Source organism: Adiantum capillus-veneris, chromosome 10, assembly GCF_014529385.1.
Source record: "Adiantum capillus-veneris isolate H3 chromosome 10, ASM1452938v2, whole genome shotgun sequence".
In the NCBI taxonomy this organism is placed as follows: Eukaryota; Viridiplantae; Streptophyta; class Polypodiopsida; order Polypodiales; family Pteridaceae; genus Adiantum; species Adiantum capillus-veneris.
In genome coordinates, this window is record NC_140940.1 from 96,819,252 (window position 1) to 96,883,249 (window position 63,998).

General features: G+C 42.6%; 2 pseudogenes; both read right to left on the bottom strand.

Moving 5' to 3' along the window:
• Positions 1-44,013: 44,013 nt before the first annotated feature.
• Positions 44,014-44,707, bottom strand: LOC147449308 (uncharacterized; annotated as a pseudogene).
• A 9,883-nt stretch (positions 44,708-54,590) lies between these two features.
• Positions 54,591-55,279, bottom strand: LOC147449309 (trihelix transcription factor ENAP1-like; annotated as a pseudogene).
• Between the last annotated feature and the right edge of the window lie 8,719 nt (positions 55,280-63,998).

Here is a 63,998-nt window from a genome sequence, read left to right on the forward strand (position 1 = left end):
AATAGGTCTAAAAAAGATGAATTTTTATCATTCTGCGAACCTATCATCAGAGTTTCTATAGCCACGCTCAATACAAATAATATATGCATGTTTTCTTAGTTCCTTGTTGGCCTTTAGGTTCATAAGGATCCATGGAGCATGTAAAAATCATAATACATCTCTTACCAAGGGGAATCTTGGGAACAAAGATGAAGTGCTAAATACAACAAACATCACAAAACTGGGTTCAACATTATGAGTTGTAGAATCCCATAGAAATTATTCAATATCTAGCCAAATTTGATACTTATGACTAGATATGGTTACTACCTACAAAATGCATATAGTTGTCACAAGAAACTAGCCATATTGAAAAAGCTATACTTGAAGTACTAGAATGTTTTGTTTTCTTCTATAATTGAAAAAATCACCATCGTCGTGTACTATGCAAAATAGGGTATTAGGTGTCCCAAAACTCAAGGAATATTAGCTTTATGTTACAATATGCGACATAGAAAATCAAAATTGCATGTGGATATCATGAAAACCACCAAAAAAATCATAGAAGAGCTAAAATTGGCTTAAAAACACGTTTTGACAATTTTTGTAATTTGATCATAACTTACAACTTTAACATTTATTTCTCCCTAGAAACATCAGGACATGTTGAGGACTACTAAAGATAGTTCTCTAGCATTATAGACGTCACAAACATGAACTCTGGAGTGGTATAGCTGCAAAAAGTTGAAAAAAGCCAAAAACAGGACTCGTTTTTTCACACAGTTTAGGTTGCAAAATGTTGTCCAAGGAGAAGGTTAAAGATGGAATGGACATTCCAAAAAAATGTCGAGTTTTTTTCAGCTCATGAGACAAATTTATAGATAGAAAGCACCTCAAAATCCATTTTGAAACTCTTGACATAATTCAAGGAAAATGGTCACTTAACAGGACATAAAAGTGTCCCATTACCAACCTAGTGTTAAGCGATTGAAAAGGCCTCCAGTGGAGCTCGTTTCTATAGATGACTTGTGGATATCTTTAATGAAGCTGAGGCTTGATAGAATCTTGAGAGCAGAGAGCGTGACCGATGCGAAAATCAACTTTGAGAAGCCCCAAACCTAGACCACCGTATTTTAAGTATGAGGATCCGTGGTGGGAGAGAGATAGAAGGAATCAATGTTCGAGAAAAATGTCTCTCATCTTAATATCGTGTCATTTTCAATTTCAAAAATGTCAATTGAAGGCAAGGGAAAAAGGATAAATTCCGTCCCAAAATAGAGAAAATTAGTGTAAAAAACCAAAAAATAAACCTATTTTCTAAAATTTCCTCTTGAAAAATTCAAGAAAGGGAATTTTGTATGTTTGAAAAAATGATTTTCCTGAACACTGGAGGGAATGTGTGTGTGTGTGTACGCGCGCGCATGTGTGCGTGTGTGTCACACACAAACACACACACACACAGAGTGCAGTTCAAAAATGGCTTACAACAGGCTTGTTGGCACGTATTTTTTTGGGTAGTTTTTTAATGCCACTTAGAGAGAGAAGGAGAAGAAGATTTTAACTTCATAGGAAACTATCCCAAAAAACCTTAAAGATCTATTCGACGAGGAGAGTTGAACTCAAGATCTCTCTCGATACTCACAAAGAGGAGAAGAAGAACATAAGTTTTAATGCCATAGATTCATCCAGAGAGAGAGAGAGAGAGAGAGAGAGAGAGAGCGCTTCCTAGAGCATACCTTGTTGAACCCTTTCAAGAGGAAATTTCTTTAACATTAAACATAGAAAGATTTCTTGTAAAATTACGCTACAAGAGCTACTTTAAATATAAATATTTTAGAGCCAGGTTGCACCTTAGGATACCAAGGGGGAAGTAGGACTTGAATTTTCCATAAACACTGGAATCCCTAGCTTCTCATATCCCTACAAGCTTTGCACATGCCATTCAAAAATGAAGGTATTAAGCTAGTATTGAGGAAGAAAAGCATAAAACATATTTGCCTAATTCCCCTTGCCAATGGAAGTCCAAAGGTAGATTCCCACTTCAATCGAGAACTTCTCTCGAGTAGTGTCCCCTGCTTGTTCCCTTGCGGGTGCAACTAGGTTTAAGGAGAAACGATGTTGCCCATGCTCACCTTGGGTGCTACAACTTCTCATCATCTAATGTCTTCCAAAGTCACACAGTACATGCAAACTCTTTTGTAATATTGAATGAAACTCTCTCTCTCTCTCTCTCTCTCTCTCTCTCTCACGCACACACACACACACACACGCTCACACACACACACACGTGCGTGCTAGGACATTGGTTGATTAAAATACTAGTGTTGCATCAGTTGTAAGAATCCCAAGTTGATGTAAGATATTGTTGCCTTGATGATGCTTTGCTAGATATGAATAGCATCCATGCATTTATAAAGAAATTTTTATTTTATTGTATTGTGCTAGATTATTTAATTATCATAATAGCTTAGAAAGATAAATTTTGCTATGTCTTGCTCGGATTTTTGGCTTGCTCGGAAAAAATCGCTCGGTGTTTGGTTTTCTCCGTGAATTGTATGAGGTTCGTTCGGTGATTTGCAGTCAGCTGATTTGAAGTGTTGACATGAGTCTTCTGGTTTTTGGTCAGTTGTGATGCTTCTTGCTCACGAGTCACGGATGCTGGTGTTACTTGGCAGCATGGTTGCAGCTTGGACAGACTTTTAGATATGTCGTGAAAGGCTCATGAATTCATGGCTTCCCTTTGATCCACTCTTATAAAAGGTCAATCTCTCTCTCTCTTTCTACTCGACGGCTAGATATTTAAGGTCTCTTGGGATAGTTTCCTACGACATTAAAACTCTCTTCTTCTTTTCTCTCTCTCTCTCTCTCTCTCTCTCTCTCTCTCTCTCTCTTATGCAAGATCTTAAGGTTTTGCTGCTTGGTCAAATCTTGAGTTTGTAGGACAAGCCTTACATACATTTGAGTTGATGGTGGTTTGCAAAACGTCCATGAGCTAGCTTTCGGTCTTAGGTTTTTGAGATTTGTCCACATGGACAAACCTAGAGGCTTTTCGAGACAAACTCTAGTTGATCGCAGTTGATAAAACCTCAATACACGTGGATGACCTAGTCTCAAAATCTTAGGTTTTGTCCACCTAAAAAAATGTTAAAACCTCGCAAAACACAAGTTCATTTGTACCATACCTACATGGCTCTCTCATGCCTCCCTTTCTCTCTCTTAGCGATAGGCCATAGTTGGCAAGAAGTTGACGATCTAGTTTCAAGGTTTTATGTTTTATGCACCTGAACATATCTAGAGACGAGGTAAGATAAACATTTTACAAGTACAAAATCTAGAGGATCACATACTTTATTGTCTCTCTCTCACTCTATATCTCCCTCTCTCTTTGTTAGGCCCCATAGCTAGCAAGAAGTTGAAGACCTAGTTTCCAAGGTGTTAGGTTTTGTCCACCTTGAAAAATCTAGAGGAATTTTAAAATAATTACACCCATGCAAAATCTTGAGGCTCACTTGCCTTAATGTCTCTCTCTCTCTCTCTCTCTCTCTCTCTCTAGTTGGCAATAGTTTCCAATAGTTCAATGCTCTAGCTTGACTTTATCCACATACACAAATCTAGAGGTGATGCATGACAAGCAAGAGATTGATGGCCTAGCTTTGAATTGCTAGGTTTTATCCACAAGGACAAATGTTTGGGTGTTGTGAGACACAAATAGCATACATCAAACTTACAAAGCTTTCCTTGCCTTGCCTTTGTCTCTCTTTCTCTATCTCAATCTCATCTCTCTAGTACATTCAAGCTAAACAAATTTAATTTTTCCACATGACAAATCTTGGGGCTTTGTAAGACATTAAACCTACAAAGTTGGGGCCGCGTAAGACACTTAAACTACAAAGTTTCCTTGCCAACCATTCCCTTCATCACTGTTGCAACTCTTGGCCTCCTCGTGTGCCTGCGACGCTCGGCCTTACTTTGCGACTGTCGGCCTCCTACTCTCTAGCCTCAATGTGGCAGTGAGATTCCTTGTCCCCACTCTACAGCACTGAGCTGACCGGTGGGCGACTGTCTGCTAGCCTCAAAATGATTCATAGATTGGCCCCAAAGTGAGCCTCAAGCTCTAACATTAGCCTCGAGTCACACCATAAGAAGCCACAAACACATGAGCATGGCTACTAGAGCTTCGTTTGACAACAAACTCACCTTCGCAGGGGTTGTGGCACCACCCTCAAAGCTAGACAGCACTACTCACCTCGAAAGTGAAGTTGAAAGGCTCTGCAAGGAGAACAATGAGCTGAAACAGAGAATCGCCGCCATCAAGCTTCGGCTCACCACAATGGAGAAACACAAGAAGGAAGAGATAGAGAAGATGGAAGCCAAGCTCAACAAAAGAAAGGTAGATGTAGAAACCACCCTCACAAGGGTTGTCAAGAATCAAGTGCAAGAGGTCATCTCTAACAAAGTTGAAGCCTGTTTGGCATCCACGCTACGTGAACGACAAAGGCAGGAGGATATTGCCCTCAATGTTCGCATTGTCGTGCTTTCAAGCGATCGGAAAGGGGAGGGGACCTCAAGTTCCTCGAGTCCCTTACTCGTATCCAAATGACAACCCACATGATACAACGAGACCTAACAACAATTACCTCTCTTACACACAAGCATCGCACCAACCATGCAATCCTTACTTTCAGGACCAAGGCGGAATGAATCAAACTCCTTAAGCAATTGAGGCTTCTCAAGGACATTAAATTTTGGTTTGGAGATGACCTTACACTCGTCCAACTCAAACAAAAGAAGATAGAATTACAAAAGATGTAAGAAGCACGTGCGACAGGTAAATTTGCAGTTTATCGAGGAAGTAAAGCCATTATCTAGGAGTTTCGAACTCTCAAACCAGCTTCCCCCTTACCCACCCCTCTTTAGATTTTCATATTTTCTTCTCTCACACATCGCTCGACCCTCAGTCCTTAACTCAGATGTATCTGACAATCTCGACCCCTTTGTAATGTTTTACTTTCGGTGCCATAGGTCATATATGACCTCCGTGGACAATAATTCAATCTCTCTCTCTCTATGTTGCTTTGATTCTCTCTCCCTCAATCTTTAAGTTTTGCTCACATGGTCACAACTTTAGTTGACCTTCTCCTAGCTCACTAAAAATGATGGAGTTTAGTTCTCTCTCCTCCAACCTTTAGTTTTTTCCACTTGGTCATATCTTTAGAGTATGCATCTCTCTCTCTCTCTCTCTCTCTCTCTCTCTCTCTCTCTCTCTCTCTCTCTCTCTCTCTCTCTCTCTCTCTCTCTCTCTCTCTCTCTCTCTCTCTCTCTCTCTCTCTATGTTGCTCTTCCTCAATCTTTGAGTTTTGCTCACATGGTCACAACTTCAGTCGGCCTTCAGTTGGAGTTTAGTTCTCTCTCCCCCTCCAACCTTTAGTTTTATCCACTTGGTCATATATTTAGAGTATGCATCTCCTGTGTGTGTGTGTGTGTGTGTGTGTGTGTGTGTGTGTGTGTTGCTCTGATTCTCTCTCCCTCAATCTTTGAGTTTTGCTCATATGGTCACAACTTTAGTCGGCCTTCTCCTACCTCACTAAAAATGATGGAGTTTAGTTCTCCCTCCCTCTCCAACCTTTAGTTTTATCCACTTGGTCATATCTTTAGAGTATGCATCTCCTCTCTCTCTCTCTCTCTCTCTCTCTCTCTCTCTCTCTCTCTCTTTCTGTTGCTCTAATTCTCTCTCCCTGAACCTTTGAGTTTTTCTCACATGGTCACAACTTTAGTCAGTCTTCTCTCTATCGCTCTCTCTACCCTTTCCTCCCTCACTCCATGTCTTAGGTTTGTTCACGTGGTCAAAACTTTAGTTTTGTTGTTTCTCCTAGATCTCCCTAAATGATTGGAATTGGTCCTCTCTCTCTCTCTCTCTCTCTCTCTCTCTCTCTCAGCCGTTTTTTGACCTAGTAGACAGCAGTTCACTCTTTTGACCATAACTTGCTCATCCAAACTCCGATTTAGGTGATCTATAGCCTCAATCGAAGAGCACGAAGCCCTCTACGCATTGATGTAAAGACAGAATTTTTCTGTGTAATGGAAGGCTTTGCTGTAACAGCATCTCAGAACTGAGAAAACTGTCAAAACTTTGCGTTTTTGTTGCCGACTTGAAGGCAATGTCAAACAAAACTCGCAAGGGTGGAAAAGCCACACTCGCCATGGAGAATGATGCAAAATCTCCAAGGAATTTGGATGCTAATCCAACCACATCATCTACAACAACGGAAGCAATGATCATGGCTTACTTGATCTCGTTACAAGAAACCGTCAACAAACAAGGTGAAGAGTTGCGCGCACTTGCAATGGAGAATGGTACTTTAAGAGTTCTCATTGTGGAGAATGAGCACCTCAAGAAGGTTCTTGAAATGCAAACAACACGCTTGATGCATCTTGAGAATGAAGTTCAAGAATGTAAACGCTCTCTTGTTGACATGAATGTATTGAAAGAGCGCTTGAGCAAAGTTGAGAGTGATCATGTATTGAAAGAGGAAACAATAGATACAATACGACATGATGTATGTGAGATGAGAAATGCATCCAAATCATGGGCTGATATATGTAAGGATAATGTGGTTTCTACATCTCCTATCACGCAAGCCGTTGCCCAAGCAAAGAATGTAGAGAATGTGGACACTCAAGAATTGCACGAACGACAAAAACGCTCAAAGACCATCCTCATTCGTGGAATCAAGGAGGAAAGCATGGAAACACCCCAATCCCTTGCAGTTGCTATTGAAGAGTTTTTTGCTACACACTTTGGCATGTCAGGAATCATGGCTTATGGTGCACATCGAGTTGGAAAACAAGGAGTCCCTCGCTCGGGAGAAAGACCTATTGTATGTACCATGGCTGATGAGGTAAAGAGAAAGATCATCCTTGACAATGGTTAGATCTACCTCAAAGGAATAGGTTGTAATGTATATGAGGATCGCACTATTATGCAACAAAATGTACGTCGCAAAGCATATGAGGAAAGAAGCAAGAAGGTTAAGGTATCACCTCAAGAAGAAAAGCCACTTAAGGAGGATGCAAGTCCACCCAACAAATAGGGACACATGATCTATGAGACCAACTCACGCTTGCGAATAAGCTTTTGGAATTGTAACGGGTATCCATGGAGTGCAGGAATTGGCATTGATGAGCTTACCAATGACTCCGATGTGATACTTCTTGTCGAAACATGGGAGCATGATGCGCAACGAATTCTTGGATTTGACAAATACGATGTGCATTCTTTGATGTGGGCAAAAAATTCAAAGCAACGAAGAGGCCAAGGAGGCGTAGCATGTATGACCAAAAAGGGTTTGAAAGATGTTTCCATTGTCAAAGAAGATAAGTATAAACGCTACTTATGGCTGAAAATCAGCCCACCAAATGGTCAAGTCATGTTTGTGGCCGGTTGCTACATTCCTCACTATGACTCCAACTTTTATGCTTGCTTGAATATGGATAGAGATCAGCCCTTTGTTGAACTAGAGGAAGACATTGCTCATTACAAAGATCAAGGTGAAGTCATTGTTTTTGGAGACATGAATGCTCGCACAAATATGCTACAACACGACACACAACAAGTGGACATGCCGCATGTCTCAAGAAGAATGGATGACTCATACATGTATAATCGAAGTTCTAATGATGCAAAAGAAGTGGATCACTATGGAAAGTTACTTCTACATATGTGCAATAGTACCGGAATGCTCATTGCAAATGGTGTATCTCTATGGCAAGGCACCAATGACTTTACATGTAGAAAGCACAACGGTGCTAGCGTGATTGACTATATGTTGTTCTCGGAAGCCACTCTAGAATGCATACAAAGCTTTACACTTGGTGAATGGAATCCGGAATCGGATCATAGGATGTTATGTATTGACCTCAAGTGTGGTAAACGGCCCAAGCATGTAGCTTCCAATCATGATGTGAATCATTTGTACCTACGTCTAGACTTCAAACGAGCACTTATATATGCTGATATGGTGGACCAAATGTTAAGCATGATAGAGCATCAAGAGAGCCCAACATTAGAATGCAAGTGGAAATTTTTCAAAGAAGTAATTTTCTCTTGTGCGAAGGAATGCTTTTCGGTGAAACACATGTCTTGCAAAAGGTCTAAGAAGAGTAGCACTAAGAAGAAATGGTTTGACATGGAATGTAGTCAAGACCGAAAACACTTGCTAAGATTGGATGCAATCAAAGACAAGGAAGTTTACTTGGAATGTTCACACACATACAAAGCACTTGTTCAAAAGAAGAGAAGAAGGTGAAAAGTCGAAAAACAACTTCTTTTAGCACAAGAGAAAGCACATGCATGTGGCAAGTTTTGGCAAAATCTAAAAGGCAAGCGCGTTGAGAGCTTTGGTGACTTGACTCTTGAGGATATGTATATGCATTGTAAGAATCTCTATGAGCAACCCAATGTTGATAAGATGGAGTGTTGTAGCTCCCTTCCGTTTATGTCTCCCTTCTTTACCATTGAAGATGTATGCCGCGCGCTTGAGAAACTTGCTACTCGTAAGGCAGGTGACCTTCAAGGTGTCAAGGCTGAAATGATTAAATGGACAAGCAAGAAAACACGATATTGGATATGCGATATGTTTAACCTTGCACTTCAATATGGCATGCCTCATGATTGGAGTGAAAATTGGATCAAACCTTTGCACAAAGGAGGAGATGTAAACAATGTGAACAACTATCGCACTATAATGGTTGGTTCTTTAATGGCAAAGTTATTTGGATGTATCATGGAGATGAAGATAAGTGAATGGGCTGAAAAGAATGGCAAACGTGCACTTGGCCAAGCAGGTTTTCGAAAGCATCATAGCACTATTGATCACCTTGTCACTCTTCGAGTTCTTATGGAATCGTCTCGATTGAAAGGAAAAAAGTTGTATTGTTGCTTTGTGGATTTCAAGAAAGCTTTTGACATGGTACCGCGAGGAAATCTTTGGAGACGTATGCAAAGCCTTCAAGTGCCGAGAGAATTTATTCATGCAGTCTTTCGCATCTACCAAAAAGTGATATGTCGATTACGTATGGGAGATGGAATTTCAGAATTTTTTGCAAGCACTATTGGTGTCAAACAAGGATGCCCACTTTCCCCAACCCTCTTTGGGCTACTCATTGATGAATTGGAATGCATGGTTCTTGACTTTATGCAGCAAGAAGGCATAGAAGAGGTTAAGATTGGAAATGCGGTGATCATGCTTTTGCTTTATGCCGATGATGTAGTGCTCTTGGCACATACATTAGAAGATGCACAAAAGCTTATGAGTGTCTTGGAACGCTTTTGCCTACATAGCGGGCTGATCGTGAATGGATCCAAAACCAAGGTTATGCTTGTAAAGACCCTCAATGATGAAAATTCATGCATTGTATATAACAATGAGAAACTTGAAGTGGTAGATCACTTCAAGTACCTTGGCCTTGAGGTTCCATCCAATCATCAATGGAAGGATTGTGCAATGCGTCGCTTGGAAGCCGGAAAGAGGGCCTATTATGCATTTGAGAACATGTGCAATGCAGGAGAAATCAAGTGTTGGTCTCTCAAAAAGTACCTCTTTGACACATTGGTGACACCGGTGCTTCTTTATGGAGTGGAGGTGTGGGGTGGAAGCATCAGGAAGTCTACTTGGAAAGGGTTTGAGAATGTCGAAAAGTGTTTTCTCACCAACTTTCTCCAAGTCAAGACACAAACACCCTACATGCTCTTACTTCTTGAGTCCGGATTGCTTCCCATTGAGGTCTTGGGCATGCAAAGGGTTGTGGAGTACATGCGTAAGACACAACGTAGCCCTTTGCATCGACTTCCTAGAATCACATATGAAGCAAGTCAAATGGTTTAAAAGACATGCAAGAGCAAAATACTAAGTTCGGGGTGGATGCTTGATATCAAGAAATGGTTTGGAAGATGGGATGCATGTCACTTGGTCAAGGATGCGTCGATCGACTCCCAAGTTAATGAGGCCTTCTTACAACGCCAATGTATCACGACTTGGGAGAAATCCGGAGGTTCTCGCTTCAGCCATTACACCACACACGTTGCCCCAAACTACAAATCTCTCTTCTTCTCGGAACGAGGTAACCGAACCCATTCCTACATCCTTGAGCCCATCCTGTTGAGGGCGATCCGCACCATTGCCTCCATTCGTCTTAGCTCCCATTCTCTACGCTGCGAGACAGGACGTTGGGGCACTGGCGAGGAGTGTCATCGACTTTGCACCTTATGCCCTCGTCAAGTGCGAGAGAGTGAGTACCACACACTACTTGAGTGCTCAGCTTTTGACCACATTAGGTCCTCTTTTCCCCATATATTCAGCCATGATCTCTCCCTACATACCTTCCTCTCCCAACCACGATGTGGACTCTCTATTGCGACGCTCATTTCAGCCATTTTTGAGCATCGAGAGTCACTTATGAACTCCACTCACACCACGTGACATGTTCATTTGGTCCCATAGGTCATATTTGACCTCCCAAGACGATAATAGAACTATCTATCTATCTATCTCTCTCTCTCTCTCCCTTCCTCTATCCCTCTCTCTCTTTTTGTTTGTCTCTATCCCCCGCCCTCTCTCTCTCTCTCTCTCTCTCTCTCTCTCTCTCTCTCTCTCTCTCTCTCTCTCTCTTCTCCTCCATGTTAATGGCTTTCTCATTCTTCCGCTACCACACTCTAGTGTGAACAAGGAATTCAAAACTAAGACAGACATCTTGAAAATTTTTGAAGCTGTCAATTTCCCAAGTCTCAATTCTACTTGTTGTTTTTTGGACATTATAATCATGGCTCTAATACTAGTTGTAGGTCTAATGGTCACAACTTCCTGGAAGATGATCCATCCGAGTAGTGTTCTTGAGCATTTTTAATCATCTGCGATGTTCCACAAAGTGATCAGCAAAACCTTAAGGTGTTAAGGACCTCCAATCTAGCCATTTTATGCAAGTTTCATAGCTAGGCACCACTTAGTCATCACAAGTTGAGCTTATCTCAACATACCATTTTGCTTCATGGATCCCTATCACTCTCTCTCTCTCTCTCTCTCTCTCTCTCTCTCTCTCTCTCTTTGAAGTTGTGGCATTGTCAAGAAAATGTTTTTATTTATTTCAAAACTCTAGAGTCTTTAAAATTCAAGTAGTAGATTCAAATAAGTCATGTCCATTTTGCAATGTAAACAAAAAGACAATGATAAAAAGTTGAAGCGGGCTTTTCTTTTAACATGTAAATTTTTTTCCACATGGCCAAAAAGTCAGAGGCTTTAAATGCTAGGAGAATGCCTATTTCCCCCTCTTTTTCTCTCCCTCCTTTTTGCCTCCCCCCCCCCCCCCCCCCCCCCCCACACACACACACACACACACACACACACACACATACACACACTCAAGAAGTGTTGTATTTCAAATAAAGTCCTCCTAGAAGAGATAAGTTTTGGCCTTGTGGTCTAATCTAGAGACTTCCTAGGACAAGCATTAAATTTGAATGAAATATGTTCATTTCGAGTTTTGTATTAGGATGCTCAAAAATTAAGTCAAAACTTAAATTCATGCTGTCAAGTTTGAGACATGTTCTGTAACATTTAATGGCCTAATAACTTATGTGTAGCGGAAATTAGCATGAACATAGTGGGCATTTCATTAGAATAGATTCCTAATGAGAATTACAAGAGTGCTTGGGTGGAGAGAGCAACAAAAAAGCATAACACCTAGTTAGATAGCATCAACAATACTTTCAAAAGAGAGAGAAATTAAGCTATTGACAACAGTTGAGGACCGGATTTGCATGGAGCTGGTCCCCCCTCCAAAAGGCTTTGTATTATGGTTTCTCCCATCAAGAGAGACATTGTACAATACAATTCTTTGCGTTCCTTCAAGACTAGCTAGTGCAATGAAGATGGAAGCTTCATGCACTAAGCAAAACACTTAATCAAACACAACTTGAATTATCCCCGTTCTCAGACCCAAGACCTCACACACCTTCGAAGATGGTGAGAGCTAGCAGGGTATGAGAGTAGATTGAGAGGAAGAAGGAGTATCTTATGAGAAAGATGTACATCTCCTCACATAATCACTCATATTAGCATAGCTTATCTTAGTAATTAGCTTGGTAGAGAAGATGAGCATGCATTGAAGCTTGGCTCTTGGTTGGATTTGCATCCACATGCCAAGAGAATGTTGATGTAGGCTTCTATCTCACAAGCTTGGAGTAGGTGATGAGCTCTCCATTAAAGCTTGGGAGGAGATAGAGTATTCTTTCTTCACACATGAGCTTGTGTGAGTGTGTGTGTGTGTGATAATGCCAAGCAAAAATCAGCCCCCTCTCTCTCTCTTGGGTGAGCCCTTGTTGCTAATTTGGTCTGGCTTTTGCCTCATTAGACCTCCCTAAGTCAAGCCTATGGGTATTAAGCAGCATAAGTGATAGCCTTCTGACATGTGTCCCCATTTCCCCTTTTGTAAGAGCTTTAGGTAATTAAATAATTAAACTAAACTCTCATTGGACCCCTTTGCCTCCTGGCCAATAGGAATCAAGCAAGCCATGGGGCTTCTGAATGCTCATTGGACCCTTTGGGAGACTGCCCAATAGTCTTCTAGGAGACTTAATTCTCATTGGTTTCTTTTATTAAATTTTTTTAAATTAATTAAACTAAATTTACTCTAGCTTAATTCTCATTGGTCCACTTCAAGGGTCTTCCAATAGGAATTGGGCACACCTTGTGGCATCTGGGCTAGGGAGCTGACATGTGTCCCTCATTCCCTTTTTGTAAAGGGAGCCTGTGTGTGTGTGTGTGTGTGGCTTTCTCTCTCATCCCCTACCTTTAGGGCTCGCCCCCTCCCATGTAGGGATGTGCAAAGACTTTTAGGGCACACACAAAGCATCCAATTTTTCCTAGGGTTGACCTTTGGACACAACCTTTGAATTTTGGAACCTTAGCATTTTGGAAGTCTTAATGGGCTGAACCTTAGGGTCTTTTTAGCCCATTGTTGCACATGGCTCTTTTGCAGATGGCCCCCCCCTTTGGATCCCTATTTTCCCTCCTTTGGATCCCTACTGTGGCCGGTCTTCTAGCTTAACCAATATTCTAGCTTTTTCTCCCCTGGTACCTCCCCACATTAAATGATCAGTTTAATATGAGAAAATCATTTAGGAGAATTAGATATTGATTATTATGACATGTTCACTTTGAGTTGTGCAAGATTGGGATGCTTAATGACTTAAGACAAACTTAATGTTACATTCTCCACTCAATGCTTTTTTCTCTGCTTAACTGTTTTGGTGATTCATTACTAGTATATGGAAAATCTTTTGTTCTAATTATAGTATACGCATTGGTGACTTGTATTTGATGCATTGAGTCTAATTGTAGATTTGTAATGCACATTGAAACTTATTAATTTACAAATCATGGTCTAAAATTAAGTATTATGTATATCTTGTGTCCATGTACATGATAACAATCATAGATGTCTCTAAATAGTGTAATAACTTGAAAAGATCAACTTCAAAGTAGACAATTTATGGCAGCAGTAAATGTTCTTTGTTGAAGTACAAAAAGGTGCATCTCATATACACTTATAGAGACCTGTTTTGGTTTTCAATAGTGGACGCACCTTTTGTTAGATTTGAGTAAAAACTAGCAAACCTTATGAATGGTTGTGAAGACTATCATATTTGAAGCAATAATTAAATAGATCACTAAAGAACATATACATGTGATGCACACATGTGTAGGAAAAAGAAAGAACTCTTTAATGTGGATTTCCAAAAGACATTCCCTTGGTGTTTTTGAATGCCACCTATGCTATGTGAGAAAATCTACTCATTGTGCTTTGTCTTGTAAAAGTGTAACTTGGCTTTTAGAATTATGTGCAAGTGAGTCAATGTTTGAAATCAAACAAGTGATACATATAGTAAGTCTTCTTTAGGTGACCACAAGTTTGCGGAGAATACACAAACGGGTCTTTTTGAAGGGAAAGTGATAAAAAATCTTAAAATAGTCTCACACTAGACTGTAGATCTTGACATGGATCCTATCTCAATCTTTTTATCTTTTTATGTAAATTGAGGAGTTTGAAATATAGTTTTCTAGTCATAGGCCTTAAATGTTACGAGTAAATTTGTTAGTGTGATATTGTAGTTGACCTAACCAAGGAGAAGGTTTTATCTATATACATGAACTCTTATTGCAATGTATCATGATATGTGAGAGCTCAAGATGTTATTTGGCTTTTAAAATGTTACATTATTGAATAGGTCCACTCCTTTTCAACACCCAGTGTTTGTAATAGTGGACTTTTATGTATAGGCATGATCACCACACTTACAAAACTTATGTTTTCATGGTCAAACCTTCACCACAAATCAAAAGTGGGAATTGGGAGATTCCCAAACTCTCTAAAAAGGTGTTCAACTCATCTTAATTCAAAAAACTTTCCAAGGCCAATTTGATGCAATTTGAAGACCTTTGTACACAAATGCACCCCAATCTAACAATCTTATTGATAAATAAGAGTAGGCTCCAACCTTGATGAAGAGATAGATCTCACTTAAATCCTCTCACAACACGCTTAGAGAAAATCTATGAACCAAAGAGTATGGTGTGTAGAGCGCCTACAATGATCACAATGTCCTTACAACTAGGGCTGGAGATGAGTGTATTACGTGTGCAATAAGGTTACTTTTACAAGGAAGAGAGGAACTCTATTTATAGCATTGAAAAGCCCCAATTAGGATTAAGCCTTATCAGTTTTATTATGTAAATCATGGATTATTATTTCTTTTTTATTTTGAGAAAGAAGTGAATTTTTCTTATCCTTGAATCACATGGATGTGGGATCAAGGAGAGAGCATTATTGGAGGTGAAAGAGAGATTCGTGTAGAGTAAACAACTTTGGTGGTGCCTACTCAAAATGACGGTAGAGTGGGTGCATATTTACAAAGTATTAGTTGTTAGTATTAGCAATCACTAATTCAGTCAAGGATGAAATGAATGATAAGCATGGTAGAGAAGAGGATTGAAGATGATGATGTTGGAGAAGTCAAAAGATCACTTATCTACACTGGTAGAAGAACGGTTGTGACACGATGAAATTGTCATATTCAGTGAAGTCACCCTTGAGTTGAAGAGGTTGAGCCTTTGATGAAGAAAACTTCACTTGTAAAGGTTAATTTTGAGTACTTTTTACTAATTTTTTGGTTTTTCAAAAGGATGAAGAGGAAATGGTAATATTCTTATGTATGTGGGGAGATAGGGGAGTGCATAAGAGTGTAGAATTGGAGAATAAAAGTTATGGAGGTGAGAGCAAAAGGGCAATGGTGAAGAGGGCAACAGAGGACATGGGAGTTGCAGGTTTGAGTAAGGGATGGAGAGGGAAAATTGTGTGTGAGTGTGTAGGCAAATGTGCAAGGGAGTAAGAAGGAGCGTATATAATTTTTTTTTGTGGAAAAGTGGGCAGGACTAGGGCAAGCCAAAAATTTCACGTATTGTGGAGATCATGAGAACTTTTTCATGTTGACCAATTTTTTGGTTTTTGTGTGGAAGAAACCACTAAAAATTGCACAAAAACATTTAGTTTTTCTCTTTGCAAAGTCTTTGACATGGGCCCCATTTGCTAGAACTTTCTTATGCATCCAAGAGTGAGGCCCCTCATGCCTCATTCATGCCATGAGGCATGAGGGGCCTCATACGGCATAACATAACAAAGGAAGCTGAGGTGGTCTTGAAAACTTGCATGGAGGAGGATTTTTCATGAATAAAGGATATACACATGATATAAGAAGAAAACAAGCTAGTGCCCATCTAGTCATGGCATTACAAAGGAAGCTGAGGCGCTCTTGAAAACTTGCATGGAGGAGGATTTTTCATGGATAATAGATACACACATGATGTAAGAAGAAAACAAGCTAGTGCCCACCTAGTCATAGTATATGATCTCATGGACAGATAAAATTTGCAAAAAGTGATACATATGAGAAAATAAAATCAGGGGAATCATGAGGAAGAGGTACCTCAAATTTCCTCTAGCTTGAGTATATTTTTATATTTTTTATGCATTGTAAAATAAATATGCATATAAACTTTTATCTTGGGAAAATAATTAAACTTGTAAAATAATTTTTTGCATCTCAATAGAGTGGAGTTACACCTAGCCTAGTGGAAGCTTGCATGAGACATATACATGTATGATATTAAAATATATTATGGATGCTAAAAATGCAAAGTGGATTACTTAGGCTAGTAAAAATGCACACCTAAAAGAGTATACACATATCTCTTACATAGTAGAGTGATTAAAATTATAATGTAGTTAGGACCAAGGTAAGGGAGAATATCTACACGCAAAGAGTTGACCACAATATTTTAGGGGTTTTTTTTAACTTTTTTTAAAAATAATTGGTAACTCACACACACCTATGTACAATAAGAAGAGAAGGTAAATTTTTCAAACATGTGCCTTGTGTAAAACATTTTGCTGCTTTGTAAAGATAGCCCACTCAAGGGCCTATGTTTTATTGCAAGGATGAAGGGCAATAACTTGTTGTTCCAAAATTGGAAAGCCAAAAAAGGGCTATCACTGTGTGTCTAGAGAGAGAGAGAGAGAGAGAGAGAGAGAGAGAGAGAGAGAGAGAGAGAGAGAGAGAGAGAGAGAGAGAGAGAGAGGGGGTGGGGAGGGGAGTGTTATTTTTCTATTTAGGTTGGACCATGAGACAAATACATAGTTGCAATAGCATCCATGTTTATGTTAGTGAAAAAAAACCTTCACCAAAGCATTGTGGCCAAGAAGGTGCATCTTACGGTGATTCTGCATGGGAGCTAGAGGGTGATTATATTGTGACTAGAGAGGGGTAAGTATGAGAGGTTGATCCTCTCATGTATGGTTTAATCCTCTCACCCATAGATCCTGTACGTGCAACCTAGCGAAAGGATATGATATTTAGGTGAAAGCAAATCCATGTGTCAAATTTTGCAACTATTAGATTGCTTGTGATGGTTGGTCACAAGTTGATTAAAGCGGGTGCCAATTTCTAAAGGAAGAGGGCCAAGGTGGGCAGTGGGCACAGTGTCAAAGGGGCACCACTGACCACTGGTCGGGGATGACATCAACAAAACACTCCAAATATTACGCAATAAAGGCCAGGCCTACAATCCACCTCGCACAATTCTAGCAATTAAGATATATTATCTTGACAAAAAATTGAAGTCGCATGACATGAGGTGCTTATCTTGCTGTTAATGCTTCTCTCTCTCTCTCTCTCTCTCTCTCTCTCTCTCTCTCTCTCTCTCTCTCTCTCTCTCTAGTACAAGTTGGGATTAACAAGAGGATATGGCGATGGCAATTTTGATGAGAAGGATCTAGGGTTATTTTTCATAGCAAGAGAAAATTATCGGTCCAATTCATGGTGAATAAGATGAATCTACCGACATTTCAAAGAGAGGCATAGGTGCACGTGATCAAAGTTCAAACGAATTTTCATGAAGGGTTGTAGTGGTGCTAGACGCTCAAGTTCATTCTCCTAGATCTATGAGGGCCAAAAGTCCCCTCTTCTTTTAGTGTCTGTGCGCCCGTTTCTCATTCTGCATTGTGTGATCAAAATCATGTGTTTGTAGGTCCAGTTGTGTTGTGTGATTTTTGTTTATAGAACAAGGAGCGACTCTAGGAAAAAGTATTTGAGACCAGGATCTTTCGACATGTTGCTAGATAGTAAAAAAAAGAGAAACTTAAGTTGAGGTACAAGTTTAAGGCACAAGGAGCGTTGGACATGATGCAATATGTAATGGGGGGTCGGGCGGGATTATAGCTATGTGAGCGCACAAACACAATTGGGCAAACTTCACATCGCTATCCTCTACCCCGTCTCACCTCGCCTTGGCTTTGCCAGAGAATACACGCGCTACAGCCTAAGCTGTCGTTTGGCCTGCACCACTCGTGTGCGTGTGCAAACTAGAGATGGAAGCACATCAGCCCCAGCTTTCGATCACCAACCCTCAGTACACTTATCGTTTCTCGCGTCTCTCTCTCTCTCTAGTCTATTGGCGGCCACACAAATAGTGCCTGTTATTCCCATGCAACGTTTCAACTTTCTCTCTCTCTCTCTCTCTATATCAACAACCTCTTCAGTCGACTTCTCTCCTTTTTCTCTCAGCCAACGAATGGCGATCTCCACAGACCACCAACCAACCCCCGAGCAGTGGCGACCTCTTTCTCTCTCTTTCTCTCTCTCTCTGGATTTTTTTTTGAGCCACCACCCCTCTCTCTCCTGAGATGACAAACTCTCTCTCTCTCTCTCTCTCTCTCTCTCTCTCTCTCTCTCTCTCTCTCTCTCTCTCTCTCTCTCTCTTTGCGCAGTTCTCTGCCATTCTTCCCCACGTGAGGTGCATAGAATTGGTAGGCCATGACCACACACACTATATCTCTCTATACCATTTCTTTCTGCTGCATGTATTTTCTCTCTCTCCCCCACTCACACACACACACACCCTCGTCAGTAGATTTCTCTCTCTTGTTCTTGCATGGCGTAGGGCAGAAGCACCTTCCTAGTCTACGTGTGGTGCTCACACTCCAATTACCTCTCTCTAGTCTCCCTCTCATCACACCTGACGCCCCTACAGAGGTTTGCATTACCTCAATTCCCCCTACCCATCTAGTGATCACTTTCTCTCTCCTTTGTCTGGAACTGGCGCCCACACCAGCCACAATACTCACATGGAGACCTTTGTTCTAAGCTGTAGCGCACACCCGTAACTACACACAGACCTCAGCCTTTTGGCGACTGGCGTGCAGCATCGCACTACCTTCATTCAAAGATGTAGCCATGTTTTCACCAGGCATACATGGCGACGAGTGGAAGGGCCATCAGTGCATGGTTCCGGGCTTCCAAAGATAGCCGGCACTCGCATGTAGTGTTTTCCTTGAGGTTGTTCATGAGGATATTGAAGGTCAATCAACTCTCAAAACTCTCTGTCCCTCTACAAAAAAAAGACCCCCCCTTGTCCCCGTGCTTCCTCGGCTATTTCTCTCTCCCCTTGGGCGACTGCCTACACACACAGACATTGACAAAGCTCTTCTTCTGCGATGGCCTCAATACTTTCTCAACGACAACATGCCGCTATCGAGCATCCTCCCAGTCATGACAACGACGACGATGTTTCAACTTTTTTAAAAAAATTAATTTTTTGTTTACATTACTTCGTTTTATTTTGTATCCAGACATTGTATTCACTCCATCGAGATTATTTGAGTTTGGTCCCATAGGACTTTGAAGATGCGTAATATAACATTTCATTTCATTTTGCTCTCTCTTAATAGCTTAGCTTGTGAGTAGTACTGGCTACATCATGTTACTAGCAATCATATCGTATGCCCTCGAGACTGTCTCAAAACACGACACGACACAACAATAGACTGAGTTGGTGTTCGTTTGTCAAGCAAGACTTTGTGGGTAATGCACACCTCACAATTTTCTTGTATAATTGCTTATATCAAGCGGCCCCATGTGGGGGAATACTCTCAACATATGTAAATCAATGATGATGATGCTTAGCCACAATTGTCTTAACAGACTTTGGGTGCCGGCATCCTCTTTCGGGATGGAATATCCCGAGGGGCCTTCTTCTATCAAGATTAAAATTGTTTTTAAAAAAATACACTCAACGGAATCCCTATATATTAATTGTTCGACATCCCATTATGTCGGGGTTTGTTTAGTTTATATCACCAATTTGATTTATCGTGGATTGAGAAATTGTTGATTGATTGTTGTCTATCTTCATTATTTTAAGATAAGTCAATTTATTTCTAGAACGAAAGCTGGTTCAAGTAAGGGTAATTTTGTAGCATTCTTTTTTTACTTCAAATTATGCACATAGCAATCCACTTCTTCATGTTTATGTCAGACTACAAGGATAACATTAAGAAATATTGTTTAGGGTTTTACGAACACACCTTAGAAGACAATTCCTAGCATGAAACAGGTGCAATAAGAACAGTAGTAATTCCAAACTACAATTGGTATGATTACTCTAGTATGTGTCGAAGATAGATAACACTTTGAAACAAGTCCCATATCTAGTCATGGCTATTCCAAGTTCCCACCCATTCCCCATATTTATTATCCAATGTATTTTCCTTTTTTAGTGACATTAAGGTCAACTTACACAAGCAATGTTCAATATCACATGATCTTCTCTGTGATTTTCTTCATCAATTCCGGTTGTCCAATATCAAGCATTCATAAATGGCCCTTAAAATTATTGCACTTATAAAATTCTGAAGATTTTTTGGGTTTTCTCCTCTTTGTATGACTCAATGTTATATTCTACTAGCTGTTGTACAATAGCACTGCTCCACACCGTTACCTTTTTTTCATTTCCACAATTTCAAGGAAATAAAAGTCGCTATCTTGATTGACCTTCCTCAAATGGTTTGTATCGTGATCTTCACTTGTTTTTGTTACATTTCTCTAACTCATTTAAGGATTCAGAAAAACCTATGCAGACCATAATGCGAGGACGTCAGCTAAGTAATCTCTTCACTTTATTTTGCAAACTCATTTTTACAGCTTTCGTACTAATCTCCTAACCACATTTTATCCGATTTTATGATACCCTCTTACATTGCTAAGGTCATGCCCTCTAATTGTATTGAAAGAAATTTTTGTTGAGATGATTTGTCAGTAAGCTATGCAACTACTCATGTGAGCTAAGGTGCTTTGGGATACTAGAAAAAAACAATTTGTTTGTAAATACTTGTCACATAAGCATACTCCAATTTTGTGTCAAATAGGTAGTGGATGTTTTGTTTTTTATGCCTGGTCTAGTCCATTGGTCACATGCACACAGATTCGCCGATTTAGGCAGTGTGTAAATGCTCACCTTGGTGTACATCCGCCGATTTAGGCAACACCAGTTATTTGTGCAGATCCGCCGATTTAGGCAACACACTGACAACTTGCAAATTCACAATTGTAAATGCAGATCCGCTGATATAGGCAGCATTAGTGCAGATTTGCCGATCTCCGTAGCACGTTTTATTGGTGTAGACTCGCTAGATGAGGCAACACCAATCACGAAATCATGCTGCAGTGGCTGGCCACCACTGTAACTGGTATGATTTTGTTACCCGGGTACATAATGAAAGTGATTTGGATTTGGACTTGTGGAATTGATATTGGATTGGGATTTGGTATATGATGGTTATTTTATCACGACAACATGTATGTGATGAGACTTGACATTATGAGATTGATGATGAGTGTGACCAATGATATCCTCATTCATCAGGGTATGACATATATTGCTTATTCTAGTGGTATGGGACACTAGAATAGGTAGTATGTGGATGACGGCTGGCATAAGCAAATATTGTCTATATTTTATATTATTAAAAAAAAAACTATTTGATACAGATTTCTAATCATTGTTTTTGACAAGTATTGTTTGCAGATTTTTATCTTCGCAACTGAGGACAGTTGCTTTCCAACGGAGAGGTATGTTATAGAATTGATATTTTATTATCTATTGCAGCTGACAAGTGGCAAAAGCATCAGCAGATAATGGATTATGCAGAAGGATGTTACATTTTATGTATATTTGGTTATTCAAGTGCTCCTTATGAGCTTTGGCCAATTATGTCCAACCAGCCAGTTTGTACTCACTTTGAGCATTCAAGAAATGTATAAATTAAATACGTGCAAGAGGGAAATGCTCACTCTTGCACGGGGGGAGATTGTACCCAGTGCTTGTGTCTTCTTCTCTCCTCTCCTCTTTTCTCTCTCGCCGTGCCGGCGTAGCACTTCACTCTAGGAGGTGCACCTACATGCGTTCTGTCACTCTCTCGTCGCTCTCTATCTCTCTTTGTTTGTGTATATTGTCGATTATGCGTCTATGTGGTTGCCACGTATGTCGATTAGTCTGTTCTATGGTTTGTGTATGCTATTTCAGGTATTTTGCAGGGAACTCCATGCTTCCGGCTGTAGCAGTATAAGCTAGTTTCAGTGGATAGATGTGAAGTGATCATTATGCGTCTATGTTGGTATTTTTCAATCGTCGATCGGACTCTTGGATGTCAAGTTATTGTCAGTTGAAATTTTGTTGGGGACCAGTTATGTGTCGATTTTGTTTCCTTGATTGACGTGCCCGGCATCTGAGGTTTTTGGAGCCTCGCCAGAGTCTATACGCAAAGTATATGGTGTATGAAGGCCAGAGGAAGTGACTCTGTGTTAAATGAAGCTCGGATCATCCAACTATAAGTTGGCGATGGTTGTTAGTCGCGATGATTCAGATGATTTTTTGTTGTTGTGGTAGTCTCGGATTGCGGGCCCAGGAAGCTCAAACTGTAGTATGGACTCAAGGGGTGGAAGCCCAAAATTGGGAGTTCTGATGGCACTTCACGGCTTAGACCTGGGGTCTGTGTGCACCAATTGACAACACTTTAAAGTGGGAGAAAAAGCATTGTTTTGCATGGACTCTTTCAAGGAGGTTTTTCAACTCAAGGGTAGGCTCATCTCAAGCTGCCACAGGGTAATTGAAAACCCATAGGAAGTGTCGAGGCTAGCGAAGACATGGTATTTATGTAATATGGGGATCCCATATGAGGTATTTAGAAGAGCTGATGAGCTTGAGCTTGTGAAGCTATGGCATGCGGTGCGTCGGTGCTACAATGGCGGCCATGGGCAAGGTGCGGACAGATTTTGGCGCGCTCTGGCACTCTGCTACAGACATGGGTGGTTGTAGATACGGTGTTTCCATCTCTGTTGGCGGCACCGTGTGATGACATTGGATGGCCGATGGTCCTCGTTCCCTCTCCTCATTGTTTGAGGGTAAGGGGTGAGGGTACCAACGGCGCCGTGAATGCCTCACTTAGGAGGTGGTTCATGCTTGGATTGGTGCTCAAGGCAAGGTCTAGAAGAAGCATGACCTCACATGTAGGTAGGAGTGGAGAATAGAAAATTTTGACTAAAATAGGGGGGCCATGCCCACGCTCTAAAGGGGCCATCTTTTTGCCAAATTTGGGGTTCTCTTTCTGAGGATCTCATCAGGCCACAAGGGAGAGTTTTTGGTGAGCTCATCGAGGAGGTCTCGAGGGTGGTGAAGGAAGGAAGATCCCTCAGCAGGGAGGAGTGCCTGGATTACTTTGGTGCCAAAAAAGGCACCAACCCTAGAAGGTTTCTTTCCGCTCTCAATGAGGAGAGCAACACGGAGGGGATTCCAATGGTTGCCCATGTTTTTTGTGCTCGCCGGGGTTCTGCCGAGAGAGCTATGTTGTAATCAAGATTCATGGTGTTTGCAAAAGGTGTTTTTCATCATAACTGAAGAAAATCATATCCCAGATTGTTGCCGTTTCTTCCCCTTTCCCCCTTCTCATCTTCGCTCTACTCCAACTATTTGGTGCCTTTGTGTGAGATGTGTGTGCCTCCCCAGGTCTCTGTGTGTGTGAAAGAGAAAGAGAGAGTGGTGTGTGCTCTGTGAAGGTTGTAAACGTAAAAAAATGGTGTGTTGTGTTGTCAATTGATTGTGAGAAGCCTACATTCCTTGATATGTGTGAAAATGGTGATTTGTTTGCGGATTGTGTGAGTTTTGAAGGTGAACTCTATTGGACTCGGGTGCAGTGAGTATCCTGGCTATAGAGAGGCATATGTGTTGTGTTCTAGGTGTGTTCACTTTCCCCCCTATCCATATTCTGTTAGCCCCACCGAGGAGAACATTGATGCTCTGATTTAAAGTTGGAAGCGGTGTTCGAAGATGACAAAAGGTTGGCATATGGTTGAGATTATTTGGTGGTCGGATTTGAAGCTAGAAGAGATGATGAAGCCAAGATTTGGATCCATATTTATAGGTGTTAAAGACCCTTGAGACTGGCTAGCTGATTTTGAGTTATGGATGTTGTCTATGCAAATGGTGACAGAGGGAGAGAAGTTATAGATGGTGCCGCATTGATGCATGGACATGCAAAGGGTATGGTTCGATGATCTAAAACGTAATGGTCGACGTTCTTGGTAGGAGCTGAAAGATCATTTTTAAAGTGGTTTTGAAAGGTTATTACTCTGACAGAGGCTAGCATGTCAAGCTGTAAGTAAAGAGTTTTTAGCTTTTTTGGAGCAATTTCAAGCCTGTTGGAAGATGTTATAGGTTGCTACTACTGGTGCCAAAGGCAGCCAATACTTGAAGTTGTCAAAGTTTCTTGAGTGCCTACATCAAAAGATCAAAGAAAAGGTGGAATTCGGTGTGGATACCTATGATGATACACTCTAGGCTTGCCAAAGTGAAGAGCAAAACAGTGAAGTGGAAGCTAGAGTTGGGATTGCTAGAACCTACAGATTATGTGTCTGATGCAAAATTAGCTGTGAGTCCTATGGTTCAACCAAGGATAGTGTTGGTTGTTCAAAGTGAAAAACCTGTTGAGGTAAGGCCAGTGATCAATTATGCTCCTTGGAGGTTTCTAGTTTATAGTATGCATATGCTTGGTAGACAAGCTTGTCAACGAGGATAAGCCCCTTGTCAAAGAGAACCGGTGTGCAAAAGATCTAGAGAATGTCAAGATCCAACAGCAGCTTGAAGAGGTAAAGCATGTTTTTTTGAATCAAGTGCATAAGGACATGGCATGGTGTAGCAAAGTTGCATATGACAAGAGCTTGGAAGAAGGTGAAGAAAGTAAGTTGTGGATGGGCTTCCTAACCTCACTCTTATCTTATTGCAGACATAGAGAGAACCACAAACATAGTTGTCAATCCATGGGATGAAGCTGACTCGACTAGTGCATGGAGGATACAAGAGGGTGTCAATATCTTGGAAAACAACAGACAACTCGCATCTAACACAATCTACACTCAAATGACCTAAGTCATCAAAAGTTAGTCGCTAATCGGCAAGAAAACCATGATCGTTAGAGCATCAAACGACATGCGAATGTTATGAAACTTCTAGGAAAAGTATATAAGACCTAAGCACACATGCTTATGGTCTCAAATCTCACTTTCAATGAGTGGCAAAAAATGCGATTATAAACAGTAGTGAGATTTTGACCTAGACGTTTCTAACCCCAAATGCATCTAAATGCTTAGCAATGATGCCCCGATACCCCACCTATAGTTACTTTGTGATTTCCTAGCTTGAATTAATACTTATGATGAAATTAGGCCATGGGTCGACAACCTCAAATGCTATCATTTATCATGATATGTTTACGTCAACGCATAGAGCTCTTACTATGGCTACAACGCAATAGACGACACGACAATGTGGCAACCGCCAAGGGAGATAGAAGCAATAGAAGGAGAGACAAGAGCGTCGTAAACTATCATTGTGTATTTATTATCCAAAAACATAATAAAAACTTGACAAAGTTGGCTTTTATACCGGTTTAAAAATTGTAATGTCTGGGCGCCCAAGACCTTTGAGGCTCCACAACTTATTGTATTTGTAACCTAGGTACACTAACTGGCCTATTCTTTACATATTGGAACTCTTATTGAGCCCTTAACACATTACGATTATCACAATGGTTAAATAAAGCTGGAAATTACAATACATGGCCATTTTGGAAAAACGTGAAAAGTGTGTAACTTCAATCTTCACTGCTTCTTCATATTCATCTTTGATGTGAATTCATAAGGCTTTGATCTTTAGCAGCTCCTATTAACTGACGTCGGTTCAGTTAACATTCCCCACTTTTGATTTTAGTGCCGGTCCTTGGGCACTGTTGATAAGTTTCCGTGGAGGCAATGGAAGGTTTTGATTGGTTGTTGATGGGATGATTGTCTTCATTTGTCGTTGAATTTGTTGATGAGGTATATTTTGATGTAGCATCGTCATTGGTGTGAGAGATGATGTCATATTTTTCCATTGTAGCAGCATAATGGCGAGGCTGTTATTTATTTATTATGAGTATGTACAAGAGAAGTAGAATGATGAGGATCTAAATTAGGGTCTAATACCTGGATGATCAAAGGGAAAGAAAACCCTATTGGGGTGGTAAAGCCCAATGTACCGCGCCTGAGTGTTGGGCGGCCAAAGACTACCGGGAACTAACACTGACCATTCATTCTACATAAAAGAATAGGCCTCATAACCCTAACACTATTGTGTTTGGAGTCCACCCAAACCTGTGTCTGCTCTCTTCTCCATTGCTACACACACACACATGCTCTCCCACACGCTCTTCAACTGGTATCAGAGCTCAGGGATTGGGAGCACCATTGGAGTTCAGCGAGGAGGCAAGCGGAGAAGTAGCAAAAATTGCAGCACGTTTTTATTTTGGCCTACCAAAACCTCTTCATTTAAGCCAATTCCCTGCCATCTTGACTGGTGTTTTGTCCTTTTCAACTTTGCAGAAGAAAGTTTTCTCAAAATCTTCACCAATTTTGAGATACGTCACTCAGACTGCCTATAGGTCGTGAAGTAGAACCTACAGATTTTTAAAGATTTGTGTTGATCTGTAAAAATAGCTTATTTCAAGTCCATTCCCACACTCCCCAACTGTTTTTGCATGGTCTACAACTTTGCACAAGGAAGTTTCTGCAAATTTTGCACAGTTTGAGAGATATTCAGTTCAGACAAACAGGGTGATCTACCTTCGTCCATTCTTCTGCGTACAGCTTTTTCGTTGCAAACACTTTCTGCAATGTCTGTCACATGCATATTTAATGTAAGGTCTTGAGCGGTCTGTTATATCAGACAAACCGCCGCAGCGGTTATAGAAAAGGGTTTCTGTGGTTGATGTAAGATCTTATGTGGTTTATGTATTGTGATGGACATATGCAAAGCCTATTGTTGAGGGTCGTGGTAAGGTTTTATTGTAGTGTCTGGGCTAGTTTCACTGAGTTTGAACGAGATTTGTCCAAGTTATCAACTGTTTTAGTGTCCACATACTCAGTTTTCAAGAATCTGACTTAAGTCTCACTTTTGTGACCCAAATTTCACCAAATTTGATATTAGTAGTCTACTTGATGTGCTTAACCCTGTAGTATACTCAATTGTCCAGAAACTCTCTAATCTGGGGCAGATGTAAATAATCATGATTATTTACTTCTGGGACTTTTTAGCATTTTCTTGCCAAGATGATGATACAAACAGGTAAAGCACCTCAACTTAAGTTCCTTAGCAAAGTTTCACAAAACCCTACTCAATTTGTCAACAGTTTAGTTTCCGCAGACTGTCTTTACAAAAGTGCCCACCATTCTCACATTAAAGATTCAAATTTTACCAAATTTGATACGAGTGTTCAATACAACATGATAGAACCTGTGGTATGCTTGGTTGGCAAAAAATACTTAAAAATTGAACAAAAGTAAATAATCACGATTATTTACAATTGTCAAATTTTAGCATATTTTTTTATCATTTGAGTAGACACACATGTTAAACACTTTAAACTAAGCCTCTGAATCAAGTTTCACAAAATGTAAACAAGATCTATCAAGTCAAACTCAAATTCTCGTCGACATACAGTACATACTTAAAATTTTTTCAAGATTTTAGTATGTTTTGTGATCCAAACTCTATGAGCCTTCACAAAAGATGTTTGTAATCATGCATAGAGTCTTCAGTATCAATCTTGATGACTTTGAGCCAAGTGTAAATAATCAAGATTATTTACTTTTGGCCTAAAATAAACAATTTTTGGGAATTTTTCAACAGTTGGTCTTTTTGTGACATGTTTTAAGTCTCTGAGTCAAGTTTCACAAAATTTGAACAAGATTTATCAAGTCAAACTCAATTTCTTGACAATCAGTATAGATTTCAAATTTTATCAAGTTTTTGGTTTGTTTTGTGATTCAAACTCCATGAGCCTTCACAAAAGATATTTGTAATCATGCGTAGAGTCTCTAGTATCAATCTTGATCAATTTGAGTAAAATGTAAATAATCATGATTATTTATTTTTGGCCTAAAATGAATAATTTTTTCAATACTGAGTCTTTTTGTGACATGTTTTAAGCCTTTGAGTCAAATCAAAACTTAATTTGGCCTTAATTCTCAAGAAAATGTAAATAATCCGAGTTTTTGCCAACTCTTAAAAATTTACCTCAAATGCATCCTTCTACTTACCCACTGGTTCATACAACTTTTATGAGCATAATCTCCAACCGATTTTAGTGGTTGATAGTCTTTTGATACTGTTTCAAGTCGTAGACCTAAAAGTGTGTAACTTCACATAAACAACTCACAGATGATTCTTTTGGAGTGAGCAATGATTTGAGATTCCACCTCGGATTCTACTTACCCTACTCCTAGGTTCTGCTGCAATTGGTTTGTGATAGGTGTCCACAAACACTTGTTTTCTTGTTTCTTTTTGGTTTCGTGAGCATTGATCTTAAGACTTGTCTTGTCCATCAATCATTCTCAAAATCCCAACCCAATCCTACAATCCTAGAAGGTACTTAGCAAGTACAATTTACTCTCAAGGTACCTCTACACAACAAAAGACGACACTCTTAAGCTATGCAGTTTTAAAGAGAGAGTTTAACTCTAGGTGATCCTAGAGGAAGTTTAAGGACAACTACACTAGACGCTCTTGTTTTCCCTAGTTTAAGTCTGTCCCAGCTAGCGACGCCAAATGTGGATGGGCTTCCTACCCTCACTCTTATCTTATTGCAGACATAGTGAGAACCATGATCATAATTGTCAATCCATGGGACAAAACTGACTCAACTAGTGCATGGAGGCTACAAGAGGGTGTCAATCTCTTGAGACAACTTGCATCTAACACAAGCTACACTCAAATGACCTAAGTCATCAAAAGCTAGTCGTCATTAATCGGCAAGCAAACCATGATCGTTACAACATCAAAATACATCCGAATGTTATGAAACTTCTAGGACAAGTATATTAGACCTAAGCACATATGCTTATGGTCTCAAATCTCACTTTCAATGAGTGGCAAAAATGCGATTATTAACAATAGTGAGATCTTGACCTAGTCGTTTTTGACCCCGAATGCATCTAAATGCTTAGCAATGATGCCCAAATACCGCGCCTATACTTACTTTGTGATTTACTAGCTTAAATTCCTACTTATGATGATATTAAGTTGTTGGTCGGCAACATTAAATGCTACACTTTATCATGGTATGTTTACGTCAATGCGTAGGGCTCTTACATGTGGTTGCAATGCAATAGATAACACTACAATGTGACAATCAACAAGGGAGATAGAAGCAGGAGAAGGAGAGAGGAGAGCATCGTAAGCTCACACTGTGTATTTATTTTCCAAAACCATAATAAAGAATTTACAAAGTTGGCCTTTATACTTTAGCCAAGGTTTAAAATGTGTCATGTCCCGGCGCCCAAGACCTTTGAGGCTCCGCAACTTACTATATCTGCAACATAGATACACTAACTCATTTATTCTTTACATCTTGGAACTCTTATGGAGCCGATAACACGTTACAATTATCACAATGGCTAAATAAGGAGGGAAATTGCAATACATGGCCATTTTGAAAAAATGTGTAACTCCAATCTTCACTGCTTCTTCATATTCATCTTTGATGTGCATTCATAAGGCTTCAATCGTTAGTAGCTCTTGTTAGTTGATGTCGGCTCAATTAAAGTAAGAAAAGCCTAAATGAAGGTCAAGCTTTTGTGGAGCAGCAAGCGAATGAAGGTGCATATACTGAGTTGGCAAAATGTGTTAATGATGATGAAGATACCAAATTGAGTTCTTGGGAAACGAGCGAGGAAGATAGAGGGGATGAGTCCACGTCCTATGGCAAGGATACAAAGTCTGATGAAGCTATGTTGGTAATGGTAGAGCTTCGTTGTTTGTTTTCCAATGTGGCAATAGCCAATGTAAAAGAAGAGCAGGTTGAAGTGCCAAAATAGGTGAAAAACGATATCCAGATGAGGGTGCTATGTGGAACCATTTTGATGACCTTGTTGATGAAGGCAGTGGTGGAAAGTGTTATAGCAGTGCAAATGGTTCAAAGCTATGCAGTGAAGGGCAAGACTTCACTTATGGATAGCCAAGCTAGCCTACCAAATTGACAACAAGAGGATGAGGAAGTGGAAACCAAGGGGGTTGAGAATTTTTCTTGTGCTCATGATGTGTTGTATGTTGATCAAAGGGAAGAGTAGATGGAGGTGCCTACGGCTTGCACGTACGATGTAGTGGATATAGGTTCTTTTGATCAGGTATGCCTTGAAAGTGAAGCTGATTAAGGATTTGATGATGCCGAGGATGCCATGGATGAATATTTGCAAGTGTTTGTGAATGAAGCTTTGCCCAGGATATAGGTGATTCAAGGGTTAGCCCCTCCAAGGTTGGAGATACCTCTAGCAAAGGATGATGTGGAGGAGTGCTTTGATCAATCACACTACTATTTGGACGAGGTTTCTTGTATGGAGAGCCTCACTTTATATGGTTGGGAGGGAGGGTTAGGATTTTTTGTTTCATAGGTTGATTTACAGGAAGAGGTCTTGGGTTGAAGGAAATTGAAGAAAGTAGGTTGATGGTTGGGAGAAGCACTATGTTAAGCTACTGCAAGTGAAACATGCTGACCAACATTCGGAAAATAATGGAGTCTAGGAGGGCCTCTTTATTTGGCAATTTAAAGGAGACAAAGCTCTAGTATTAAGAAAGAAATAAAAGGACATCTTTTGAATTCAAATAGGAAAAACGGCTATGTTTTATGAACTCAAATTTTCCCCCAAAAATGAAATTTAAAATCTAGCAAGAAAAACTAGATAATGTAACATATCCATGGAAAGAGCTTGGTGTGTAGATTCTAGATCTATTATCCCCGCTCAAATTGGAGATCATATGTAGGAGCTATGGAAGGTCAAAAATCATAAAGTTGTCCACTCCCTTTTCTGGGGGAGAAAGTGAATCCTTTGACCACTCTTACACCTCTCTTACACACCCACCATTCTTCCACACATTGCATGCATCTATTCGTCAAAATGTTAATCACCTATATAATATCATGGCAAATACAAAGGCCCTCCGATTATCCTATTTGACCTAGGAGGTTTTGGTGTCTATTTATGAGGTGCAGTAAGTGACTGGCCATTTGATCTAGGTCCACCCCCTTTTTTGGGGGGAAAAGGGAATCCTTTGACCTCTCTTACACACCACCATTCTTGCACACATTGCATGCATCTACTTGTCAAAATGTTAATCACCTTCATAATATCATGGAAAATACAAAGGCCCTCCTAGACCCCATCCTCTTCCTATGATTGTCCTATTTGACCAAGGAGGTGATGGTGGCTATTTATGAGGTGCCGTAAGTGACTGGCCATTTGATCCAGGCGGAGGTCATGCTATGTAGGGGGTGGGGCAGACCACTTGAGGTTTGCTAGCAGCAAGAAGATGTAACGTCTTGTACATATGGTAGTGGTTTTTTTGGTTTGTAAATAGTGCTTGCCGATTTTTGTAGTTGGTAGAAGAATAAAGCAGTTTTTTAGTTGAACATAAATGTTCAACAAGAGGGTTGGGCAATGATGGTGTAAACAAAGTGTGTTGACCCCAGAAGAGGGCACAAGCAGTTGTGTGTATGTTTACAGGTGCATGGCTAAGTGCTAAAGAAAATGTGGAAGGCGTGGGGAGCAAACAGGTGGAGGCAAAGATGTATACTTTATGTGGGTTTTTCGACTAGATGGGATTCAGAATGGGCCATATGGGATAATAGGTGAAGTATGTCCAAAGTGCTATTTTTTCTTGAACATGTAGAGTTTGAAGTGTTGAGTCAGATGGTCCAGATAGCTCCTCAAATAGAGGAACACAGTGGAAGTTATGATAGTTTAAAGCTGGAGTGCATTGCAGATTTGAGATAGACATGGCAAGTGATGATAGGTGGTTTGAGCTAGTTTTAGCGGATAGATGTGAAGTGGTAATTATGGATAGCCTGTCAATCTTTTGATATCGTTGATCGGAGTCCTAGATGTCAAGTTATTGTCAATTGAAATTTTCTCGGGGCCAATTTTGTGACGGTTTGGTCGCCTCGATCGACGTGCCATATGAGGTATTTGGAGTCTTTCCAGGGTTTGTATTTAGTGTATGAAGGCTACACAAAGTGATGGTGTGTCAAATGGAGCCTGAATCAACCAAATATAGCAGTTTGAAGTTGGCGATGGTTGTTAGTAGAGATGAGTCAGATGATTTTTGGCTATTTTGGTAATCTCTGATTGCGAGACCAAGAAGCTCAAAAATGTCATATGGACTCAAAGGGTGGAAGCCCAAATTCAGGAGTTTTAATGGCACTTTAAAATCCAGACGTGGGGCCACTATGCACCAATTGGTAGCACTTTGAAGTGGGAGAAAAAACATTGCTTTGCATGGACCTTTCAAGAAGTTTTTTCAAGTCGAGGGTGGGCTCACCTCAAGCTACCACGTGGTAGAATTGAAAACCCATAAGCCATGTTGAGGCTACAAAAGGCATGGTATTTATGTAAGTTGGGGTGCCAACTTGAGGTATCCAGAAGATGTGGTGAGCTTGAGCTCGTGAAGTTATGGCGTGCTGCCCCTCGGCACTTCAGTCATCGCAGCCATGGGTGGGGCACTCCTGAATGTTCGCACACTAAGGCGGCATTGTATAGATGTAGGGGGTTGTAGATATAGTTTTTTTGTCCTCCTTTTGGCGGCACTATGTGATGATGTGGCACGCTCGCTGGACCTCGTTCCCATGCCTCATTTTTTTAAGGATAAGGGGTGAGGGCACCTACGGCGCCGTCGGTGCCTCACTTAGGAGGTGGTTCGTGCTTGGATTGGTGCTAAAGGAAGGGTGCAAAAATAGCATGGCCTCACTTGCAGACAAGATCCAGGAAAGAAAATTTTGACATAAATAGGGGGTCCATTACCATGCCCTAAAGGGGCCATCTTTTTGCCCAATTGGGGGGTCTCTTTTGCAAGAGCTCGGGAGGCCACAAGGGATAGTTTTAGCCGAGCTCAACAAGATGATGATCTCTTAGTGGTGGTGCACCCAAATTCAGCCTACCATAGAAGATGGAATTGGCAGGTATGTGTACGCTACTATAGTTGCATGGCAATGGGTTGGAGCAGATACAAAGAGATTGGGCAAATAGGTAGCGATTGATGTGTATTGCCAAAAGGGCTCCAAGATGGGCCTGACAGGGTGGTAGGTTAAGGAGGATTGCAAGACTCGTTTTTGGCTTCAGGAGGTAGAGCTTGAAGTGCTACGGGTATTGGTCCAGATGGCTACTCAAACATGGCTACAGAGCCCAACAAATTTGAGTTTGAAGGTGCAGTGCATTACTGATTTGAGACGGACAAGGCAGGTGGTTCCAGGTAGTCCAACCCAATTTTTGTGGATAGATGCATAGTTCTTGAATTATGGAGCCTCATGGTCTTTTCAAATCCGCAATTTGAATCCTAGATGCCAAGTTACAACCCTATGAAATTTTGTTGGGAGCCAGTTCTTGCCAGATTGGACCACCTCGATTGGTGTGCCATTTTGCATTTTTGGAGCCTTGCTAGGTTTTGTGCCTAAATTGTGCGGCGTATGAAGGCCACAAGAAGTGATGGTGTGTCAAATGGGGTCCAAATCGGCAAGATATTGAACGTTAAAAATGGCAACACTTGCTGACAATGTGGCGATGGTTGATTTTTTTTCGGTTTGGTGCTCGTTGTTCGAGGCCATGCAAGTATCAAATGGTGGAGAGACTCGTTCCATTGGGTTTTTGTGGCTTGCTCATCTAGCTTGTAAAGTAGTAAACTGCAAAGCATTGAATTTTATGATTTTTTTTGGAGGTTTTATGGAGCCCTTGAGGGATGAGCAGTGATGAGCTGCCATGTGGCCACTTGAAAATCACATATACTAGTATGGCCAGCCGCCTCCGACGGCCTCTCTCTCTCTCCACCATGTGCATTGGACAACCTCTCTCTCTCTCTCTCTCTCTCTCTCTCTCTCTCTCTGGGGCGCGTGCACAATCGTCGGGTCACAATGAGCCCCCCCCCCCCCCCCCCCCCCCCCCCCCCCCCCCCCACACACACACACACGCACACAGACCCACCCACAAAAATCACAATCTCTCCCTCTCACTGATGAAGGGTGTTAATCCTAACCTCAATATATTGCTACAGACAGATACAACATTGAAACTATAGGTACAACGTCGAAACACCCAAGGCCCTCTATGTTATAGGCAAAGATCAAGGCACCTCCGTGCTCTTAACCTCTTGCAAGCCATGGCAAAGACCATTGATTGGATGTAAATATAGGCCGTCAAACCCCGGCGAGCTAGGCCCTCGTTAATGGGCAAACTACATCTTTTCGGGTCATCCAATTCTGACCATCATCATCACACCTACGACGACATCGAAATATTGTAGACTGAGCATACAGAAGCAGCCACTTTTGGATCCAGAAACTTATTGAGAGTTGTTGAACCAGATCTCCAAAAGCTGTCGGCTTCTGAGGCAGCCTTGCCGCCGCCAAGCCTTCTTTAGGCTTCGTGGTTGCACATGCAGCACTGGAGTCTACCACCCGTTAAGGAAGAAGCGTATGCCACCACTCATGACTCATGAGATATCACCTTGAATCCTAGTGATTAGGCATAATGATTGGATCAATAATTGTAACTTGGATGATCAAAGAGATTTCTCTTTCCCCCTTCATCACATGCATTGGAAATCTCTCTCTCTCTCTCTCTCTCTCTCTCTCTCTCTCTCTCTCTCTCTCTCTCTCTCTCTCTCTCTCTCTCTCTCTCTCTCTCTCTCTCTCTCCCCTTCACCACGCGCATTAGCAACCTCTCTCTCTCCTCGTCGAGTTAAGGTCTCTTAGAATAGTTTCCTATGATGTTAAAATTCTCTTCTTCTTCTTCTTCCTCCTCTCTCTCTCTCTCTCTCTCTCTCTCTCTCTCTCTCTCTCTCTCTCTCTCTCTCTCTCTTTCTCGTGTGTCAAACTTGGCGCAAGATTTTCTTTGTATCTCTCTCTTGTGCTTGTGGTGCATGTCGCTCTCAGGAGTTAGTTCTCTTTTCTCACAACTTGAAGCACTCCTCGTGCGAAGTAAGTTTAAATGCCGCCATAAATTCCCATCATTAGTATTATCCATAAATTCCCTCTTGCTCTCACTTGTCGAATGGGCTCGATAAAGTCTTTCTCTCTCTCACTCACCGGATTCCCTCAATAAAATTCCGTCCCTCTCACTCACTAAATGCTCCCAAGAGCACCACGTGTCAAGGGGAGGTGATAGTGTGACATATGAGCCGATAGCAAGTAGCTCCTGTAGGCATAAAAAAAAACACATCAGCATGCCCAACCTCAATTTGACTTCCACGTCCAACTTGGTTGTTCCCTTCTTGCTTGGCACAATGGCTGTAAGGACCAACTCTTCGAGCTTGCTTTGATCGACTATCAACCATGACCTGCATCATATATGATCCACACCGCAACATTGAACTATAGCACAGAATCATGTGAGAAAACGCATAGGGAAGGTGTAAATAGTAAAAAATCACAGAAATTTCAAAATTTCCTCACAATGTTTAGCATAGTTCAAAGGATAGCTAACATTTCCACTTATTAAACATAGGCTGCGCTGCAATGGTAGCTCACATTTGCACTCATTTTGGAAGGTTCGAGGGTAAAATAGCAACATACACTTGCCTGCATAACTACCGTTACTGAATTTTCTATTTTGTTTACTATGTCCAATGTGCCCAACCATAGGCCAGTCCTATTCGAAGGATATTTTGGCTACCCACTTGTCCCAATGCCTCTGCCTCATACTGCTGAAGAGCTTCATGGACGCAACGTGCATCATTAAGAACCCATTGAAGCTAATGTTGTGAGCAATGATTGTCCTTGCCATTGCATATATTGAAGCCAACGAATATAAGCATGGGCTGAAGGAGAATGGCTAAATCATGACGGAGGATGCAAATACGTAATGGGTTAGTTTTAAGAGGCTCTACGCATGCCTTGTTACAAAATTGGCAATACTTGGATGTTGTGAGAAATGAAGCCGCCCTTTGTCACCCTATGCATGTTGCTTTATAACAGCCCACCTACCCCATCTATATAGTTGTTGAGGCCGCTACCCTCTGCTAGACCCACTCACTACCTCCCACTTCCACCCCACAGGCCCCTTATTTGCCTCTTGCTAGCTACGAGCTACGATTAGAGCTGCCCCACTATCCCTACGATACAGTAGTCCACGTGGCCCATACTTCCTTTAGCCAGACCACCCCTTCCGCCTGATTTGCCTCTTGCCGACTGTAGGTATCCACCCCCATGACAACCCTTGCATCCTGCAGGCTTCTTGCATGGCATGCTATGGCACCCACCCTGCGCTTCGTTAGCATGCTTTCCTAGAGCATCGCAAGTGCGAGCGTGTGCAGTATATATACACACACACACACACACACAATGCCGGTAGGTGACTCTCTCTCTCTCTCTCTCTCTCTCTCTCTCTCTCTCTCTCTCTCTCTCTCTCAAAATGCACTCGACTTCCAAAGTCCCTGTAGTAATGGGATCTCCCTCTCATCATTCATGGCATGGCATAGACCTTGCTCAATAAAGCGGAGAAGGAACAGGTTGGGGATGCAAAGCGGAGGGGAAGCACTCGACTTCCAAAGTCCCTGTAGTAATGGGATCTCCCTCTCATCATTCATGGCATGGCATAGACCTTGCTCAATAAAGCGGAGAAGGAACAGGTTGGGGATGCAAAGCGGAGGGGAGAGAGAGAGAGAGATTTTTACAAGTGATGTCGACCTTGTGCTCAGTAAAGCGGAGAAGGAACAGGAGAGAGAGAGAGAGAGCAAGAGAAAGAAGTGACGGCTCCTTCCTTTGGAATTTAGCCTTCGGCTTACATTTGACGACACGTGTAAAGGACGAACCCGTCCGCCATAATATGTTAGTAGATGCTGGCATCAAAGGCCTGGAGCTCTTGTGTGGCTTGGCGATAGCAGGGCTGAGCGGCTCCGTGCACGATGGCGTAGTGGGGACTATGGTGTCTTTTGATGGCGCACGATCGGGGCCCTAGTCTGGCACAGTAGGCGGTTGGGCAATCAAGGGATTGAGCCCACTGCTGATGTGTAGCCTATAAGGGCGACATCCCGTATCCTCATAAGGCCTCATCTTTTGAAGCTAAGAGCAAGGGAGTTCCCCCCACTAGCGACAATGCTAGCGCTCAAGAAGGGGAGAAATCATATGCAGAAAGAGATTGAGATAGAGAGAGAGAGAGAGAGAGAGAGAGAGAGAGAGAGAGAGAGAGAGAGAGAGAGAGAGAGAGAGAGAGAGAGAGAGAGAGAGAGAGAGAGAGAGAGAGAGAGGGAGGAAAGTGCCCAAGTTGGTGGCTAAAGAGGGTTGCACATGCAAAAAGGGAGAGATGAAATAGTGATGTTGCCGGGCTGTTAGCAACACCCCAAGGATACTAAATGGTAGTGCCACTTGGGTGCAATGCACAAAAGATGCCAAAAGGAGCTCAAATTGAGCAGCACAAGGAGATATAAACCAATTTTTTATTTTTTGAAATTTTTTTAATCCCCTATAAAAGAAAGTTTGTAAAAAATTATAAAGTATTTTTGTCTAGGCGGCCATTGGAGCTATTGTATATTGCCAAGGATTATGCCAACGTGGAGGACGTTGTGTTGATGATAGGGGAGCTATCCTTGTTGTCTTCTAGTGTTGACTCCCCTTTCCCCCTTCTCTTCTTTGCTTGTGTGCGTGTGTTTTTGGGCGTGTGTGCACCCTCGAAGTTTGTTGGGCAAAGAGGGATAGAGACATGCTGTGTGCGTGTGGAAGGCTACAAATTGAGCAGAGCAGGATGATTGAGCTTGTTTTAGTGTGTTGCAGTGCACGCGTGCGTATGGTCATGCGCAAGTGGTGGTTTACTTGTGGATACTATCGAGTTTTGAAGGTGAAATCTAGTGGATTGGGGTGATGTGTATACCCTGGGAAATAGCAAGGAATTGTGTTGTATTGTGGGTGTGTTCCCCATTCCCCCTCTTCATCTTCTAGTGCCCCCATGAGGAGCTCATTGACGCTCCGGTTTGAATATGTTTTATTGTGAGTGTGTTCCCCATTCCCCCTCTCCATCTTCTAGTGCCCCCATGAGGAGCTCATTGATGCTCCGGTTTGAAGATGATGGTGACATTTGATGGATGTAATTGGCAAGCGGTTGGCGTATGATCGAAAGATGTTCATTGGTCAAGCTTGAAGCTGACAAAAATGGTGGAGCCAAGTTTTGGCCCCATATTTACAGGCTTTGAAGACCCTTATAGATTGGCTAGAAGATTTTAAGCTATGGATGTTGTCAATGCATATGTTGACAAATGTGAAAAAGTTGCAAACACTGCCGCTATTTATGTGCGGACGGGCCAAGATTTGGGTTGATGGTTTAAAGAGCACTGGTCAAGGTTTTTGGCAAGAGCTTCGGGACCAATTTTAAAAGCGGTTTTGAAATGTGGTTACTCTGGAGGAAGTTGGTGCAAATTTAAAGGTGGTACGCCAAGATGTAAGTAAAGATTTTTTGTTTTCTTTGAGTGGTTTGAATCCTATTGGAAGCGTTTAGAGATTTTTACTAGGGTAAAGGGAAATCAATTTGGAAGTTGTCAAAGCTATTAGAGTGCTTGCATTAGAAAATCACAGAAAAGGTCGAGTATGGTGCAAACAGCTATGATGATATGGTCTATCTAGACAAAGTTAAGAGCAAGATGGTCAAGCGAAAGCTGGAGATGGTCATGTGGAAGCCTACAGATTATGACTGCTGTAGTGGAAGTAGAGAGCTCTATGGTTCAAACAAAGGTGGTACCGGTTGTTCAAAGTGCAGAGATTATGGAGGAAAGACCTATGGTTGGTTATGCTCCTTGGAGGTTTCCGGTTTGTGATGTGCCTATGGTGAGGGTGGGCCACTGAGCAAAAGAGCTAGTAGATGTCGGATTTCTAGAGTGGATTGAAGAGATAAAGCATGTTCTTGTGGAGAGTTTGTATGAAAAGGTAGAAGAGTGCAATCAAGTTGTGGATACGGAGGGTCCATAATTAGATCAAGAATGTGTGCAAAGCCATGGAGATGATCAAGCTTTTGCGGAGCAGCAAGAGAATGAAGACGATGATATCGAGTGGGCATGTAGTGCTATGGTAGATGAAGATACAAGCTTGAGTTTTTGGGAGACAAGTGAAGAGGATAGAGCAGACGAGTCCACATCCTATGGAAAGGGAACGGAGTCTGATGAACCTATGCTAGTAAAGGTAAATATGCATTTTTATGTGTTTAATGGTATGGTTATAGCCAATGTTCAAGAAGAGTAGGGAGTAGAGCAAGCCATTGTTCTTAATAGAGACCAAATGCAGGAGTCCATGCCTCCCAATGGAGGTATTCTAATAGAGAAGGTGCATAATATTTCCACAAGGAATGAAGTGACCCTACCTATGGATGATGACCAAGAGGATGTTGTGTGGGGAGAATTTTTCCCTACCTTGACAAAGCATGATGCAATGATAGATGAGGTGATTGAAGTGCAAGCAGTTGAAGCTGACAAGCAATTGGAGTTGATCAACTCTTAAGGTTTGATGCTTGGAGAGAGAGATCTTGATGATGATGGCATCGAGTGTAGTGCTAGTGAAGATGAGTTCGTGGTGCCAAAGATGGTGGAGATTCCAGTGATGCAGGCATGACCAGTGGTAGATAAAGTAGGGTTCCAGATGATCTCTTTGCTTTCAAAGGTATGGGAGCTCTGGTTGATGAGTATGGTAGTAGATAGAGCTGTGTGGTGGATGGTTCAAGAGTTGGAGGGGTCTATGGATGAGGCCTCCACTTTACATGGATGGGAGGGAGGGTCATACATGTGTTCATATATGATGTCAGTGTGGTTGTTTTGGATGATGGTATGCTTGGTGTTTCTTGGTATGTAGTGGATTGTTTGCGGGTGAATGCATGCAGTGTTGAAGGAAAGCCATGGGAAGCCTACGAGCATGACCATCTATGTGCTGGGGTAAAACTATACTATGGTAAATAGCTACAAGTGGATGGAAGAAACCAATTGCAGCTTTTTGACTCTCCTAGAGACTATTAGATGTAGGGGGTGGGGCAACCCACTTGAGGTTTGATGGCAGTAGGCAAAATAAACCTTTGTATATATGGTTTTAGTGTTTGCCAAGTTATCTTCATTGCACTAGCTAGTATTGAAGGAACACAAAGAATTGTATTGTAAAATGTCTCTCTTGATGGGAGAAACCATAATACAAAGTCTTTTGGAGGGGGGGGCGGCTCAATGCACATCCGGTCCTCAAATGTTGTCAATTTCTTAATTTCTCTCTCTTTTGAAGTATTGTTCATGCTATCTAACTAGGTGTTATGATTTTTGTTGCTCTCTCCACCCAAGCACTCTTGTTAATCTCATTAGGAATCTATTCTAATGAAATGCTCACTATGTTGATGCTATTTTCCACTACACACAAGTTACTAGGCCATTAAATGTTACATACATAGTGTTTTATTATGCTATTATCTAATTATCTTGATTTTTGGATATTATTTGGGTCAAATTAACAATTGCTAGTGGAATAAAATTGTTTGGTTGAACATAAATGTTCAACTTAGGGGGTGGGCAATGATGGTGCACTCAAAGTTGATTGACCATAAAAGATAGCATAGACAAGTATCAAATGTCGTATTATAGGCCAAAAGGTCTCCAAGTTGGGCCTGATAGGGTGCCAGGTGAAGGAGGTTTGTAGGGATGGTTTTTGGCTTGTGGATGTAGAGCTTGAACTGCTGAAGAATTGGTCGAGACGGCTCATCAAACAGAACTACAAAGCCCAAGATATTTGAGTTCGAAGGTACAGTTGATTACAAATCTGAGACTGATGGGGAATGTGGTGCTATGTAGTCTGAGCCAGTTTTAGTGGATAGATATATAGTGCTTGAATTATGCAGCTTATTGGTCTTTTCAGATTGGCAATCTGAGTGATGGATGCCAAGTTACAAAGCTTTGAGATTTTGTCAGGGACTAGTTTCTTTCCAGATTGACCACCTCGATTGGTGTGCCATTTGGAGGTTTTGGAGCTTTCCAAGTTTTTACGTGAACTGTGCAACATATGAAGGCCACAAGAAGTGACGGTGTGTCAAACGGGGTCCGAACCAGTGAGATATCAAAGGTTAAAAATGGCGACAAGTGCTAACACTGTGGGGACGGTAATTTTTTTCCGGTTTGGTGCTCGTCATTTGAGGCCATGCAAAGCTCAAAAGGGGAGAGACTGGCATAGCTTGAAGCTAGAAATGGGGGCTTCCATTGGGTTTTTATGGCTATGATCATCCGAACCTTGGGTAGTAAACTACAGAGCATTGAAGTGGGGTGAAAAAAAATAATTTTATGAATTTTTTTGGAGGCTCTTTGGAGCCCGTGAGGGCTCTCAATGGTGAGGATCTTCATGTGACCACTTGAAAATCCCATATGCGCTAGCAATGTTGAAAGTTGAAGGCTATTTAGCCTGCAACGTGAGCCCGCTGAAGGGAGCGAAGGCGTGGAGGTCTTCTGGGGCTTGACAATGGCGGGCCTAAGTGGCTATGTGCACGGTGGTGCAGCCAGGCCTATGGTGGCTTTTGATGGCATGTGCTGACGGCCTCTTGGCACACCGAGGAGGCGGTTGGTCAACCGAGGGGACGGAGCCTTATCACTATATGGCATGGCTCTGGCCAGGGGGGGTCTAGGGCCCAAATTTGGGGGCGCGAGGCAGCTTTGATCTCGGCCGTCGGATCACGCAGTGAACTGGGGGTGAACTTGGGGTGAACTAGGGATGAACTCGGGGCAAAAATGGTGCTTCACTCCTAGTTCACCCGCCTCGCGAGGTGTGGGTCGAACCTGGGACGTCTCGGTTGCCACACGAATGCCCTACCACCATGCTAGCACGCATCGCTGTTCATGTTGGCATGGCACATGATCATACTTTAGTTTAGGCTTCCCTAGTTCACCCTTAGTTCACCCACCTCAAGCTTACCCACCCCTAGTTCACCGTTAGTTCACCCCCAGTTCACCCACCTCAAGCTTACCCGCCCCTAGTTCACCGTTAGTTCACCCCCAGTTCACCCACCCTTAGTTCACCCCTAGTTCATTGTGTGATCCGAGGGCGGAGATTAAATCCGCCTCGCCCCCCAAATTTGGGCCCTAGATCCCCTCTGACCCAGAGCTGAGCCATATAGTGACGAGGGGGGCGGAGCCCGCTCTTGATGTGGTAGCCCGTAAGGGCGAGGTCCCGTGGTCTCATAAGGCCTCATCTTTTGAAGCTAAGAGCAAAGGAGTTCCCCCTTTGAGGAGGAGAGCAGTCATATGCACACACACACACACACACACACACACACACACACACACAGAGGAAAGTGCCCGAGTTGGCGGCTAGGTTGCACATGTAGAAAGAGAGAGATGAAATGAGAATGTTGTCAAGCTGTAGGATCCCAAGGATACTAAATGGGTAGTGCCACTTGGGTGTAATGCACAAAAGATACTAAAAGAAGCTCAAATTAAGCAGCACGAGGATAATTTTTTCTTTTTTAAATTCTTTGTAATCCCCTGTAAAAGGAAGCTCCTACGCAGTTGTATGGGCTTTTTGCCTATGCGGCCATTGGAGCCAGTGTATATTGCCCAAGATTATGTTGGCATGGAGGACTTTGTAAATGGTTGTGTTGATGATACGGGAGCCATCATTGTTGTCTTATGGTATCGATTCTCCCTTTCCCTTCTCTTCTCTATGTGTGTGTGTGTGTGTGTGTGTGTGTGTGTGTGTGTGTGTGTGTGTGTGTGTGTTTGGGCGTGTGTCGACATATGTGCCACCCGAAGTATGTTGTGCAAAGAGGGATAGAGAGAGGTTGTGTGCGTGTGGAAGGCTACGAATTGAGCAACCCGGACAATGAGCTTGTTTGGTGTGTTGCAACGTATGTGTGCGTATGGTCGTGTTAAAGCGGTGGTTTGCTTGTGCATAGTGTCAAGTTTTGAAGGTGAACTCTAGTGGATTGAGGCATTGTGTATACCCTCGGCTATATCAAGGCATTGTGTTTTATTCTGGGTGCGTTCCCCAGTCTCCCTCTCCAACCATGGTGAAGAAAGGAGAAGCTCTCAGCAAGGAGGAGTTCTTGGATTACTTTGGCATCAACAAAGGCACCAACAAAAGAAGTTCCTTGTCGTTCTCAGTGAGGAGAGCCACATGGAGGCGAGGCTAGTGATTGCCCATGTTTTTTGCTCTTGTTGGGGTTGTGCCAATAGAGCTACGTTCTATTCGAGAGTCATGGTGTTTGCAGAGAGGTGCTTTTCATCATAATTCAAGCAAATCATAGCGCAAATTGTTTCCATTACTTCCCCTTTTCTCCCTTCTCGTCTTTGCTTTGCTCAAACTATTTGATGCCGGTGTGTGAGATGTGTGTGCCTCCCCGGACCCGGGCCTGTGTGTGTGAGAGAGAGAAAGAGAGAGTGGTGTGTGCTCTGTGAAAGCTGTAAACGTGCAAAATCGGTGTGGTGTGCTATCAATTGATTGTGCAAAGCGTGTCTGTGTTGGTATGTGCGCAGATGGTGGTCTGTATCCAAATTGTGTGAGTTTTGAAGGTGAACTCTAGTGGATTGGGGTGCAATGAGTATCCTGATCTATAAAGAGCCATATGTGTTGTGTTGATGGTGTGTTCCTCTTTTCCCCTATCCAATGTGACGCAAATGTGGGCCTGCAGCTCAACAGCTGCACGAGAGAGAGATGTAAAGAGCACATGTGGCCGTTCATTCGGCCATTCATTCTCAGAAAAGTGCAGCAAACAGATGTGAACTTTTTGCCATTTTGCGCACATGCATCCGTTCATGCATCTGTTAGGTCAAAAAAACCACTTGTTCCGTTCGGCCACGTCCTGTGCGCACATGTATTCGTCCGTTCACGTCTGTCCGTTGCTGGAGTTGATGTGCGAAACAACAAACCATGCATTGCTAACATCACAAAGATAGCCTTTTCCAACAAGAAAAGCCTAATAACATTGCACCGAATGCATGAAAAAACGCATGATAAAACAAAATTTCAATGTCCAACAACCGCATAAACAAGAGACAGACAGCCATAAAATAAGTTGTTCTAAGTACATCAAAATGGATCATTACCTCTGAAACAGAAACGTGCGACATTGTTGCTCATTGGCAACCATAAATGAAAATGCTTGATAACCATAATAAAAACCCTATAGCAATACATAAATAGAGGTGCTGCTCATTGCAGCCATAAAGCAAGTCACATGACAAAAATTACAACCATGTAGAATATGACTCAATCCTCAGACTCTGAATCATCATCAAGCCCTGCAAAACACAACTTCATGAAATTAATAATAAGCTTTATGGATACATATTTAAAACCTTAGTTGAAACAAAAGACATGATCACTTCGAAAAATAAGAACAATTACTAAATCCACAACCTGCTACACCTGGAACTGCTGCGTTCTAAACGCTCAAGCTACTATGGCGAAATAAGCCTGCCCTTATCCGCAAGGCCATCTCGCGATGAGCAGGATTACTGCCATCATTAGGAAGTGGCTTTTGGGAGTTGGGATGCGGATCTCGTTGATCATGAGGCTCTGTCTCGCCTCGGATTTGCACAAAGTTGTGTAGGAAACAACAGGCTCCTATCACAGTGGGCACGAAAGCAAGATCGACATTGAGATCTCGCAAAATCTGCCACCTATTCTTCAAGAGACCAAAGGCATTTTCCACTTTCACTCTCCCCTTTGAGATTTTCCTGACAAAATATTGCTTTTCATGTAAAAATCACCCTGCCTTCATTCGATATGGCTTTACCAAGAATGTTCTCGCTTTGTAGGCTGAGTCTGCAATCAAATAAGGTCATACTATCTCTCCTTGAATGTGCAATAGTGGCTGCTCCAGTGCTTCTCGTCGCTTGAGTTGACCATACAAGTCGCATTCTTTGAAGTGAGAAGAATCATGAACCCCTCCTGCGGCCCTGCAAACTGCACTCCAAAAAAGTTTGTTGGAGTCGACAATACCGTGTAGGAGGATGCTCGGAAAACCATGCCTGTTGATGTATTGTGCTGGAAAGAACTCTTGTGTTGGCTTTCTTTGTAGATGGATGTGAGTCCCAACAATATGCGGCAACCCAAATATAGCCTCAAATCCTGCTATTATCTGCTCAAGACGGTCTGCACGCGGCACTCTAATGCCAACCCTGTGGAAAAACTCAATACTACTCAAAATGCGACAAATGATCACCACATATTTACAAATGGTTCTTTCACCCATGCCAATCAAATTTGGCATGCTTCGTGAGGAGTGTCCATGTGCAAGCCGCTAGAGTACGCAAGAAAGCGCAGCCTCATGAGAAACAGGCTCTCTAGCAAACTGTTAACCATCACGGCACACGGACACCCTATCGCCTACGATGGACGTGTATTATGTATTTGGTAGAGTCAGGTACCGGGCTTGTCGGACCAATAGGAAAAGGGTAAGAGTGATCGCCGATGAGAGGCGCACTTTAACTTGGACATTCAAGGGATTAGTTGGTTAAGCATGGGCGCCCAAGTGTGAATGGGGTGAGCTCCTATAAAAGCCAACTCGCACACGGTGTATTGGCAAGTCCCTTGCTTCGACAGTGCGGCAAGGAGCGCACATTTTTGGCGCCGTTGCCGGGGATATGCCCTACACTAAGCTCGGTTAGCACTTTACGCTTCCTTGTGGTGCAATTTCTATCATAGGAAAGGCAGGGAAGGAGTGTGTGGAGATTTCTGTTTTTTGCGTTTTCTGCATTTTTTGTCAAGTTTCAATTTCTGCTATTGTCTGTGCTTTTTCAATTTTCTGCATTTCTTGCGTTTTTTTCAATTTCTGCAATTTCTGTATTTTCAATTTCGGCGGTTTCAATTTCTGCAATTTTCTGCATTTCTGCGTTTTTTCAATTTCTGCCTTTTCCGCAATTTCTGCATATCTGCGTTTTCAACGCGAGTGAGCGGGCGGCGAAATTTTTTGAAAATAAAAAACGTGACTCTTAAAACGGACGGGTTGGTTTGTATAAAAGATAGATCGGGATCGGGATCATTTTCCCAAGCCCAAGCCCAAGCCCAAGCCTCAGTCCTCAATCTTATGATATATACTAGACTCACTCTTATATATATACCCTACTCCCTCAAGAGAGAATGAGAGCATGTGGGACAAGTCCTTCACTCTTCTCCTTTCTCTTCCCACTTGCACCCTTAGACTTTCTAGTTTGGGCCTAGTTCCCTACTGGAAATTGACAGTTTTAGGGATTCCGAGGGCATAGAGTGACCAAACGGAGGGCTGTAAAGCACGACACGACCCTCTGACCGATACGCTCGTTTCGAGCTATCACACGACCCATTCCACGACACGCTCTAAAAAATCTAGCAAAAAAACAAACAAAAAACACGCTAAAAACTAGTCACAAGGCCTCCTAGAGCAGCTTTTTGACACCTTAGGGTATCAGAAGCACATGCACTTACGCTCTGGGCGGGTGCTAGAACACGAGCATATTGAGGGTGCCTCTGTTCATACGGACACCCATTACCCATCCACGATAAGCTCTAGACCCTCAACGGGGACACAAGGTAGCACCACCCAAGACCCTAAAATAGCCGCTAGTGATTCCTCCTCCGACTCAGAAATCATGGAAGCATACCCTACCCAAAACACTGAGAGAGAAGGCCATGCACCTCCCGAAGCTCCACAGCCTAGTACTAGTATGTTTAGCCGTTTCATGAAAACATTAGGTAGAGCTACTCGCTCGGAACCTGATGCAAATGAAGCACACGAAGGGGGTGGGGAAGTGGACTCTCCTTTCACATCGCACGTGGACCCCACACCCCCAAAGAGTGTCCATGTGGATATCCTGCCAACTTCTTACCAAGAAGGCCCATTGAGCTGCCTCCTTCAGAAGTTCCCTCTAGAGTACTGTTGGTGACAAGTAAAACCACGGGGAGCAATATTGCTTCTACCTCACAAGAAACCGTTAACACGTCGACTCTAGAAGGATGGTTCATGAATGATCATTGGACATACGACCTCCACACTGAGGTGTTGACGGATCTACACTCTGGCCACGCCTACCATGTAGGATGGATAGAGATTGTACAATCCACCTCTAGTGCCACGAGCATCGAAGATCAACAGAAAATGATCTGTAATGTTATCCATGGCATTATTCAATCAGAAAGGCAAAACCGAGGGGTAAATATACTCTCAACTGGCCCCATGAGATTTGTGGATACGAGCAAGGCTCAACAGCCTACTCTATCACAAATGGAGACTCCTCTAATGAGCCCCATGGACCCATCTTACGTCATTTCACCTGGGGTCTCTATGCAATCTGAGCCTCCGAGCGAAAACTTTAGCTTCCCTAACTTGGCTCAACCCTCTATCAAGGAAAACACAGTGCTCACTCCAGGGATAAGCCTGACAGAGAATGTACCGATGACATCTACGGTTAGCGCAGTGCCACTACCTAGTGTCGTAGTACCTAATATGGGGCCTCGACCATATGTGCCTCTAGCCCCTTATGCACACATGGCTCCCACACCTCCAATTGTACCACTTGTTCATGCTCCTCGAGTGCCGCTCCCTAGCTCTTATCCGAGTGGACCTATGCCCGGTTATGTTCCATATCCTGCATCATTCACACATATGCCAAGACCGGCACCCGTCCCTCTCCCACATATGATTCCAAGAGTACCTCCACCGGCCCTGCCTCCTCACATAGGTGACTTGGCAGCGTTTGCTCAAACCATAGGTCGATCTATCGCGGAAAATATGCGTCATGCATCTGATAGAGAGCCTAGAAGTAAGGCAGTACAAATTGCCAAACTCACGCAAAAATTCAATGGGGACGAAGATGCTAGGAAACACATTGAAGTGTTTGAACAAGTATGTGATTCCTTAGGGGAACGCAACGAACTACATAAGTGCAATGCCTTAAGCTTGACATTAAGTGGGAAGGCTGGAGATTGGTATAGAACCCTAAGGGTGGACGAGAAAACAATCTACCCTACCCTTCGAAGGTTGTTTCTAAAGGAGTACATACGAGAAGGTGTGCTTTGGGGTGTAGCATCTCAGCTACAGAAGGCCGAACGTAAGGAAGGAGAGTCAGTAAGAGACTTCATTAGTCGTCTAAAGCACCTAAAGTCTCGTTGCCCTGTAAATGAGCGCTTCAACAATAACCAACTGCTTGATCGATTCATTCGAGGGTTGAGGAATGAAGGAATCTATAATGGACTAGTGATTAGAGGTATCACAACCTGGGAAGATGTCACTGCCAATGCAATCCAATGAGAGGACAACTTGATGATAGCAGGCATGAGGGTGTCTACTGACACGAGATCCACTAGCTCACAAGCCATTGAGTATGAACCCATGACTGCAAAGCCCATTGCCAATGAGCCAAAGGTATTTGAGACATTCTTGACAGACCTCACCAAGGCAATCCAAGAGTCTCTTAAGGATAATCGACCCCCTCAAAATAGTCACATGTATCCAAGAAGGGAGCAACAATGGTGTTCCATTTGCTTAGGTCCACATAGCACTAGTGAGTGCCCTACGTTTAGAGTAAAATTTAATGGAACTTGCAACGCATGTGGTAGGTATGGTCACCAAGCTAAGGATTGTTTAATGATCAAACGTATGATGGCAAATAGACCACCTGTAGCCTGGACGGATACGCCTCGAGCTCCTGTATTGATGCCTACTCCACCTGTTGAGCAACTACCGCAACACATGGTCCCTAGATCTCAAAATGTTGTACAAGCTACACCGCTACCACCTCCTGTGCTAGGACCGCAGCCTCCGCATCCAAGAGTCGCCCCTATGAACCAAGTGGGTTGCGAGCCATCAAATGCTTATCCAGATGGCTGTGAGGAGGAAATAGACACTAGTATTGCCTACGGACTTGATACATTGGAAGAGTGTCCTATATACTACATGGAAGATTGTTGGGGACAAGTCAAGCCGGTTTATCAAGCTGCTGCTCTCGCATCCAGAGGTCAAAATATCAACACCCAGGCTAGGAGGCCACCTCTTCAATGCTACGAGTGTGGTGGACCACATCGAGCAGCGGAGTGCCCTATTAGGCTGCAAAAGAATGCTGCACAGATGCAAATGAATCAAGGGAGCACGTCTGCAATGCCAATACTCACATGTAATCGTTGTGGCATAGATCACTTGATTGCCCAATGCCCCTATAACCCAAATGCGCCTAAAATCACACCTCTGAATTTGGTCGAAATTGCTAGTGTGACATCGCCAATACCACCCATCGCACCCGCTTATGCGATTACACGGTCCATGCTTCAAGGGCCAGGCCATATCCTCGAAGAGAGAGATACCGCGTCAGTTATCCAAGCAAAGAAAAAGAAGACACGAAGGAAGAAGTCGCAGAATACGGAAAATTCAAAGCCAAGTTCCAAAACAAACATAGGAACAGGAGATGACCCCGTGTATATGAATGACCTCGAGGATGATTCAGATTCAGTCGAGACAATGGAGACTAGAACCAATACCACAAAGGGAAAGACCGACAAAGAAAACCGTAACATGGAACCAAATGAAAACCGAATAAGAGAAAACCATAAAGATCCTCTGAAAACACCACAAGTGTTTCCAAATCCAATCCAAGACTCCCAAGATAAACCGCAGGGGCAAAAAGGGAAGAATCGTAAAAAGAAGATCGGGACGTACCCAAACCCAATAGACGAGATTGAGCAGGTGAAACATCTAAGAGGTTTAGTGGAGGAGACTCAAAGGAAACTAGAACCAGAACCCATGCAGGTCAAAATTCATGACACAGTGTTTCCCACGCAAGTTCATCCACCCCACATGAACCATAGACCGTTAGCCATATCTAGTATCATCCAAGAAGGGAGTGAGGACAGGACATTAGAAAGTGAGCATACACCCTTCTTGTTGGAAAGGATGTTTAACGAAGGAATACGTGATCCCATTGAGGAATATGAGATTCCATCCTCACCAGTTCCTAGTCAAGGACCTACACCCTGCAAAACGCCAATGAATGTTGCCAAACTAGTGGACTTCATGTCTTCTGAGGTCCGAACCACGATCATAGCAAAGCTGTATGGAGATCCTGAGTTATTCCTTGCACTTCGAGCATTCCTTAACGGAGAGCTACGAACGTGATTACCGCAGTTTGCGCAACCAAATAGGCCTGACTCGATTATGATTGATGAGGAAAATCATGTGCAATCACTTGACTTAGATGGACACGAGTCTGTGATCGAGGTACCCATTAACGAATTAGGGCAGTATTTTGAAGGCGACGAGTCTAATGCGACCCTACCCATCACTACCAAGGGATTAACTATAAAGGGAATTCTTGATGGTGGTGCGGGAGTTAGCATCGTTACAAAAGATTGTTGGGAATCCATGGGAAAACCCCGCCTCAGTGTTACTAACATTGTGGTAAAGATGGCAAATGGTACCATAGCCAAACCTATGGGGATGCTCAAGGATCTTAAGATCAAAGTTCTAGGACACAAGGTACGACATACGTTCATTGTAATGGATTTCTCTAAACACCTTATGTCATATGAAATGATTTTAGGACGACCATTCATGAGGGAAGCACAAATGGTTCATGATTGGTCTAAAAATCATGTCTATTTGCAATTCCAAGACTCTGTCCTTAGAGTGGATTTGGTGACTGGTAAGGTACACCCCTTAGGGAGTAAAACCATTATTGATCATCGCTCTGACACCACAGTTCACTCGACCCCACTACAATATTGTTACACTTGTAAGAAGGATACAGACATTGGCCAAGATTCTCCTTATATGGATATCCTACCTGGGATGACTGAGTCGGACAATGTGGATTGGATCCACCTAGCATCAACCATAGACACTTGGGGAAATAGGGGGACGACCTGGGTAACACCTGAGGGGGATGAAATGCCTATACCCTTAAATATGCTACAAGCAATGCATATCGCTTCCGACAAGACTCATCCTAATGTAACGAAGAAAACATACAAGTGGGTCCCTAAAGCTTCTTTAGCGACCATAGCTAGTGCTAAAAAACAGAAGCCTTGTAAGAAACGTACCACTCGCTCCAAGAAAAGTAAGAAAATGTTGCGATGGATCCCTAAACGACTATTGGAAGCCCAAGGCTACTATCAAGGAAATGATCAAATCTGGGTGCCAAAACGTAGATTGTGCTCTTACCTAACACCTGACCCAAGTGAGCCCAATCCCGTAGCTCCAAAACGAATCAATGATCGTGGAAAGAAAAAAATCACAGAATGCTACATACCTAGTCCCGAGCTAGTTTGGGTACCAAAGAAAGAACGAATTGTTCCACCTAGCTCAGGAAGGGGGGAGTCCCATGAAGCTTCTAGCTCCTCATGTAATACATCCATAGAGGTAAAAGCTTCTACACAACCTCCATCTATAGTAGTGGACCTCCATGAAGCTACAAAAGAATCCACACCTCCCAGTGTTCAAGAATCACCTAATGAACCACTTCAAGTTCGATCCTGGGAGAGTACCTTACCGCCCTTGCAACTTGACGAGGCACCTAGGGTAATAGAAAACTACTGGAAAAAATCCTCACCTATTACCAACTGGAACAATTGGTTTCAAAGGGTGACAAGCTCATTTCAAACGGTATGATCTACCCAAGGAAGGGGGGAGTGTTTGCTGACAGTCATCATTCACTTGCTTCCCTCTCAACCTTTTTCCCTGACCTCTTAATCTCCGATCTTAGGGAATGTACATATAAAGCTTTATACTCACAAAAAAATAAAAAATACAAATAAAGAGCAAGAGCAATTAGCAAACGAGTATGCACAATAAAAGTCAAAACATTGACTCAGACCTACACATGTCACATCTGGTACAGTGAAACAGAAACCTATGCCATAAAACACCTTCGATCCTCATCACTTGAGTGATGGAGGGTAGGTAAGATTAGTACGTTAGGAGTGTTTCTGTTTTAGAGTTGAGAGATTAGAAAAGTTCTCTTTTCCCACTAATGTGCCTCCTAGAGGTATTCCTTTTGTTTCCTAGTGTGTACAGGAGCGTGTTGCTATTGATAGGATTTGGACCTTCATGGAACCTTTCTCTCGTTCACACTTCAAATCAAGCGCGACCATCGACACAAACAGGTGTTTTATGTCCATTAGCATTGCCGTTATCTTTTTTGCATCCATGTTTGTTTGCTTTGATTGTGATTGGTAGCATAATATTCAGTGCATTTGCTTAGTATCAAACATTTAATTCAATGTAATGTTTTGTCATAATCACTTGTCTAGGTTTAAAAATCAAGCAGTCCGACTAAGCTAGTTTGACCAAGCTAGGTATTAGAAATCTTCTCTTAATACCATGGGGAATGCCTTCCTAATAAGCAATGGTTACTTAGGTTCTTAATCCGATTTAGGCAGCATTGTATGAAATGTACTAGGGCTTTCTAGTGGGCTTAACCCTAGTGACTTTAGCTTAAGTATTATAAAGGGAGTTTACTAATGTGATGAGCCTGGGGAGGGTAACAGTGTTATATGACCCCCCAAAGTTACAAAATTTAAATGTTGAAAATGAACAAACAAAAAATCAAAGTGCCACAATGTAAAATTTTAAGCTGGAAGAGAAATCTCAGCTTGATTTGGTACTTCACTCACATGTATCGCCTATGATACTAGAGCCCTAGAGGTTCCCAGTGTGGGCGCTTTTCCTTGAAAAGCAAAAAACCCAAGGCATACAAAATAAGCACACACATCATAATTGAATCAATGTGAAAAGACTTGGGGGGGGTCAAAGAAAAAGTAATCAGTCAGGCAATGATTTCATGAGAAATTCCTTTTATAGTAGCTTAACTACAAGGTTTTCTAGATATAGCCTCTAGTCAGCCCTCGAACATGAATACTTGGCTCTCACGATTAAACAACTTAATCGACCACAGAAAATTAAGAAGCTTACCCATGGTATTAATATTCGATCTCTAGTGCCTTTCGACCGTCAAATTAGCGACCCCAGACTTGTTTAATTTTTTACCTTTACATCTGTTTATGCATTTGATTACATTGCAATTTAATGTTCATTGCTACCAAATTTTTTGAAATTCTTTGACCAATCAATGTGTCTACCTAAAACTACATATGCTTTTTAAGAGAATGCAATTACTGTGCCAATGTTGTTTGATTTTGCAGTGACTGAAGAAGGCTAAGGACATTCATCTCAAATGCTCTTCCACCTCGACGACCCAGCTTCAACTTAATAGCTTCCGAGGACGGAATCTACATCAGGAAGGGGGGCATGTTAACCCTGACGGCACACGGACACCCTATCGCCTACGATGGACGTGTATTATGTATTTGGTAGAGTCAGGTACCGGGCTTGTCGGACCAATAGGAAAAGGGTAAGAGTGATCGCCGATGAGAGGCGCACTTTAACTTGGACATTCAAGGTATTAGTTGGTTAAGCATGGGCGCCCAAGTGTGAATGGGGTGAGCTCCTATAAAAGCCAACTAAACCTAATTTTTACTCATTCTCTCATTTGTGCAATAGAAGAGTGCTCTTGCTCCATCTCCATCTTCTTCTTCTTCTTCACCTCCTTGTGTGTGTGTGTGTGTGAGAGAGAGAGAGAGGGAGAGTGTGTGTGCGATCGAGCATTACGAAGGCACGACGGCGGCGAAGCGGTTGAGCGCGGCACGACTGCAGCTTCTTCTTCATCGCGGCGAGGAATCCACCACGAAGGCGAGCGTAGAGCGGTGAGTGACACACCCTTTGTTTCCTTGAGCTTGCTAGTTTAGGCTTGTTGTGTGCTTGGAGCCGTTTGTGGCTCGCACACGGTGTATTGGCAAGTCCCTTGCTTCGACAGTGCGGCAAGGAGCGCACACAAACCTGACTCCCCTTGTCGGAAGTAGTGTACAAATCATGTTAAGTAGCATAAGAAAGGATCTACGAGACATGCGATATGCAAAACAATAGGGATCTTGATTTGCTAGGCGAGCTGTAGAACAAAGCACACTGTGCACACTGCGAAAGAACGTTTGTTGGCGAGGAAAACACCACCATACTCTTGGTGCAAAACGCCATGCCACTGACTCAAGCACCCCCGCCATCCCACAACACAACCGTGCATAAGTAAACATAAGTATGAAGAAGTTGTTTTCCAATTCCTCCAAGCGTTGACCATGTGATGTACTAGCAAGGCCTAGTGGATTGTCACTCAACAATGTCATCATCCCAAAGAGATGCACCACTCTTCCATCCTATGATTTAAAACGAACATAATGATCTGGAATCACAAAATAACGCAAAGAAAATAAATATCCAAACTACGAAGTAAGTTAACGACATACCTGAATACGAGTAAGGATGCACACGAGACAACACAATGTAAAGGGCCACCAAAGACTCACATGCACAAAAACAGAACATGTCTACATATTAATTACTCTGCAATGAAATGTGGTAGTGCTCAAAACAAATGTAGATTTTACTGTGGTTATGTGCCAATAAACTTATTGCTCTGTCTTCTTAGAGATAAGCTTGGTGATCTCCAAGAAGATCTGGTGACGCTTCCTCTTCCTCCTCTCTGATCTTTGAGAGTCTCTCCTCATGCAACATTCTGGCAGTCTCAAGCTCTCGCAAGGTGTTTGTCTTCTTGTCTTCTGCACGCTTGTAGGCCTAACAATCTGTTTCATCCCATCTCCCATGTCTTGGCCATTGTGCCCAAGCTATATTTTTTCAGTTGCTTGACTTTCTTGCCAAATACTCCGTCCAAATCCATAGTATCAGGCTGAGGATTTTGACCCGACGTACCATCGTTCTCAACACCATCGCAGTTTATGGGTGTATTCGCTATGGATGATACAGGCCTGTGGCTCTCCCTATCAAGTGCACAGCTATGCCTGTGCTCTTTGGCGTCTTCCCCCACAAAGCGTCGTATTGGTCAAAGAATGCCCAGGTGCTGGGAATACTGCCAATAGAATTTTGTTTTGAAAGCTCTTTCTTGTGGAGCTTCTTAAGTGTGTCGATTCGGTTTCTTGCATGCTCAGGATTGAAGTTACCCGAGATCTCTCGATTTAGAGCAAAGACCAAATCTTCCCAATCCTTAGGGCAAAAATTACTTTTCTTGATATGTGACCATTGCTTCTCATAGACTCACAAGAGAGTATGTGTGCTTTTGTCGTCCCATATAACTGCCGTTGCCCTAGCATGTTGCGTCCCTTTTGTGCTTATGTCTGATTCATGTGGTGTCTGCACTGGTGGTTGAGTCTTTGCATTTGTGATCTTTGGCTGCTCACTTGGGGCCTGTGATTGTGAGGAAATATCTACCTTGGATCGTTTTTTTCCAGCTGAAGGAGGCGTAACCATAGCCTCCTCCATCAAAGCGACGTAAGATCCTTGCTCAAAAGGCGTGGCATCTTGGAAAAGAGGAACGTACTCCTCACATTCATCTCCCACTGGCGCCGACTGCAAGTGCATTGCCCAAGAGGGCCTAGAAGACTTTCCAGCCTCCCCTCGCCTACCTCTCCGCATGCTAGCCGTGACTAGAGGTGAGAAGACATACTGCGGAATATGACGTAGTAAGACGACAAATGAAAATTATGCGTAAACATAATGCTATGTGTGTATAAAAAACCATATAGCTTCTATCTTTAACGCATGTGTACATGTGTGTGTGTGAAGAAAAAGATTCATGATTCTCGCTCTTCTTATTGTAACGATGCTTGATTCTCGCTTCTTTCTGTAACGATGCATGATATGGCCTACTGTAACGATGCATAAATTAGAAACAATGCATAATTCTCTCACGATTATCTGTTGAGACTAAGCGACGACGTGTCTCTTTTTGTGTACATGTGTGTGTGAGAACACCAAATAACAACGTTTGTGTGTGTGTGTGTGTGTGTGTGTGAACACTAAATAAAAACGCTTGTTTCTATGTGTTTGTGTTTGTGTATGTGTGTGTGTGTGTGTGTGTGTGTGTGTGTGTGTGTGAGAGAGAGAGAGAGAGAGAGAGAGAGAGAGAGAGAGAGAGAGAGAGAAAAGCGCTGGTATTGAAGCTTATCTAAGTGTGTAAGAACCTTACCTTGCTTGTATTCAAGCGCCGTGGACAGGTTTTGCAGCAGGAGAAGCAGCAGAAGGATCGCGAACGATTGAGGTGGCCTTTGTTCCAAGCTGGCCGTCCCGAATGCAAGGTAGGGGGGGACTTCCCACAACACTAAGTGACACAGGATGGGACATGGGGGCGGGTAAAGGGATCGATGGTGAAGGAAAATGGTGGGGATCTCGAGGCGGGCAAGTCCACCCAAAAAATGGCGGCGCCGTAGGGGAGCGGGGGTTTGAACCCAAGACGTTGTTAGGAGTTTTTTGAAGCAAGGGATTGCGCATATGTACATATACATGCATGGTGCATCGAATAAAGGATTGCCCATTTTCTAGAGCCAGGTGGTTATGTGGGGCCCACATGTGTACAGGTAGGACAGCATGTACATAGTGCATCGATTTTCACTATTACCAGTACCACTGTGTTTTTCTACAATAATGAGGAGTTTATAGCGTGTAAAACTTCTCAAGGAAGCTATCCGCGGGCCGACGACATGAGGTAAGCAGGTGCGTCAGATGGCATCGAGTGGCGCTAGGAGGCCGAACGGGGTCAATATTTGCACGTGGATGAATACGGACACAAAGTGGTGTTTTCTTGTGAGAGTTATGCAGAAAGGTCATCATTAGGACCACTTTTTGGGTCCACTTCACGTGGTGGCGAGATGCATTATTGGAAAAAAGCTGAGTGCCAGGTGTGCGAATGATGCAAAAAGGTGACAACTATGCACTACGAGGTCAATTTTTGGCCTGTTCGGGGTCCGTTTGAGGTCATCTAAAAGGCCAAGGGTGCCCAAGTAAAAAAGATAAGTGTGGGAACTAAAAAAAGAGCGAGAAGACCAGAAAAAACATGGAGAAGAGAGGAGGAACAGCCGCAGGTGTGTTTTTTGGGTTTTTGGAGCCTGTTTTGGCCGTAAACTGCTCATCCGAGGTCAGATTTGAGCACTTTGACATTGTAGACTGGGGTTTTGGGCCGTTCCAGACGCGATGGCGCTGTCCATTTTGCCAAATTCCTCACTCTTTTCCTGCTATTTTTCTGTGTAAGTTTCTCCTATGAGCGAAGTTTCTGCTCCAGTTTGTGATTGTATCTGGCTTCTTTTACCCATATTGTGTGAGCTATTTGCCCCATTGGTGTTGGCCCAAGCTCAGTTGTATCTAAACATCAGAAATTCTCCTCTTTTGAGCTGAGTTTTTTGGGGGTGTGTGTGTGTGTGTGTGTGTGTGTATGTGGAGTGGGCAAGTGGATAGTTTCTCTCCTCTCACTCCAGAGGTGTGTTCCCTGTCTCGGCCAGGTGTGTTGTCTAAGCCGAGTGGTGCCCCATAGTGTGTGTGTGTATCTTCCCAAGAGTGTGTGTCGGGTCATTATAGAGGCGGTGTATGTGTTTTCATCCCGCTCACATTCTTTTGGTGCCCCCACGGAGGATCTTCTTCGAGTACCTTCTGCTTCGAGCTTCGAGCTTCGAGATTCGGAATTACAGGTTACAGGTTGCAGGTTACAGGTTACAGATACACATACAAGTGATTCACACAGGTACAGGTAGCTGGAGTACAGTGATATACTAGCAGTGATGTCACTTGCAGTGGTTGTGGGTATGCACCACTTGGCGCCTATTTGAGCGCATTGTCTGCTGGATTGTACGTTACTTGTGGAAATTGCCATTGTACGCATTTGTGGAGCCATACTTGGTTGTATTTGGCAGTCCCAGCCATTTATGAGACTTGGTCTGGAAGATAGTCATTTCTGAGACTTGACTATATGCGATTTGCATTAGCCTTCGTGTGAGGGTCGATAGCGTGAGGTTTTTATTGAGCTGGGGGATTCTCAAATGTGGAGATCCTTTCGGTGATACAGGTAGCTGGAGCACCCTTTTTGTGACCTCGCCATAGGCTATGTACTAGTGAGTCCTACTTGATGCTCGGGTTCTATTGTTGACAGTTTATGCATACATAGACAGTCTATATTTTGGGTTCTCATTGCTCTACTTCTGGGGAAACTCTGTCGAAATTTTCCCAAGTTATGATGGCTGGTTTTTTGGTATTTTGAGCCATTTATGCTGTTATGCTGCTGAAATTTTGGCAAAATCAGAGGTTGAGTCAGGTGTGCCTTCTTGGGAGCTTCATGGTTGGCTTTAATGGATGATCAAAATGGCCCTCAATTCACTCCATTTCATTTAACTCAAAGAATCTAGATAAATGTTCATGTGTCCAGGAAGATCTTTTTCCAGCAGCGCATAGTCTTTATGTTTGGGCCAAGAAGATTGAGAGAGATCCTGGAATGTCCTTTGCCTGTTGTCATTCCGATGATTAACTATGAAAACTCATTTGATGTGCATGTGTTTGTCCTTATCTAAAGCTGAGCTCTATTGAAGTTTCTGGGGATTGGGTAGTGAAAAGTTTTGGGTTCTTGCACGTGTGTTCGAAGGGGTTCTCAAGGCATCATAATTTGGGTAGCCATGGCTTTCTCTTATCCCGAGTTTCATGGAAGAAGTGATGAGGATGTGGAAGAATTTTTGGAAAAGATGGAGGTTGCCTGCATTAGCAACCAGATTCATGACCCTACGCAAATGTTACGCCTTCTCCAAATTTGTTTGAAGAGTGATGCACGAGTTTGGTCTAAAGCATTTGAAGAGAAGTTGCGTGTGGCTGATCCACCTGTAAGGTTGAGTTGGGACAATCTACGACATGGGTTGGAAGTGGAGTTTATGAAGATAGAAGATCCTGACAAAGTGTGGCAAGAAGTACAGGCTTTGGTGCAAAAGGAAGGTGAGCCAGTAGATATGTACATACGTAAGTTCTCATTGGCATGGGAGCGAATGTGCAAGGCCTTAGCACCACAGGTACCCCCGCCTGACATGATGAAGAAGGACAGGTTCTTAGCTGGTCTTTGGGAGAATATACGTTGGAGAGTGGAGCTAAAGAAGCCTAGGACATATGAAGATGCACTAGAGGTAGCAAGGAACAAAGAGTGGAAGCTGAGGAAAATGAGCCAGTTAGGGGTGGAGTCTTTGCCCATGAGGTCTGAATTTCAGCCTATGGACTCTCTACAAGGTCGTATGTCAGGGGTTCATCATGAACCAGTGGTTCCTGTTACTACTCAGGTTATGCCAGCAGTGGTCACTACAGCAGTGCAAGATGATGGGCTAAGGCAAGACATGAGGCAAATGGTAGATTTGATGAAGAATCTCAGCCTAAACATGCTAGGTCAAGTGGGAAATAATCGAGGTCGAGGGAGGTTTGCAAATCAGCAAGGAGGTGAAGAAAGGCCTAGGAATGGTGTTGGACAAAGCAATGGTAGGTTTTGGAGGCAGAAGCCCACATGTTATAATTGTGGAGAGTTGGGTCACATCAGCCCTCAATGTGATAAGCCACCAAGGATGGGGGGAGACATGTATCCATTGCCAAGACAGGTGCTAACTAGGTCAAATGATTATGGCATCGAAATTAAGGGAGACGAAGAAACCAGTGGACTGACCCAGGAGGAAAAGGGAAAGACAAAAGTGCTAAGTGTGGTCACCTTGGAGAAGGCATCAAAGCTAGAGGATACATTAGTGATGCCTATTGGGAAGAGGACCACAGAGGATAAGGAAGGAAGAAGTGCCCCAGGTCCTAGTAAGAAGAAAGGAAAGAGCCATGAAGGCGAGGATGTCAAGGCCAAGAGGAAAAGGAGAGCTCGTCGAAAGTTTCATGTTTCAGATTTTCCACTAGGGGATGGGCAATTAAGCTATGACTTGAGGGAGGATCTGACGAGCAGGAAGGTAGATGTTACTTTTGGGCAGCTTATAGAGATGGTGCCTAAGCTAAAGCGATAGTGGAAGAGGATGGTTAACCCAATGGAGAAAGAGCCAGAGAGAGGTTCAGTAAAGGTGTTGGCAATGGATGAGCTACCAGACATTTGTCCAATAGTAGATGTGTGGCATAAAAGGAAAAATTTGGGACAAGGTTATGCGGATGGCGGAGCCCAAATATGCGTCATAACACACTCATGCGTTGAGAAGATGGGTCTCACAGTGGCTGGGGTATCAGGGTTTCGGATCAGATTGGCAAACCATCAAAAAGTAAAATGCTTAGGTGTTGTAAAGAGCTTATAAGTGGAGGCATATGATGCAAAGGCAGTGGTTGATTTTCATGTGATGCCAGCAGGGCTGGGAGCATATCCTATTATACTGGGCAGACCGTGGTTACGTGCAGTGGGAGCTGTTCAAGATTGGCGACATGGTACGATTAGTCTCTATGGAAAGACAGGTACCAAGAAGCTTTATAATATGGACACAAGGAAACGATTAGAGGAGCTTTATGAAGATGAGGATGAGTCTAGTGATGAAGACTCTTCCACGGTGACAGATGAGGACAGTGATAGCACTACCAGCAGTGATGAGGATGCTGATGTTGCATTTCTTTTGATAGACAAAGAAATCCAGGAGATTGGTTTAGTTACATTTGCGAATGAGGTTGAAGATGAAAGTGAAGGGCCTTATGAAGTGATTGAAGGGCTGATGCAAACCAAGTTTGAGTTGTCAAAGAAGCAGGAATTAATGACGCAAATGATTAGTGGAGACCTCTCAGCTATGGAGAAGGATATATATTTGCATATGCTAACTAGTTTTCCTGATTTGTTCATTACTTCATATGAAGAGATCAGAGGGTTCAAGGGTGAAGAGATGCATATAGAGCTGAAAGAAGGTGCTAAGCCAGTGCGGCAAAGGCTAAGAAGGATGGGTCAAGATCAAATGGAAGCCTTGCGGGTAGAGGTGGACAAGTTATTGAAGGCAGGGTTCATAGTTCCAGTGGAGACCACAAAATGGGTGAGTCCAGTTGTAGTCAGTCCAAAGAAGGATGGGAAGTGGAGAATTTGTGTGGATTTTAAACCCTTAAACGGAGCCACTAAGAAGAACCCATATCCTCTTCCATTCATCGATCAGATCTTGGATTCAATGGCAGGTTATGAGAGGTACAGTGTGTGTGATGGTTTTTCAAGCTATTTTCAATTGAAGATTGCTCTTAAAGACCGCACAAAGACAACTTTTATTACGCCATGGGGCTGCTATTGCTACACAGTATTTCCATTTGGGTTGTCAAATGGACCTTCCTTCTATCAAGAGAGAGCAAATTGGGTGTTGGAACCATTCATTGGTAGTTGTGTTAAAGCTTTTATGGATGACTTCTGTGTCTATAGCAGTAGGGCTCGATATGATGAATGTGGAGGACAACTAAATCCAAAGAAATGTCATCTAGCACAGCCAAGGGTGAAGTTATTGGGCCATATGGTGTCAGAACATGGCATTGAGGCTTATCCAGATAAGGTGAAGTCTATTATTCTTCTTCCATCACCTATGAGTACGAAGCAATTGGCAACATTTATACACAAAGTGAAGTACATGGCACGGTTTATTCCATTGTCTTCGCAGCTTCTTTATCCATTACAGCAAGTGGCAAAGCATGATCCATTGCAATGGGATGACAAGTGTTAAGAAGTGTTTCAAGAGGTGAAAGAGGTGTTAGGGGGTTTGTCAGCCATGCAGGCTCCTGATGGGAGAAAGTTTTTTATGTAAATCCATCAGTAGGGGATGATGCCATTGGAGCCATGCTATTGCAAAAGGGGAAGGGCAGCCATTATATGAGGTGAGTGTATTGTGCAAGCCGAGTGAAGTTGGTAGCGGAGAGAAAGTTATCGGAAGTAGAGCTAGTGATGGCCAGTGTAATATTTGCTTGTCGACGATTTCGTCATTACTTGCTACCACGGCCTTTTGTTTTCTTGACGAGTTATGCCTTTTTGCCACAGTTAATTAATGGTATTAACATGTCAAATGTGGTGAAGAAATGGGTAATTGAGCTGCAAGAGTTTGAGTTCTCTTTTCTAGTGGAAGATAGTACAAGGGCTACCCTAGCTGATTTGTTGACCTACAAGGAGAATCCCCTTATTGTTAAGGAAGAGGTGGTGAGAAAGGTAGTTGAAGAAGTGCCACAGATCAGCAATGCACATGTGTTGTTCTTTGATGGTTCATACAGAAAGAGCCACGATGCGCTTCAGGGGGTATAGCACTTTATGATCCAGAGGGGAAGCTAGTATGCAAGAGAGGGTTCAAATTGGATGCGCATAGTAACAATGAGGCTGAATATGCTACTCTGGAAGCCGGATTACACATTTGTTTGAAGCATGGGGTTCGAAGGTTGAGCATAAAAGGTGATGCCTTGTTAGTGGTGAAGCAAGTGCTGGGTGTGTGGAAGAGCAAGAACACCTCATTGAAGGAAATGTGCTTGAGAATTAAAGGCATGTTAAAAAAGTTTGAAGCATGGAGCATCAGACACATTGAACGTGCTCTAAATGGAGAGGCACATGAAGCAGCTCAAGGCATGATTGGGGAGCTATTCGTATTGAGGACCAATTTACCTCTTTATCATGGCCGGGAAAGTTTGGCTCAAGAAGAGGAGTTTTTGCTAACAGGAATCATTCCAAAGGAGATTCAGAAGTCTAAGAAGTATGGCTTTGTGCGTAGAGCATACAGGTACAAATTGATTGGTGATGTCTTATACATGAAAGGGGCTGATCTTGTGTTGAGACGTGTACCTTGGCGGGAGGAGCTTTACAGAGTGTTGGAAGAAGGCGCATGTGGTGGCCATTTTGCTCTAAAGATCACCTTGCATAAGATTTTGCAAGAGTGGTATGTATGGCCTAGTTTGCACAAGGATGTTCACCATTGGTGTAGGTCTTGCAATAGATGTCAAGCATTTGGGAAGAGAGTGTTGAAGCCAGAGCTATGAAAAACCATTATGGCGTTTGATGTGTTTGAAAAGTGGGGGATTGATGCAATAGGCCCGTTACCTATCACAAGCAGGGGCAAAAGCTATATCTTGACGGTAGTGGACTATCATTCTAGATGGGCAGAGGCTATAGCAGTAAAACAGATCACTGCAAAGGATGTGGCAAAATTTGTGTATGATGAAATATGTTGCAAGTTTGGGGTGCCATTAGAGCTACTTTCAGATAAGGGGCCAGGATTTAGAGCTAAACTGCTAGACTTCTTATGCACAAAGATGAAGATTAGGCACCAGCATACCACTCCTTATTACCCGCAGTGTAATGGCTTAAATGAAAGATTCAATGGTGAGTTGGTACAAATTCTTTCTAAAGTGACAGAGCACCAAGGAAAGAATTGGGATTTGGAATTGCCTAGTGCATTATGGGCTTACCGTACTTCGGTGAAGACAGGTACAGGGTTTACTCCATTTCATTTGGTGTATGGAAAGGAAACACTATTGCCTGTGGAGATAGAGTTGCCTGCGGTCAAGATGTTAGAGAAGTTGCTTGGGTCGCCTAGTGATGCATTCAAAGAGAGGCTCTTGCAGTTACAAGAGGTCCAGTTGGATAGGATGAGCGCATTCGAGCATTATGGGCAGATGCAGGATAAGGCTTTGGCAAAGATAAATGAAAAGGTTAAAAGTAAGGGTATCAAGAAACATGACTTGGTTTTGCGCTACAACAGTAAGCTGGACAACACCTTCCAAAAGAAGTTTCAAATTAAGTGGGAAGGCCCTTTCAAGGTAGTGGAGTGTTTTCCAAATGGCACATATCAGCTGACTAACCTGGATGGTGTTCTACATAAGTCAAGGGTAAATGGGTTGCGTCTTAAATTGTATCATGCTAGATTGATGGTGGTGGAGCAAGATGAGCTGTTTGTGGATCAAGGAGTGTTGGTGAGGGATGAGGAGACCTGTGATGCGGCGAGTCTAATATCTCTCTTTGCTGCTGCTGATCATGAATGATCTAGCAGGCTAGGGGATGGGCAAATTATGTTAGGAGTTTTTTGGAGCAAGGGATTGCGCATATGTACATATACATGCATGGTGCATCGAATAAAGGATTGCCCATTTTCTAGAGCCAGGTGGTTATGTGGGCCCCACATGTGTACAAATAGGACAGCATGTACATAGTGCATCGATTTTCACTATTACCAGTACCACTGTGTTTTTCTACAATAATGAGGAGTTTATAGCGCGTAAA